The 61207-nt window shown below is 63.0% G+C and overlaps 1 protein-coding gene across 9 annotated transcripts; it reads right to left on the reverse strand.

Moving 5' to 3' along the window:
• Window positions 1–17983: 17983 nt before the first annotated feature.
• MEF2D (myocyte enhancer factor 2D) lies at window positions 17984–52102 on the reverse strand. 9 transcript variants are annotated; one of them, XM_062598099.1, is made up of 12 exons: window positions 51422–51504; window positions 39886–39955; window positions 33092–33260; window positions 32087–32290; window positions 30031–30168; window positions 27455–27665; window positions 26409–26465; window positions 24254–24480; window positions 24059–24079; window positions 21090–21219; window positions 18789–19011; window positions 17984–18399 (listed from the first exon to the last, which is right to left on the reverse strand). In XM_062598099.1, exons 3-12 carry the CDS (start codon window positions 33143–33145, stop codon window positions 18072–18074), a joined length of 1593 nt encoding a protein of 530 aa, XP_062454083.1. In that variant the 5' UTR covers window positions 33146–33260; window positions 39886–39955; window positions 51422–51504; the 3' UTR covers window positions 17984–18071. The 9 variants fall into 9 exon arrangements, with proteins under 9 accessions (XP_062454083.1, XP_062454084.1, XP_062454077.1 ...); XM_062598100.1 differs by having other exon boundaries at window positions 21090–21216; window positions 33092–33412; XM_062598093.1 differs by having other exon boundaries at window positions 33092–33412.
• Between the last annotated feature and the right edge of the window lie 9105 nt (window positions 52103–61207).

Here is a 61207-nt window from a genome sequence, read left to right on the forward strand (position 1 = left end):
GAAGGAAGGAAAGAAAGAAAGAAAGAAAGAAAAAGGTTCTTTTTGCCGAGGTCGCAAGCCCCGCACCTCGCCCGCAGCCACCTGTGCCCGGGCCTGGCGGCTGAGGAGTCCCCGGGGCCAGGTCGGGCCGGGCCGGGCCCGGCCGAGGCGTCCCTGGGTTACCCCGACGGGCGGGCGCGGCTCGGGAGTGGGGAGGACGGGGGGGGGGGGGGCGGCTCAGCACCCCCGGCCAGGGGCTGCTCCAGGCCGGCATCCGTCTGGGTCACCCTCGGGATCGTGGAAATGCGGCGCTCAATTGTGGCAGGCGGCGAGTCCCGGGGGGGCGGCCCGGCGGGGACGGGGCGAGCATTTCCATAAGAATCACGGCCCGGCAACTTGCTTTGAATGAAGGAAACACTGGAGGGAAAGTCTAGACGGGGAGGGGGAGGGGTCCGCGCTCGGCCCTTCCCAAACTTTCCTAGCCCCAAACCTCGGCGAAGGCGAGCAGTGAGTCCCGGGGGGCTGTGCGGAGCCCCCGGCCCGGGGCCGGCCCTGCAGGCGACCCGTCCCGGCACCGCGCGCCCGACCCGGAGACTCTCCTCGGCGACAGCCCCCAGGCCGTGCCCCCCGGCCCGGGGCCCGGAGCTCGGGGGGAGCTGGCGGCCCCCCCGTGCCCCCGGCCTTGCTGTAGCCCCTCACCGTTGCCTCAGTCCGGCGCATCCTCCCGGCCCGGCCCCGCGGCGCTTCTGCTCCCAGCCCCGGATAAAGACGCTTTGAGAGACAAATTCCTCCAGCTCTGCCCTCCCTTCGCCGGCTTCTCCCCCCCCCCCCCCCCACCCCCTATTTTTTTTTATTATTATTTTCTCACCAAGTCCAATAAATTGAGCGGCTTGTCTGGCCTCAGACGTGTTCAGCAACCCAAGCCCCGAGGCTTTTGTTCCGCCAAATCTCACATTGTTCGTCCGGCTCTGGGACCTGGCGAGTGCGGCGCGCACACGCCCCGCGGGAGCCGCCGCGCCGGCCGCGGCCCGGCCCGGCCCGGCCCGGCCCGGGGGAAACCACGAGGGGTGTCACGGCAATGAGCGGGAGGCAGCGCGGCCGCTGCCTTTCCCTGCGCGCCGCGAGCCTGGCCGGCAGCCCCTTTTCCCCCGGATTTGTCCCCGTTCCTCCCCCCGTCCCGGGGCGCGGCGAGGCCCGCGGGCCCCCGCGCCGCCGAGGGAAGCAGCAGGGGGGCGGACAGACCCTCGCCTCTGCCCCCGTCCCGTCCCTCCGCGAGCGGCGGCGCGCGTGGGCTGCCTGCGCCCGCAAGGCACCGCTCCTGCGGGTCCTGCCTGCGCGGTGCTGCGCGGCGCTGCCCGGCTGCTCTGCCCTCCCTGCACTGCCCTGCTCTGCCCTACTCTGCCCTCCCTGCCCGCACTGCTCTCGCTGCCTGCACTGCCCTGCTCTGCCCTCCCTGCCCGCACTGCCCTCCCTGCCCGCACTGCCCGCACTGCCCTGCTCTGCCCTGCTCTGCCCTCCCTGCCCGCACTGCTCTCGCTGCCTGCACTGCCCTGCTCTGCCCTGCTCTGCCCGCACTGCCCTCCCTGCCCGCACTGCCCGCACTGCTTGCACTGCCCTGCTCTGCCCTGCTCTGCCCTCCCTGCCCGCACTGCTCTCGCTGCCTGCACTGCCCTGCTCTGCCCTGCTCTGCCCGCACTGCCCTCCCTGCCTGCACTGCTTGCACTGCCCTGCTCTGCCCTGCTCTGCCCTCCCTGCCCGCACTGCCTTCGCTCCCTGCACTGCTCTGATCTGCACTGCTCTGCCCTGCTCTGCCCTCGCTGCCCGCCCTGCCCTCCCCGCCTGCATTGCCCTCCCTGCCTGCACTGCCCTGCTCTGCCCTCCCTGCCCGCACTACCCTCCCTGCCTGCACTGCCCTGCTCTGCCCTCCCTGCCCTCACTGCCCTCGCTGCCTGTACTGCCCTGCTCTGCCCTCTCTGCTCCACTGCCTGCTCTCCCTGACCTAGCTTCCTTTCCTGCCCGCACTGCCCGCACTGCCCTGCTCTCCCCGCCTTGGCTGCCTCTCCTGCCCGCACTGCCCTGCTCTCCCTGCCCTGGCTGCTTCGCCCGCCCCGCTCTGCCCTCACTGCCCGCCCTCTCCGAGCAGCGACCTGCCCGCCCTGCCCGCCCGCCCTGCCCTCACCTGCCCGCCGCGGGCCCAGCGCCGCTCCGCGGCTCCGCAGCCCTCGGCGGTGGCGGCGGCGGCGGCGGCAGCGGAGCGCCCGGGGCCGGGGCTGCCGCGCCGCGGAGGGGGCGCCGCGCAGGGCGAAAGGATATATACGAGCGGCCGAGGAGCCTCCACGTAGCCTATACGTAAAGTATACGTATTATATTTAAAAAAGTTGCGATGCAAATGCGGGGACCGCTCCATCGCAAGGGGGTTTCGCGGGGCGGGGGGGGGGGGAAGGCTGCGAGGGGGAGGGGAGCAGCAATATTTCAAAGCTTTCTTAACCTATGTATTTCTAGAAATCGATCAGCAAAGCACAGCAGCCTGGCAATTAGGCGCTCATTACCATATATGCAAATATGGCAACCCGTATCCCCAGCCGCGGAGGCTGAAATGTGTAGAGCGTTTCTTAGCGAGGCGATGAAATTACAACTCGGTTCTTCACTTTAAAATTGGGGGGAACAGGGGAAGGGGGGAGGACAAATTGAGAGGGGAAAAGAAAATGTATCTACAGGCGTTTGGGTAGTTTAAAAGGAAGCCGCTAAATGCGGAGCTGGCGGCTGTGGGAAGCTGGCGAAGCTGCGGGTGCACAAAGAGCTCGCTGCAATCCGCCGAGGATGTGCATCCACGCTCGTCTGGGCCACTCGAGGATGCTTTGAATCATGTCTCTAATTAGGCAAAAGTCAAGGCATGCAACACGGTCCAGGACACGCTTCTCTGCTTACGAGTGTGCGTGTGTGGCGGCAGCGACCAAAAATGAAATGTTGCTTCAATATCTTGCAGCCCCGAGCAGAGGCAATGCCCTCAGCCATGTCGGAGCTGCAGGTTGGACACTGAAAAATAGCTGTTAATTAGCAAAAATGCCGCGTACCAGGTATCAGGACTGGCTGGGGGAACCAAAGGGCTCCCAGCCCTCATCCTGGCAACAAAAGCCCGGGCGCAGCGCTCCGGCTGCGAGGGCACCTTCAGGTGTAGGAGCTGGCCGTGCTCACGCTACGTACAGAATATTTTAAAGGTAATTGCTGACTTTTGAGATTTTTTTTTTTAATCAATAAACCCGTAATTTCCAGGCGCGCACGCTCCGTCGTGTGTTCCCTTGTTACAACCAAGAGTTACCTGCAATTTTATAAGCGTTGTCGTTTTTGCTTAATAAGCACAGATTAGGAGCAAAGTCCCCCTGGCACTTATTGAATACTGATCAAAGTTGGGGGTGTAACTACAGAAGCAATACAGGAGAGTGGATTTCCTCTTAACTGTCCGTCAGAGGAAGTGTGGGTGACATTGCCAGCTTCTCTGACTACGGCATTTTATGAAGTTACAATCGGCTTTATGCTTTTCCCTCCTCTGTTTGGGAAACGACTTTGTTTTCTTCCTTCCACAAACCCTAATTACGGCCCTTAAAATAAGAACAATGCACACTTAAAGTTGGACTCAGATTTTCTTCCTTACTTTGGATATCTTTTAGTGAATGAATAAAATTTGTTCTATTTCGCCAGCTAGCCAAAAGTGAAAATAATTATAACGAAATGAAATCAGGAATCGATTCTTTCCTAAAAGCAATTTTCCTTTTTTTTTTTTTTTGGGGGGGGGGGCTGGTTTAAATAAATAAATAAATAAGGCAAAGAGAGCAAAAATATCCAGAAGGCTCTAACAGGATGGCAGCGAGCCCCGAGCCCTCACCGTAGCACCAGCCTAACCCCGGAGTGGCACGGCGCGCTTGCAACACGGCTACATTTCATGCAAGCGCAGTCAACACGGTGCTCTGGAGCCCGAATTACGTTTTTGCTCTCTGCCGTGCCCATTCGCACACTTCCCCCGTCCTCGCCCGTGCCAGCTGCAGGCAAGCGAAACAGACGGGGGGGGGGGAAGGGTAATTGCATGGGTTTATTTTATTTTATATATTTTTTTTAATTGGGGAAAAAAAACCCTTTCAGCGGTTGAATTTTGCAGTCTGCAACAGAGCCAGTTTCCCAGCCCTGGTCAGGCAGGTCTCTGCTCTCAGCATTCCGGTAGGTACTTTCCTCTACCCCATCCCTCCTTAACTCCCGAGCTACAGGGATTTATTTCGCCCTTCATCTATTTATTGTGAATGGCCAAAAGCAGAAAATAGTCTATATGGCTACAGGCTGAAGGACTCTTCTTCACCCTGAGTATTTCAGTTCCTTCTCATTTTATATCTTGATACAGTTATTATTTATATTTTGGGAGTAAATCTGCTAGCTTCTATAAATCTCCCGTGGTTTCCGAAATGCAGAGATTACTGTTTGAAAAGGGAAAAAACATCCCTTTCGGCTCCCCGTCTCTTGGCAGATTCGCAGTTACCGACAACCAACGGGGTGAAGCGTTTTCCCTGCAAAAATACCCACTCCAGATACAAGAGTGTCTGGCATCGCTTGACTACCCGCAAGTGAGGAAGGCAGCTCTGCTCACCAGATTATGCTAAAGAAGTGGATTTATTAATTTTTTTCCCTTACCCCAAGTAGTAATTAAAGAAAGTGGCGATTTTTGCCTTCAGATGAGGCTCATTTGTGGTCAGTCCGCTCGGTGACACGGAGGTGATGTGTGCCCACCACCTTCTTCTTTTTTTTTTTTTTTGGCTGACAAAGCTCTGCTTTATTTTCTCTCGTATTGCTCCTAAAAGAGCAGGGGCTGGGGAGGGAGGAAGAGAGAAATAAACTCAGCCGAGGTTTTCGAAATTTCGCCCCGGAGCAGGCGCTGCGGAGTGCTGGCTCCGCCAGCTGAGCGCACGCAGCCTCTGCCTGGAGCCGAGGAGTTTGGTACCGCTCTCATCATCTCACATTTATTTTTTTCCAAAGCGTTAGTCATTTGCAGGGTAGCCAGTTAAAGGGGGTTATTTAAGGAAAACAGGCGTTTAAAACTTTTTTTTTTTTTTTTTTTTTTTTTTTAGGAGAGCTGATGAAGGGAGGCGAATTTAGGGCTGCGGGAGGGGTTAATCTCCGGCGATAAGAGGCGGATTTTCACCTCGGAGAAGAGCGGGGTTTTCCGCGGGCCGTGTTTCGGGGGAGGCATGTGCAGAGGGTTCCCCCGCGCCCCGCGGAGCCGCGCAGTCCCCGTGCGCATCCCGCGGCGAGCCCGCACCCGCGGACCCGGCGGCGCCGCTGCCAAGAAACCGCTCGACACGGATTAAAAATGCATACATACATATACTTTTTCCAAAAATGCGAAAAAGCCGCCAACACCGCCCCGAGGCGCGGCGGGCGCTGCGTAGCGGCGCAGAGGACAACGAGTCCCCGCGGGTTTTATTTCCACGAGGCTCTGCGAGGTGCCGAGCGGCAGCGGGGCTCCAGCAGCCCCCGATCCCGGGAGGGCCATGCACGTCGGGGAGCTGCAAAGCCCAGGACTGCCTGCTGCAAGGGGCGAGGGCTGATTCCCCCGGGCTTTGCACGTGCCCTATACGTGCATGCCCTATATGAAGGTGAAGGTGCAGTGCATATGCATTCAGCGTGTGCATTCGACATAAGCAACGTGTGTGCGCATGCAGTGTGCTCATGCCATGCACGTGGACAAGCAGTGTGTGCACAGGGTGTGCGTGTGCAACGTGTGTGCCTGCAGTGAGTGCACACAGTTTGAACTACACACAGCTGTATGCGTCCACACACCAGCACCATCCACCCACGGAACCCGGGCACACGCAGGAAGCCGGGAGACAAATGCTCTAGGAGCACCTCTGCATCCCTGCACATGTGGATTGCAAAATACACACCGCTCTTCCCACACTTCCCTGTCATTAAAAGAAAAACACAATCTTCTTTGCTCCCTAATGGGTGCTGGGCATCACTGAGCACCACAGGTTACACCAGGCTGCAACCACGGGCACATGGAGCCTGCAGGGCCCCAGAGCAGAATAAGCCCGTGTGTTTCCTGGCAGGATTTTTAAGGGAAATCCCCCTCTTTCTGCCTGCTGGATCAGAGAGGCTCCATTTAGGAGATGTTTGAGCTCTGTAAGAAATGCCACAGATGGTTCAAAGAAGGTTTTTTGGCTTTTTAAGTATTTGCACCAAGACATGCACAAACACATGTGACTCTAGACAGATCACATGTGCTTATTTATCTATAAACTATAGCCATGCAACATCCACTGCCTGTGAAAGAGTATACTGCTGGTAATGTGTGACGTTCACACACAAGTTTTCTTGAAATTCTCCTCACGGCCCCAGTCTCACAAAAATTTGGGGCATTGTTGTCTGAGCAGGTTAACGGCTGATAAATTTTGCAGGAAACTGGACCTGGGTGATGTTCAAATAAATGTCTTTGTCTCAGTGCTAAGAAATATCCGCCTTGTGTACTGCACCCTTCTGCAAACAACTGCATTCAGTGGGCATTTCTGCTCCCATACGGGCCACGCAATGTCACCATCTAAAAATCTCTCCAGACAAAGAAAATTGCAACAAAAGATGCATTTTAAAGGAAGCAGCAGACAGAGAGACTCTTAGAGCCATCCCCAGGGCTGTGCTAGCCACCGCCGTGGGCCGCCCTGGGCTCCCGGTGCTTCTGCCCACCCGGAGCCCTCGGCCCCAGCCGCCTTCTCCGGATATCTGCACTCTCCACTCATTCCTACCAAGCAATGCCAGATTTCCTATCCCACACTGAGATTTTAATAATTCACCCCAAAGACCAAACAGCAGCTTGATGCCTTCAGAAGGACCCGCACAAGCCGGGAGCTTCACAAGAAAGGCGGCCAGAGCCTGACAACGAGCAAATTCATTTATAGCAGGCAATCTTGGCCGGAGATGCGATATTATCCTAATTTCCACTTCCAGACTCGGCAGATCATCCCTAAACTGGTAATAAATAAATAAACAAATACATAAAAAAGCCCCCCTCTTTCTATATGGAAAGAGGAACCTCTGTTTTGTCTCAGGAAAATTGGGTAGAGTGTCCCCGGGCACCTATCCCAGCTCATGCGGCCGCCCAAAGCCCTTGGGTCAGCAGGTGCCTTTTCTTCTGCTTCAAAGGGCTTTGGATGGGAGCTGGACAGCTCTTTTGGAGAACAGCATTTGTTCGTAAGAGATGCCTGGCACGAATGTGGCCTGATTACAGCCCTGCTTGTTAAAAAAGCCTTCTCTAGGTATTGAAGGGGATAACAAGGATATTTAAACATTCCCAGCGTGCACCTTTAAGCGGTGGAAAATAAGGGAAATTGCTATCGTTTAATTCAGTATTGCTCCTTTTGAACTCCCACTGGCTTTGCCTGCAATTGTTCCCTTCGCCGGAGCTGTGAGCGGAGGCCGGATTAGAGGCGCTGGGGCCGCGGGGCCGGAGGGCGAGCGCTGCGGGACCGGCTTCCCGGCACGGCCAAGGGCTAGCGTGCAGCCGGGTTTTTAAAGGTTTCCCACAGAAAACCAGAGCCAGGTCTGGGTTTGCGACCTGCGGACCCGGTTTGTAATTACTCTTGCATTTTGTGCGTGAGGGCGGAGCAGCGATTCTTTTTTGTCCCTAACTCTGAGGAAACCTTTCCAAAGCAACAGCAAAATCCACAGCTGGTGTTCATGGATGAGATGCTCAGCCATGTTCTGGCAGAAAGAAAAAAAAATGGGGGGGGGATCTAATTTTAGATGTTCTGCAATGCCTACAACAAATGACACACATGCATCCCTCGAGCTGCATGGTGCGATCGCGTGGCGGCTATTTTCAGCTTGGCGCGAGGATAGCGAGCGAGAGCTCGGCTCTGCAGCGAACCCGGGGCCCCGCGTGCCCCCATGCACCTCCGCAGCTCCCGGCTTCCCCGTTTCTACCACAGATTCCTCCTTCAGGGGATCTTTTCGCTGTGGCCTGGCCTGCTCATTCCTTAGCACTTGCAGAGTTGCAACACTCCTGCGTGCAAGGCAGCTGGCCAGTTCGGGGGGCTCGAGGAACCCCACTTTCCAGCCTCCCCCTTCCGCTCTGGCAAACAGGGGTTACTTTCTTTGCGGAGCCGGTGACAGACTCGCAGGGGCCCCGGGCAGCGGATAAGGCTGTTCTCTACTTATTTGGGGTGACCCGATCGCAGTTTTGCTGAGCTGAGCAGGTCCCTCACGGCCCAAGCTCCCAGCAGGAACACTCTGGCCCCCAAAAGCAGCTTTTTTTGCAAAGCATTTGGGGACCAAGCAATGAAAGACCCGAGTCAGGCAACGACAACCAGCTCTTTCATAGTAAGTTAATTATTTTCCAAGACTTTTGCCCTTGGGATTTGCGCTATCCTTGCCTATTTTCACTGAGTCTGAGCTGCCCTGCCGGTACCTCCCGAATCGGCCCCGCAGAGCCCGGCTCGGCCGCCCGCTCCCTCCCTGGACCCAGCTCCCACCATGTGCTTTCCTGCCAACCAGACTTTGGACCGAGGCCCAGATCCAGACAGTTTCTTATTTTCCTCCTTTAAGCCCCAAAGAGCTGATGAGCAACAGCAGGGAAAGAGGGGAGCTTGGGCTGGGGAGCAGCTTTGGCCGTCGGGGACGCGGCGACCGCGCCAGCCCCCGGCGAGGGGAAATCGCTTGCCGGAGCGGCACAATGCGCCTCAAAGGCCTCCCCAGGCTACGGCCTCCTGTTATCCCCTAACCTTAGGGGAGGGCGAGGGTCTCGGCTTACCCGGCCTCGCATAGAAAGTCTCCTCCATTCTAGCAAATAACCTTTATGTCTAGGGACTAGCAAAGTTTGCTTTCTCCCTCCAGGGTTAGTCGCAGCAGGAGCGAAAGAGAAAGCAAGCGCTTGTAGGAGGTTCCCTCGGCATAATAACCTCAGAGGAGTTTAGGTCTAAAGACTAAAAGGCTCTATTTACTTTCACTGACAAGGAACAATCTAAGCAGATGTCCTTTGATGGGATTAGTTATTAATCCTTGAATCATGGGTAAATGGGAAAATGATCCATTATTTTTCTGCAAAATCCTTCACTGCTTTAGACCGTGAGGATGGGGTGGGGGATTGTTAACAGAAAGGTCCCGACCTGTCTGTTTTTGCCATTTGAAAATGTATTTTTACAGTTTGTGCCGTGGAGCGTAACTCTGAAATTAAAAAAAAAAAAAAAAAAAAAAAAAGAAGAAGAAGAAGAAGAAGAAGAAAGAAAAAAAACCTCAAAAACCATGAAAGAGGCTTCTGCCTCTCCTAAAGATGGAGAACAAGTTGCTGTGTCAGACAGTTATCAATATACAGACCGAAGCACTCCTTAAATAATAATAGTAACAATGACGATGATAATAATAATAATAATAATAATAATACTCCCCCCCAGCTATATTCTGTGCTATTTTCTGAATAGCTTTGGCAACTCTGCCTAAATGTTTAGATCTTTCAAACGCCTCTGTATCACGTTAGCGGCAAAACACAAGCCGAGCCGCGCGCAGCGAGAGCTCCCCGGCAGGTGCGGCTTTGTGCCGGCTGCGTGTTGCAAGCGCTATCTTATAAATAGCGCATGTAGGTGGGCGAAACGCGCTCGTGAGCGAGAGGTAGGCAAGTAGCTGGTGCGGCACCGCGTTGTCTCCCGAGCCTGATTCCCACCCGCCGTAAAGCTGTGCAAGCCCCTTCTCGAGCGGACAAAACCCCCTCGCACGACTGCACTGTGCAAAAGCATCCCAAGGGGTAGGTGTGGATTATATCTTCACCCAAAGCTGCTTGCCAGGGAGAGCAAATAAGGCCCGTGGAGCTCCACGGGTGATGCTTGCTCACACATGGGTCATCTCATCCCTTTCCGGCAGCCTTTGCCCCTTGGAAATGCTCTCTACTAGCAGGAGAGAAGAACCCAAAGTTGTGCGAAGTTGAGGTTGCAGACACCAAAGTAACTGGCAGTTTTTACCCATCTCTTGGCACCGCGGCCCCAACCAACTTACTGGGATGAATATTAATAGCCCTGAGACAGCCTCACACCCCAGAACTCGGCACTCGGCTCTCACATGTAGCGAAAGCAGAAATAGATTCCCAATGAATAATTTACTCTGCTTTCTTTTGATTTGCGGTCTGATTGTACACAGCAGTGCAGGCTCCGAGGGGGAAAAAACATGTTCTGATTAAAGATTTATACTGGGCATATAGTTCTGTTGCTGTTGTTGTTTAAATCTACTTCAAAGTTTGAGTAGGGTGGTCTGTAAAATAAACCATCAGGGAGCAGCTGGGAACTTGCAGAGGGCTGTGGTGCGTACACACACCAGGCGCGTGTGCCCGGTTGCAGCACACACGCGAGTGCAAAGGCACCACGGGTTTATCCCAGCTGCAGGCATGCAATTACATGCGCACGCTCAAATCTGCCCACATCTGTGTAAGCACTGGAATTGGTCTGGGCTTGTAGACACGTGAATGGTTGTGATGTGGGCACTCGTGTCCGTTTGTGTGAGGATACCTGTATACCCACATGGCCTTACAAAGCACAAAGCACAGGGAGTCTTATGGCTATCTCATATTTGCACAGGCTTTCTGGGAAGAAGTCTTCCCAGACACCCTCCTAGTATCAAATAAAGCTAAAAAAAGAAAAAAAAAAGACAGTATAAACTTGTGCTTTATATTCCAAGAATAACTAATAACTGCTTGCTGCCAGGAGCGATTATCTCATGGGGAAATTGAGGCCTGAAGCCGGAAGATGGTTTAGCAAAGGGTCACCCTTGGCACACAGGGAAGAACCAGATGCAAAGACTGCAGTCTCCTGGCTTATTGCAACTTAGAGGTACAGAGGAGAGCAAAACCCCCAAATATTTCTCAGGCTGTGGGTTGATCTGGGCAAAGATTTTCTCTCCCTTTGATTTCTGCTCCTTTGGCAGCCTTGTCCCTGGAGGGCAGAGACGCTTCGCAGTGCATGCCTGCGCAGAATGCATCTCTAGCACAAAAGGGAGCTGTAATACAAATACGATTATCACTATTTTTGAAAGTGCCTTTTGATAAACCCTCGTTATTTACATCTTCAGCTTCCACCAGCTCCAGAAGAGTGAACGCTTTGTGTGGCGGGGACCAGCCTGGTTCCTCTAAGAAAGCAGTTTTGATGAAATAGCACTTTCCAACAGAACTGTTTTGTTGGAAGTTTGGGGGCCAGCTGCCTGCATTCAGCTGACGGAGTGTGCCATTAGCGAAACAGCAATGAGGTCCTCCTGCCCCTGGAAGCAGAACGCCTCTCAGAGCCGGTGGAGAAGAGCTGCAAACCCCTCGATAATCTGAACGACCTTTCCCGGGGTGTGCGAGTGCTCGTCTCTGGGAACGCTGCACACCCCCTGACAGCTCCAAATCTGTCTTCACAAGTCCAAACGGATTGAAAGACGTATGAGGTCCAGGTCCTCTCCTCATCTACATGGACTGCAAATCCCGCAGGCTTCCCATATGTATTGATGCTAACACTCTCTAGGTCAGCGGAGCGGTGTCAGCTTGCACCAGATGAAGATCTGTTCCTGTATTTTTATTTCTTCTCAAGGAATTCAAATCAGGCCCTAGAGCTCATCAGGGCCCAGTCTTTGCTGAAGGCAAACACGACCTAACTCCCGCTCCGCGGCACGGAGGAAGCACACGGCAGCAGCACGGAGCCAGCGGGAACGGTGGAAATAGCCAACTTGGGGCAATTTCCCGAGCGAGCCAGGTCACAGCAACGCCAAAGCGCCCCCTGAAAGAGGGACGCTGCCCCGCCGCCCCCCTCCAAAGCCCCTCGCTGCCAGCGGCAGCGCCGCGCCCCGCGCCGGGACGCGCGGAGTGACAGCTGTCAATCACCGCCCGCCGCGCCGCGCCGCGCTCTGGCGCCACCGCGCGGCCGCGCCGCGGCGCAGCAGCCGCCCCGCGGAAAGGGCGATTTTCGGTAAAATAAGAAGCGCGTCGCGCGGGCGGGGGCGGCGGCGGCGGGGGGGGGCTCGGCGGTCGGTTCGCTTGGTTCCAGTAATGGACTTCTGCCAGAATTACCGGGGGTGAACACCGGCCCCGCCGGGGTGCGGGATGCGAGCCCTTCCCGGGGACGCTTCGGCAGAGGCGAGCCCCTCCGAGCGCAGCGGGCTGCTTCGGTTAATTTAGGGGGGTGAGGGAGGGGGGCTGCGAATTTGCCCTCCCTCCACAGTTCTGAGTCCCTCTCCGCCGCACGGGAAGTCGCCGCAAGGGCGAGTTCGCGTTCGGGGCCGGCTCACGCTTTGGCTTAGCTCCGACCCGCTGAGGCTCAGCTGAAATACAAACCGACACCCCCCCCCCGCCAATTCTCGCCCCCTCCCCGGGAGCTGCCGCGGGGCTCCGGGCTCGGCTGCGGGCGGGGGCTGCCCTCTAGGGGCCAAATCCTGCCGCCGGGCCCCGCAGCCCCGCACCCTGCCCGGCTCTGCCCAGCGGGCACCAAGGCAAAGCCCCGAGGCAGGAGCAGCCCTGCAGCAGCGGGAGGGGTGGGCTGGAGGCACCCCGCACCCACATGTGCTGCATGCACCCATTCGCAGGGGCTCCTGCGTTTCAAGACATCCAGTTTTAAAAAAGTAGCGGTTGCTTGCGCTGCAGGCGAGCCGCAGCCTCTTACACGCACGCAAGGCTGGGCGAAGTCTGGCCCTAACGCACCAAAAAGCCCGAGCACGCAGCAGGGACCCCAAACCCGAGGCACCCAGGGGCAGGGGAGAGAAGGCACCTACCTGCAACCTCACAGGAAGCCTCTTCCCTTTCTAATCCCAGCCCATGTGGCTGGCGTTAGGGGAAATGAGGGCATCAGGAACCCTCCCTCCCAGCTGAGCAAGCAGCTGGCCCAAAGCTACTTTTGGTATGAGCTGGAAGCAGGACTTGGACGCTGGAGCGAGACCCCTCGGGGAGCCTCCCACTGCCCACTGCCACGCCGAGGGGGGAAGAAAGAGCCAGAGGCACAGAAAGTTATCAGAAACGTGTATTTTTTTCCTTTTTAATAGTAAACCTCTTTACAACAAATATAGTGAAAGAGTTTCCAAACAAAACTCATAAGAATTTTTCAGGGTAATTATTATTATTTTTTTTATCTCTTTTTCTTTTTTTTTCCTTATTGTGGAATATACAATAACGCATCACCATACAGCACAAAAATAATAATAATAAAAAAAAAGGAATATCGAAAAGAACCGAAACGGAGGTCTCAAGCACGTGCTGCAGTCCCTGGGAAGGAGACACTGATTGTCAAGGGGGGCAGGATGGGAGCGGGGCCGGAGCCCGGCGCGACCCGTTCCCAGGGCTCGGGAGGCTTCCGAGCGGGCCGGACCCCGAGGGTACAAATACTCGAAGGCGGCTTGAGCCAAAGATCCTGGGTGCGAGTTTGCAAGCGCTCAGCATCAGTGCTCCCTCCCCTGACTCCGCGGCCCGGTTTTCGCTGCTGAACCCGGACCCATGGGGCCGGGTAGCAAAGCCGGGGCGAGAGCCGGGAGCCGAGACCCCTCCGGCCCCGCTGCGCCGGGATCCCTCCGGCAGGGCGAGCGGGACCCCCAAGGGGCTGCTTTAAATCACCACCCACGAGCACGGGATCCCTCGACTCACGCACACACGCACACGCACGCACACATGGGGGAGGAGCATTGGGGGGCAAAAAGAGGTTAAAAATATATATATAATATATATATTTATAGATACACAGTTTATCTTTTTTTTAATTGCTTCTCAAAACAATAAATAAAACTACCATGGGGGAAGTGCACGTTTATTTATTTATTTTACTTTTTTGTTTCTACCTGTGCAGCATCCTGGGGGAGGAGAGAAGAGCTGCCTGTGGCAACACGGACAGGCTGAGTCGTGTAGGAAATCTCACTAACCGCAATATATAGAAGTCGGGGAGGGTTGTTTATTTATAATCCTTTTTTTTTCCTTCAGTGCATCGTTTAAAGGGTCTACTCTATCTTACAAAGATTGCTGCGGACACCCCAGAGCGTGCCAACGTCCATCTGTTTCGTCGGCGTTACAGGGGTGACGGGGAATTCGGCTGCCCCATTTCCTAAGCCAAGCGCACCTCGCCCGGCTGAAGGAAAACAAATGGCAAAAAAGGGGGAAAAAATGACGATTTCTGCAAAACAGCCGTTATTTGGGGGTCTGCTGAAAACTGCCCTTTCACTCAGGCCAAACTCTTCACCCCGGCCGGGACCTGGAGGGATCCGGGGGCGAATCCGAGGGGGTGGTGAGAGGTGGAGACACGGGAAGAGCCGAGAGGGAGAAACCTAAGAAGCAGCTGTACAATTCTGGCCATGTTCAAAGTCGGTATTATTACAATATACTCTGACAAAAATATAATCTCATTTCATATCAATACAACGAAGAAAAACATTTTTTTCTGTACTGTTACCATTGCTAACATAGTGAAACTCCCTATTTACAATTACAGTAGCCAGGCAAAATACTACAAGTGAGAGATCAGAGAGACAAGAAGGGGCAAGAGGGACCGACGGGGGACAGGATTTCCAGAGAAAAAAGGGGGAAAAGGGGGAAAGGCCCTCTTGCATCCCGAGCATGGCTTCTGGCTGCGGACAGGAGACGGGTGCTGGAGGTAGCGAAAACATAATACTCGTGTTATGGGTTGAGATTTTTGCATTAAAAAAAGAAAGAAAGAAAGAAAAAGCAGCAGCGAAGGGAAGAAAGTGGCGGTTTGCAGCGGGGGGTTTCTTCCCCAGGGCTAGCGCAAAGTTTTCCGAAGCTGAGCAATGAAAAAAAAGAAAAAAAAAAAAAAGTAGGTGGAATTTTCAAGCATAATGTGGATTTTTGCAAATCTTTTCTTTTTTCCCCCACTGAGCTGAGAATTTTAACAGTGGAGGGGGGAAGGAACGCCAAAAGGGGGAAAAATCATGTTCATTTTTTTTCTTGTCCTTGCTTCAGCTCACTCCCCCCCTCCTTTTTTTTTTTTTTTCCTTTTTTCCCAGCAGCTCCGGTTTTAACGAAGCGCCCCGCGCGCCCGCCGCTCGCCCCTGCGCGTTTCGCAAACGCCCTTTTGGGGGGGGGGGAGAGAAAAAAATTCCCTATTTCACCCTTTTTGAGGCTTCCTGCGCACCTCGGCCCCTCGCGCGCGGATCTGCCCCTTCCTCGCTCCGGCCCCTCCGCCCTCGGGGAGGCACCCGGCGCCCTCGGGCAGTTCCCCGCGCACCAGCCGGGCCCCGGGGCAGAGAAACGAGGCCGCGAGCAAAAAAAAAACCCCGCAACTCCCCCGGGGAGGGGGGGGGCTCGACCTGCCAACCAGCCTCCGGTTTGCAGAGTTTTGCAAAACCAAGCAAACGAAACAAAAAACGACCCAAAAAGCCCCCAGCGACGGCGGCGGCGGGGTCCGCGTCCAGCCCCGGGGGCCGCCGGCTCCGAGGAGCCGCAGAGATTTCGAGCAGGTTAAAGATCAGAAGCAGACTTTGGTAAGTAACCACACTTTTAGAAAGTAATATATCATTTTTGAAACATATCAGTGCATACTTCTTATATGAAAATATACACAATTGTATTTCATTCTCCAAAAAAGGAACAATTAAAAACAAAAGCAAACTAGCCCAAACACAATATATTAGCTGTTTTTTTGTTGTCGTTGTCGTTGTCATTTAAAATTTTTAACGCTACACTTTGTTCAGGTTACACTTTTTTTGTCTTTTTTTTTTTTTTTTTTGTAAATGTTTTTTTCTTCATGCATTTTACACTTTTATAGCCTTTGAGAATAAATAAGCTCCATTTTGCTTCCACATCTCTAAAAACTGCAGCATTTTAACTATTGTCATTTAAATCGTGCAATTTTTTTTTTGCAACACCCCTTTTTAAAAAATGGAAAATATATATATATATATTTTAAAACTAAACCCTATACAACGCAAAAATTCCAAATTAAAAAAAAAATTATACACAATTGTAACTGTCAACAGTACAGATGAGCACGAGAAATAAAATTATAAGATCAGAAACATATTTATAGAAGCACAAAAGGAGGGTGTTGGTTGCTTAAGATTGTCGTTCTTCTCGTTGTCTTTTGAAAATTAGGAGTTTACTGGATTCTACAGTCTGTGGGGAAATCAAGAATAATGACCCGGACGGAAAAAATAATAATAACCCCCAAGCTGCCCTCCCCCCACCCCGAAAACAAACCCAAAGAGCCCCAGAAACCCCCCAAATCGCTGCGCCGGTGAGGTCGATGCCGCCGCCGGCCCGGCGGGAGCCGGTTCCCGCGCCGCGTCCCGCCGGCTCCTCCGCGCGCCCCGTCCCCACGGGCGCTCCGCTCCGCGGCTCCGGGCGCAAGCGCGGACGTGCGATCGGGCTATGGAGTCCGGGAGCAAAAACGGTGTGGGTTTGGGTTTTGTATTTTTTTTTTTCCCTTGTTGTTGTTTTTTTTTTCTTCCCTTGGGTTTGTATCGCTGCTCGGGGCGGGCAGGGGACCGGCGGCTTCGCGCCCCCTCCGGAGCGAGGCCCGCGTGGCGAAGGACCTTCTGCGCCGCCGCGGTTTTGCGTGTGTCCGTGTCTTAATTTTTTTTCCCCCACGCAAGACGGTGACGAGAAAAAAAAATAAAATAAAATAAAACGACACCGCTGAGAGATGCCGTCAGTCCCGCCTGATTTCCAAAGCAAGGCCGGGCAAAGGCCTGGGCTCGTGCCCGGAGCAGCGCCGCAGCCCGTCCCGGCACCGGCCCACCTCCCCGGCGGAGCGCGGGGAGCAGGACAGGGCAATTCTTTATTTTTTCTTTTTTTTCTTTTTTTTTTTTTTAAGCAAAACCACACAAAACCTGCCGCGGAGACCGGGGCGCGCTCGTCGCCCGCCCCGGCCGCTTGTTTTCGCCGGGTTTTCCGGAGGGTTTCCCGCTGAGCGACAGCTTCGAAAAACGCAGCTCTGGTTCCGTTTCGGCGGCATCCGAGGACGTTTTTAGGCGGCGAGCTTCGCCTCGAGGCGCCGAGCTGGAAGCTGCATCTGTGCGGCGCCTCCTAGGAGCGAGCGCCTAATCCGACCGTGACTTTCCGCTCCGCGCGGGTTTCGGGGCGCGCGGCCGGGAGCAAGCCGGGAGCGAGGCAGCTTTGCGGAAGGCAGCGGGAGCGGATCCGGGCTTTGTCCAGCACGGGACGAAGAGGGGCGTTCGGGCAGGGTTTGGGTCATTTGGCAGCAGCGGGTGGACGGGCGAGGGAGCCGGCGCGGGGACGCAGCGAGAACCGGAGCGGCCCGCGGCTCCCGCCCGCTCCGGAAGCCGTGCCGAGCTCGTCGCAGTGATTTCGGGGGCAGGTCGGCTCCGCTCCGTCGCCGATGCCCGGCCCGGCCGCGCTGGCGCGAGCCGCCGGCGAGGGAAGGGAGCTTCTCCGTTTCCCTCGTGTCCTTTTCCCTTTCCACCGAACCATCCCAGAGCTCAGCCGGTTTCCCAAACAGCTCCCCCGTATCGTTCAGGGCCTCGAAATCTTCCCTGTTTCAATTGCACTCTTAAACACAAATGAGCAACGTATTCCTATTTTTCTAATTTAAAGCTTTACCTCTTGCAGCGTGGGAACGGGTGGCACGCCACGGGAGATTCAGATTTCTTTACAAATTTTGCTCGGTAACAAACGGACGGATTCTAGCCTTTTTTCCCCCCGCCCATTTCTCAGCTTCCCAGTGCAAACAGAGCAGCCGGTCGGCCGGAGAAGGCAGCTCACCATCCCGCCACAGCGACGGGGCGGAAACCGCGGGACCCGACGCCCAGCGCGGGGTCCCCTCCGGGGCGGCCGGGACTCACGCGGGGCGGGAGGGAGCCGGCGGCGGCCCCGGCGCCGCGGGCGCCCGGCCCCCGGGGGGGGGCTGCAGAGAGCGGCGAGGCGCGGAGGACCCCCCGGGAGCCCCCCACCGCCGCTGCTGCCCGGCTCGCGGGGGACGAGCATCCCGCGGGGGCGCCCCTTGCTCCCCCCCACCCCACCCCACCGCCGCGCTCCAGCCCCTCCGGCGATTTCCCTGGCGCTCGCCGACGGCTGCTCCCCCCCTTTCCCCTCCCGCCCGCCCCCGGCCCCGGGCTCTCCCCGCGGCCGCCCCCCGGGCCGAGGGGGGGGCCCGTTACGTTACCCAGGAGTCGAGCCGCAGGCGCTTGACGGAGGGGCTCTCGCCCTCGGCCTCGGCCGTGGGGCGCAGCAGCCCGAGCGAGGGGCCGAAGTCGGCGCGGGCGGGATCGTCCCGCTCGCTGCCCTCGTAGGAGCTGGTGTTGCTGCTGAGGCTGTCGACGGGAGAGCGGCCGGGGGGCTCGTGCCGGGGCGCCGGGGGGAAGGCGGACAGCGGCGTGGCAGTGTTTCGGTCCCGGCTGGGCGAGACGGGCTCCGACTTGATGCTGATGTTGGGGTTGGTGTTGACAGTCAACGTGGTGGCGTGGGACAAGTGGCTGCCCTGTCTGAGCGGCCGAGAGAGAGAGGACAAGGTTAGTTAGCACGAGGCAGAGCAGGCAGAAAAGCGATAGGGAACGGGAGGGGGAAGGGAAAAAAAAAAAAAAGCAAACGGAGGAGGTAACGGGAAGCACGTCGTTATTCCTCTTTGCAGCTCCCCCCCCCAACCCGTTCACTTCCAGTATCAACAGGAATCGCCTTTCTGCACTAGCGGACACTGCTGCAGGACACCAATTTCCCGACTTGTTTCCGCTCCCGCTTCCTAGAGGCTGGGAGCAGCCGGCGGCTGCTGCCGGCGCTGCCGCCCGCCGGAGGCGTCGCAGCGCGGGCCCGGCGCGACCGAGGATTTCCGCATCCCGCTCCGGACATCAGCCGAGCGACCCTCCGTTTCACTTACATTAAGTTGCCTAGTGAAACGGGAACCAGGTGCTGCTGCTGCGGCTGCTGCTGCTGCTGCTGCTGCTGCTGCTGCTGCTGCTGTTGCTGCTGCTGTTGCTGCTGCTGCTGCTGCTGCTGCTGCTGCTGCTGCTGCTGCCAGGCAGAGATGTTGCCCAGGGACAACCCGCCAGGCGAGCTGAACGCCGGCAGCGAGGACAACTCGGCGCTCGTCAGCTGATAATCTGGAGAGACGCAACCTCCGGTCACTGCAGCGCCGCGGCTGCTCCAAAACCGAGCGCGGCAGCAAGGCGGAGGCTCATCCGCCGGGCCGTAGCCTCTCTGCGACCGCCCCGAGCCCGCGGCAGACGCTGCTGCGAGCTTCACAGCGCTGCGGGACCCCTCTCTTCTAGCCCCGAGCTCATAAGCTTAGGCCCAAAAGCGTGCGCAAGGACACGCGCACGTCCACCCAGAGCTAAGTGCGCTCATGCACACGCACCGGCTCCACCAGGAAAGGACCCTGGCACGGAAAACACCTGATTATGCCCCCTCCAGCAGCGGGAAATTGGATAAAAACCACACGAATACGTTTCCTGCAGCGCAGGGCAGGAGCGGGCAAACACAAGCCCGTTTCAGCCCCTTGCTTTCCAAAGCGCCAGGCCCGGCGGCCGCTTGGCTGCCCTCCAGTCCCACGGAGCGGAGGGAAGCGGCACCCGCTGCCAGGGGCACGCGTGCCGGCGCCGCCCGCCGTACGGCACAGCCCCGCAGCGCCCCGGCGCTCCTCTGCCCGCACCCCGGGGCTCTCCCTGCTGCTCGGAAGCTTGCACGGGGTTTAACCGAACGGCTTTGCAAGCTGAGCCCGGCGGGCACTGCGCCCCCGGGGAGGGGGGCCCAGCCTGAGGCTGCCAGGCGCCCGTTTCCGCGCGTCCGCGGCCCGTTTCCGCGCGCCCGCGGCCCGTTTCCGCGCGTCCGCTGCCCGTTTCCGCGCGTCCGCGGCCCGTTTCCGTGCGCCCGCCGCCCGTTTCTGCACATCAGCAGATGGCGCTCCCCGTCCGCCGTCCGCCGCGCGCCGAATCCGGCTTCCCGGCGCCGGGCACGCGGGGAGGCAGCGGCGCGCCGGAGCCCTTCGCAGGGACCAAACGCGGCGGGGCGAGAGCGGTCCGGCCGCCTACGGAGGTGCAAGCCGCCCGGGGCCGGCGCCCTGCCGCAAAAGCAGCCCCCGAGTCCCGGCGCTTTCCTCTGCCGTGCCCGCTCGGGCAGGGAAAGGGGAGGGAGCCCCTTCCCGGCGCCGCTTTGCGAGGCAGACGGGCGCGACCGCGCCGTTCCCGGAGCTCGAAGGGAAAAGCCCTGCCGAGCGCCACGGCGCGCAGCGCCGAGCTCGCTAAAGGCGGCCGAACCGCGCCGGCCCCCCCCCCCCCCCCCCCCGCCGCCGCGCCACGTCTCCAGCCGGCGTCCCGGCCGCGGACACCTACAACACCCCGAGCCGGAACATTTTTTGCTCGTGGCTCATCCGCGGGAATAAAACCAACACCGAAAGCCGGAATTCGCCCGCCCCCGCCCCGAGAGGCAGCAGCCCGGTTAAAGCCTATTTTGAGGCCTTAGGCAGGACACAAGCTCGCCGGCGGCCCGGAGCCCGGAGCCGACTTCCCCGCACCGAGGGGAACCCACCAGTCTCACGCAAACAGGCGTCTGCTGGACTACACCTACTAATTACGGCAGGGAGTTCCCAGCACGCCCATCCCGGGCTCTTCCAGGCGAGCAGCTTTCTGCATTTTTGCAAACTTTTCTCTGAGCAAATGCCAGCGCGGGGAGGCAGCAAGTCCCACAGTCTCCGGGGCCGTTTGACAGGCTCCCGATGGACAAGCTCCTCACCCGGGCGAAGGCTCGCCGACCGTCGCCTCCTCTTCTGCCGGGCCCCCTCCAGCCCGGGCTGGGCTGGGTGGTTTGCATTCCTCCCAAACTCACGGCGGGCGGGGGGGGGGGTCGACACCCTTTTGCATTAAGCCCCTGTTACAACATCACCCGCCGCTTCCGAGAGCCTTGGCACGGGTGCAGCTGTAATTAGCTTAAGAGCACGTTCACGCCGCCGGCGCGGTGCAACGGGCGCAAGGGAGAGGCAGGCCCTTCCGGCCACGAGAGCGCTCTCGGGATTTATTTTATTTTAATCCTGCAAAAGTCCCGGGCTCGACCGCGTCTGGCGGCACGCGGTAACGCAGGGAGAGCCGAGCCCGGCCCGCGCCCGCGCCGGCGCTTCCCTCTCGCCGAGCCCTTCGCGCCGAGAGCCCTGGCCGCGCCGCTGCCCGCGCCGCGCGCTCCTCCTCACCTGTGTTGTACGCTGTGGGCATGGCGGAGAACGGCAGCCCCTGGGTCAGCAGGCTGGGAGTAGCCACAGAAACAACCGGCGTGGTTAAGGAGTGAGTCGCCTGGGAGACGCCCAACCGCTGCGTGCTCTGCTGCGGAAGCAAAAACGGAGACGGAGTTGCCACCCGGGCGCCTTCGACGCTCTGTCCTCGTGGGTCGCATCCCCCCCCCCCCCTCCCCGCGTCACCAAAAACCTCAGTCTGCAACCGGCCCCGCTGGAGAGGTTCCTGCACCCGCCCTGGAGGCGCCGGGGCTGGCCGGCATCGACGCTCCGGCCACCCCTACTTGCAGCATCGTGCAAGGCAAACCCCGGCGCTGACGGGCATCTAGACCCTTAGGGACCCGCTCGGCAGGTCGCCTTGCACCAGCCGGGGGCCTCCAGGCTGCCCGGGGCCGCGTTTCGCCTGCGAGGAACAACAAATGCCCTGCAGGCCCTGTCCCCGTCCCGGCGGGATGCCTCAGTCTCTAACGCACTAATCCTCCCAATTTCCTTCTGATGCAAGAAGAGTTACTGTTTTGCAGAGGATGCACGTGATTGCCCGCGAGGTTTTGCTGCTCGAAGAGCGAGAGAGGTACCAGACCGCAACAGGACCTGCTAAAGCAGCACCGAGTGCCACGTCCTCCTCCTGGCAGCGCTGGCATCTGCGAACGAGCCCCTGCCCTCTAATGCAGCGCGAACACACTCAGCTCAGGATTTTAAAGGTGCTTTGGCATCCCAAAACTTCAAACCCACGGCTCAGCACCCTGCAGGATAGGGCCCCTCCAGAGGCCGGCATGACCCAGGCATTAGCAGGTCCACCGTGGAAAAATCCTGCCCTTGGCCCGGTGCGTGCCAGCCTCCCCCCTCGGCTTTGCGGGCCGTTACGTGGGCGGATCGAAGGGTCGGATTCAGCCCTGTTTACAGGGCAGATAATCTGGGCTGTCTCTGCTGATCTGATTTACATCGGACTCAAGAGGCTTGGCTCTAATCTGAAGCGCCCAGGCACACGTCAGCCTGCGAAGACTGGGGCGGCGCCCAGCTTAAATCACGCCCGGCGCTGCGCGGGGGCCCCGTCCCTTAGCGCGCCCTCCTCCCCGGCACGCCGGCGGCTCCCGGAGCCGCTTAGGGGCTGGGACGCGCCGGCGAGGACTGGCGGCTGCAAAGCCCGTCCCGGCCAGCCCCGGAGCACCCCGGTGCCCTGGGTTCGCCGCACCCCACGCCCAGGCGCTGCCCGGCTTCCGCGCCACCCCGGGAAGGCGATTACCGGCGATGCTAATTGCTAAAGCTCCGGGGCGGCTGCGGCAGGTTTTCCTGGCGCGAGTCCTGCCGGCAGCCCGGCGACCGCTGCCCCTCGGCGGCGGTCGCGCTTCGGCCCCGTCTCCCTCGGGCTCCGGCACGAGCGAGCGCCGCGCCGGGGCACGTCCGGCTGCAGAACCAGGCGCCGCAGCCGTCCCCACGGCTTGGAGCGAGGCGCCGAGTTTTAATCCCAATTCGCGCAGGCAAAACTCAGCGGAGCGTTCGAGCCCCCCCATCCCCGTGCCCCCCCATCCCCGCGCCCCCATCCCCGGCCGCCGCTCCGGCTGGCTACGAAACCGCGCGCCCGGGCTCCCAGGTGCAGTGCGCTTGTCGCTGCAGGCTCGGGAACGGATCCTGCGCTACGCTCTGCATCTCCAGCTGCCGGTGCAATGCAGAGAAATGGGGGGGGGGGTCCGTGAAGGTGCTGAAGGAGCGCACCGGGGGCTGATACTAAACCTCCAGCAGTGCACCCGCCCTGCTAAGAGGGGCTGAAGCTGCCGGCAAAGGGCTGAGGGTAGCGGGGCAGGGCCCAGCGCAGGGGCAGATGACTCAGCCGCCCGCCCGCGGGCTCGGGGGTGGGAGCTGCCGCTTCCAGAGCCGGCGTGGGCCGAGCGATACGGAAGGAGCAGATCCAAATTCAGGGGGGAGGGAGGAGGCATCCGCGCCGGGCCCCGCAGCGCCCGGCGGCTCCGCGCTCTCGCCGCCCGCCGCCGCGCGCTGCCGGCTTGGTTCGGGCGAGGGCTGCGCTGCACTTCGGGCGAAACTCTCCCCGGTTGGCTCCGGCTAATTAAAACCGCTCGTGCGAGCCGGGGCTGGTTTTTGCCTTAAGCAAGCTGCTCCTCCTGCGCGCGGCGAGGCAGTGCCCTCCGGCAGAGGGAATGCGGATGAGCAGAGCGGGGGGGGGGGGACAGCCACCGTTCCCACCTCGCGGATGGGGAAACCGAGGCCCTGGGCCGCCGGGGCAAGGAGGACGGCTTCTAGGACGCGGACAGCAGCAAAATTTGGGTCTGCCGGGGCCCCGGGGAGCCCTTGCCCGGGCTGAGCGTCTCCTCGCAGGCGGGCGAAGGGGGCGGCTGGTGCCGGCGCGTGTGCAGAGCATCGCCCCGGCAGCGGTGGCGGCTGCCGCCGCGGGGGCTCTCGCCCTCCCCGCCGCCGCCTGCCCTGCGCCGCAACGGCAGCGCAGCCGCGCAGCAAGGCCACGGACAAGGTGGAGCTCCCTTTGCTGCCGGGGACGGGGAGGGCAACAAAAAAAAACACCCCATGGAAATAACGCAGAAAACCATCCCCATGCAGAAAGCAGGCTCAGCGAGGACCCCAGCCAGCCAGTGGCTATACACAGGCTTTAAATAATGTCCTTAATATGGGAAGAGCCTGATTTATTCCTCTCTCAGGCGGCGGCAGCGGGCCAGGTCGTCCCAGGCTGCAAACCGGCGGCTGCGCCGCAGCCGGCAGGGCAGAGCCCCGGCGACGTTTTGCTTTGCCGAAGTCAGCGGAGAAACAGGCACTGCGGGGGCGGGAGGGGCGCGCAGCAGCTCCCGGCCCCGTCCGGCGGCTTGCCTACGAGCTAAGGGGTTCGCCCAAAAGCACCGAAGCGAGGGGCCCGGCGGCACCCGGGACACGCGCGCGCGTGCACACGCGCGCGGCGCACGACTCACCAGCGCCAAGTGGTCCTCCGTCTGCCCGCGCCAGCACGGGGAGAAAACCGAGAGGCACCGTTAGAGGCCGCGGGGAGGGAACCCGCGGGGGCGCGAGGCCGGGCAGCAACCCAAGCCTGGCTTCTCGGGGTTGCGGCCCCGTCGCGGGGGCTCGCTTTTGAACGCTGCTGCCCCCGGCGCCGCGCGGGCACTCACCAAGTGGTGCATGAGCCCCTTGCCGCTCTGCGAGGTGATCACGCGCAAGTCCGGCTTGCGGCTGCTCGGGGCCAGCTGCGACGTCGCTGCTGCTGCTGCTGCTGCTGCTGCTGCTGCCGGCGGCGCCGGCGGCGGCGGCGATTTCGCCGGGATGATCTTGCCCAGGCTGTTGCCGTTGGACACGGGAAGGAGCCCCGGCGAAGCCCGGGCGCTCACGTAGCCGTTCCCTGCGGGAAAAGGCACGGAGGTGAGCGCGCGGCGCCGCGGGGCAAGCGGCCCTCGGCCACCGGCAGCCCGCGGGGACCCGCGATCGTTGCAAGCAGTAACCGTGGGAGGGCTGCTCTCCAGGCAGGCTCTTCCCGCTGCCCTGCCGGGGGGGGGGTCATTACTTTTACACTCGCTTTTAAGGCCCCTTTACGGCAGAGGGGCCGCGGCGTTGCCGCAAATTCAGTTCACTGATCCTACTGCCCCTTTGAAGATCAGAGCATCCCTCCTCCTCCTCCTCCTGCCCCACTTAAGGATTTTGTGTGCAAAGGAGAAAAAAAAAAGAAGAAAGGGAAGGAAGAAAAAAAATTTGAAAAGGAAAAGATTTGATGAACATCAGGAAAGGAATAAATTGGATCAGATTACTGTTCTGATGAGGATTTTTTTTTTTTATGAATAGGCCCCAAAGATAGAAAGGCGTTTAGCAATCACCAGGATTCAGCCCTCATATTCATTGCAAGTTAGACCGGGAAAAATAGGTCGCTGATTGCATTATTAATCACAGCCACCATCGCGCTACATCTGCATTTCGGCAGGCGGCTGGCGGCAGCGGCGCTCCAGCCCCGGCGCGGTGGCACAAGGGAGAAACTGGGATTTGCTCTGGGAGCTCGGGCGTCTCGGCCCCGCGGCCCTCGCGCTCGCGAAGCCCCCGGCTTTGGTGCTGATCGACAGCGAAGGTGCAGAAAATCCCCCCGGGCGCATAAAGCCTGAGCCGCCGGTTCGATTCCCGGCCCCCCAGCCTGCCTCAGAAAGGGGCTTCCCTGCTCCGGGCGCTGCCGCTGCCAGAGGAATCTCCTCGGGGCCGGATCCGCTCCCCCCTCTGGCCGGCCGGAGCCAGCGGGAAGCCAGGAAAGAGGCGGGAGGGCTGCGGCAGAAGGCGGATGATTCGCCTTGGCACGGCCACGCTGCAAAGCCGGGCACGGCCGGAGCGCCGGGAAGAGCCCCGGCGCCGAGCCCTTGCACCGGCCAAGCGGCGCATACGCAGGATCCGGGGCATCCAGCCCGGATCGGAGCCGGAGCCGGGCCAGCGGCGCCCGGAGGCGGATGACTCAGAGGCAGCAGGCGAGGGCAAGCGGTGCCAGATTGCCGGGGCGGAGGAGCAGCCGTCCCGGGGAGCCCCCAAGCCCCTCCGGAGCCAGCACCGGTTTGCAATTCCCGGCCCTCGGCAGAGGCGGCCGGCGGAGCCGCCGAGCGCCGGGGCCGGCCGGCCCGGCTCCTCCGCTCCCGTTTCCTGGAGCGGCGGCAGGAACGCGGGGAATGCTGCGCTGACGTCAATGCTGACATTCACGGGCCCTGCCAAGCGCCGCGCCGCGGCGGCTGCTCGCAGCAGCTGACGTGGGGGCCGCGGGGCACCGGGGCCCCCCTCCGTCCTTCCCGGCTCCGCAGGCAGCGGAGCCCCGAGCCGCGGGAGGCTCCAGCCCTTGCAACCCGCCCTGGGGACATTTGTCCCGGAGGCACAGCCAGGGCGGACAGGGAGAAATTCCTCCCGCTGCCGGCAGAGCCTCCTGCTCCCGGCCGTCTGCCGGTGCGGGAAAAGTCCACGGTTATTCCCGTGCCTGGCGGGGCCTCTCCGGCGGAGCGGGGCGGCCAGCGGCGGTGGGATCCAGCACCCGATTTGGTTTTAACTGGGGAAATGCTAAATCCCACCCTGCTCCATGGCCGTTCTGGCGCCGGATTCCCACCGTAAAGCCCCCGGGGGGACGAGCCAGCTCCTTATCCAGCACCGCGCTCGCTGCGCTGCCGTGCCCGGAGCAGGACGGGGTTTGCCGGGTGCCGGGCGATGCCGCTGCCGGAGACCTCCGGAGCGTTTTCCAGCTGGGGAGCTAAGCCCCGAGGTCTCACTCACGCGGCGCAAAGGAACCTTAATGAGTTATTTTTTTTCCTCGCTTACCTACAGGACTCGGGCAGGCTCCGTTCGTGTTGTTCAAGTCTCCCCCGAGCATCGCCCCTGGAAAGCAATCGGAAACATGGGGGTCAGCGCCAGCGCGGGGAGGGAGAGGACGGCACGAGGGAGGAAGGCCGGGGGGGAAATCAGGGGGTCGCGTTGCCGGCGAGCCAGCCCGGGGCAAAACGAGCAGCGTTGCTGGAGAAGGGGTTTGGAAACGACATCCAGGCGGATCCGTTTCCGTTGCAGGAGCCCCTTCGGAAGCGCGGGGCTTGCAAACCACGGCGGCCGCTTCGCTGCCGAGGCACGGCCAGCTCGCGCCGAGGGGAACCTGCTCCCACCCCGGCTGCAAAAACTGCTAAACCCCTGCTTCACCCCCGTGCAAACTAAATAAATTAATGAAGACTTTTTTTTTCTGCTTCTCAGCACAAACGGGGGAAGCCGAGGCAGGAGCCGCCTGGCACTCCCGGGACCGCCGCGAACGCCGCCCCGACGCTGCGCTGTGCTAGCCCCGCTTTTGCTTTGGAAACAACAAACCGACGCTCCGGTCTCGTCTGAAGCACATTGCTTGACCGCCAAAAAAAAAAAAAAAAAACACCAAACCCCCCAAAAGCAGAAACAGTTCTTATAAAATGCAAGGCCCTGGCTCCTATAAACAGGATTTCTTCCGTGTCCAAGGCAGCAAGTGAATGAAACACAGATGGCCGGACTTGGAACACCTCTACGCTCGCAACCACAAAATTATCTCCTCGAACGAGCGGCTCACGAGCCGGATGGAAACTACGGCCGTGAGGCAGATCCTCCCCTGCAACGGAGGAAAAGGGGCCGCGAGATTTTGCTCCCTGGCACCCGCCAGCGGGTCCGCGCGAGCGACGGCTCGTCCCCCCGCGGCGCCGAGCTCCGAAAGGCGCCCGGGCGAGGGGGGCGGTTTGCACCGCTGGTTTGGACCCGGGGCGCGAGCCGCTCTCCCGGGGACGAGGAGAAAGCGGAGACGGGGCTGGGGCGCCCCACGGCCGTGCAAAGCGGCGGCGGCGGCGGCGGCGGCGGCTCACCTGCGCTGGCCGGCCTCTGCGGCAGCCCCGGCGACACGGTGTTCCTCTGCAGCGCCGGCTGCTGCGGCGAGAGGAGCCGGGGGTCCGTCAGCGACGAGGTCACCAGCGACTGCGTCACCAGGGAGCTGCCCGGGTTGCTGAACTGCAGCGTGCTCGGGTTGCTCACAGGCACCGTCACGGGCATGGCGAAGTTGGGCGCCGGCACTGCGGACTGAGCAGAGAGCAGGAGCTGACGGGCGGCAGGCGCCGGCGGGCGAGCGGGGCCGAGGCGTGGGGGCCCCCGGCCCCGAGGAGCCCCCGCTCCTCGCCGACCTGCAGTTACCACCTCCGCAGCCGAGCGGGGCTCGGTGCAAACGCCGGGCGCTGGCGCCGGCGAAGGCTCCGCAGCCGAGCGGGGCCCGGTGCAAACGCCGGGCGCTCGCGCCGGCGAAGGCTCCGCAGCCGAGCGGGGCCGGTGCAAACGCCGGGCGCTCGCGCCGGCGAAGGCTCCGCAGCCGAGCGGGGCCGGTGCAAACGCCGGGCGCTCGCGCCGGCGAAGGCTCCGCAGCCGAGCGGGGCCCGGTGCAAACGCCGGGCGCTCGCGCCGGCGAAGGCTCCGCAGCCGAGCGGGGCCCGGTGCAAACGCCGGGCGCTCGCGCCGGCGAAGGCTCCGCAGCCGAGCGGGGCTCGGTGCAAACGCCGGGCGCTCGCGCCGGCGAAGGCTCCGCAACCTCGCTCCGTGCTGAAGGCAGCTCCGATGCAGGGAGCTGCTGCAAAAGGAGACCGGGAGGCGCCGACCCGAGCGAAGGAGACCTCCCGCGCCCGCAGCCAGGCTCCAGGGAGCAGCGCGACCTTCCCCCAGGCTCGGCTGCGCCGCGGGGCCTCCCTTGGTTTTTAAGCCTTCCCACCCCCCCCCGAAAGAAGGGGGAAGGGGCAGCTCGGGAGGTTTCGCCGGGCGCGCGCGTAAGGAGGGAGCGCTGCGGAAGGAGTCACTGCAAACGCGTGCACGTGCATGCGCGGCCCGGGAAGGGGAGGGAAAAGCCGACTCGGTGCAGCATCTCCCGAGCGACGCGACGGGCCGATACAGCCCGGCGGCACGCCGCGGCCGGCAGCGAGCCGTGCCCCGAGGCCACCGGCGGCCACCAGCCCAGGCCGGGCAGAGCCGGCCCCGGGGGCGCCGCGGGGAGGCAGCTCCCGTTCCAGGCCAAAATCCCGGGGGAGAAGATGCACCCGTCGGGCCGAGCCGGGTGCTGGAAGCAGCGGCGGAAGCCGCGCGACGGCCGCTGACTCGGGTTAGTGCTCCACGCACACCAGAAAACACCAGCCGAAAATCCACCGCAGCTCGTTAAAAGGGGCAAGCGCCTGCATCGACCGCCCCGCGCCGACGCCGCGGGCGCTCCGCCGCTCGCAGTCCCCGCGCTGGCCGTTTCGCACCGAGGGAGAAGCGTTTTCCGCTCGCCCCCGCCGCCGGCATCCCGCACCGGCGCGGTGCCGACCTGCTCCGCGCCGAGCAGACGCGGCCGAGGAGGAACCCCGGCGGGACGCGGCCGAGCCAAGCCGGGGGCGGCTCCTTGCCCACCGCCTCCTCGCCGCGCTTCGAGGCGCCGCTCGGGCCACGCTCGCAAGCTTTGCAGCCGGCCGAGCTAATATCCGGGAATTTCGCAAGACCCAAACCTCCAGAAAAGCCAGAATTTTGCTTGCGAGGGCTTGCAAGGCAAAGCAGGCCGGATTTTTTTTTTTTTTTTTTTTTTTTTTTTTTTTTGGAGGGGGAATCTTTTGCAACGCTGCAATCCGCCCTTGAAAATTAGCCTCCTTCCTGCCCTCAGCAACGTTAATTATGGCAGCTCAGGGCTAATCCCTCCGAAGACGCTTGCCCGCATCGCTCCTCTTTGCTCCCTCGAACTAACGGCTAATTTGCAAGGCGCCCTCCCCCTTCGCCTCCTCCTGGCTCCTGCCACAAATCCCTTCCCGCGCTGTCCCGATGCCACCCTGGCGTCAGGGCCGGGATCAGAGGCTAAAGCCTCCCTGGATCTCCGCCACGGCCGCCAGCTGCCCCACGGCCTTGCGGGATTTGGGAGGAATTAAAGCGGAGGAGCCCAAACCAGGCTCGATTCCCCCCCTCCTCGTCCCGGGGAGCGGCGGCCGTGGCTTCGCCCTTTCCATCGGCTTGCAAAAAAAAAATCCTCGATTGAGGCAAAACTCCTTTTGCAGGGCGGAGGGGAAAAAAATAAAGAAAAGGGGGCGGCAGGACAGCGAGCATCGCCGCCGCGGCCGCGGCCGAGCACGGCTCCGAAGCAAAGCCATGCAGAAAGTGCCGCCGGCCACCGGCTACTCACTGCGAGCCGGTAACTCTGCATCATTTTATCAAACTCCTCATCAATCTTTTTATATTTCTCCTCCGTCTGCGGGGTCAACGCAAACGCTTCGTCCCCGTCCGGGCTCTCGCACTCTCTGTGCTTCTTGTTCAGCGCCTGTTACGTTTCGGGGGGGGGGGGGGGGGACACGAGGTTTTGGGGTGGGGGGAATCGAACAGAACAAACAAACGAAGAAAAAAAGAACATAAAATGAAGGCTTTCCGGCCAGCGGGAGGTACTTACACCGTATCGCTTGAACAGTATGTCCAGATCCTCGCTGCCTTTGCGGTATTTATCCTCCATCAAGGGGCTCTGGTCTATCGAGTCCTCGCCGTCGGGCTCCGGGCTGTCGCAGCCGTTAAAACCTTTCTTTCTTAACGTCTGAAAACGACAACCGGGAGGGAGCTGGTTGAGGTGCGGGAGGTGGCACCGGGGGGGGGGGGGTGCGGGCGGCCCTTTGCCAAGCGAGACGAGCCCGGGCGCGGGCCCTCCGCACGCGTCCCGCGGGCGGCGAGAGCCCCGGCGGCGCCCGCGCCGCAAACGTGCCCCTTTCCCGCTGGGCAGCCGCCTTGCAGATTGCATCACACACGCGCGTTTAATCATTTTATTTGCAAAATACCCAGAGCAATTAGGCATTATTATGGAAGCAGCACTTGCCAGAATTTTTTCTTTCTTTTTTTTTTTTTTTTTTTTAAGTCAAAGCTACAGAATTTCCTGGAAGTCTTCATCTCTTTTCATGCCAAATTCAGCAGAGGAAAAAAAAATACAGGGCCTTGACAATTCTCCTCTTATCTTCCTAAACAGTCATAAACATAGCTATTTTAAGGGCAAAATATATCCTGCAGAGGCTCTTTAGCTACCCGTAAGTGCTGGGAAATACAGGGTTATAACAGAAGGGGCAGAAAACGGTGCAGCCTCTCGCACAGCCTGGAAATGCTGCGGCCAGGTTTTGCTCTACGCCCGTGCAGCGCCGAGCACGGCAAACCTCTGCCGCTTCACCGCAGCTGCAAAGAGTCGCTGCAAAAGAAATAAAACCGGTGACTTCGAATGCGACTTTGGGTTAAATCACTGCCCCTTCGGGGCTCTGTCTGCGGGGAATGCTCCTGCCAACGGCTCGACCGGCAACGCGTCGAGCCTGAGTCGGGCTTTCTCCGGGGGCCAGACCCCACGGGAAGGTTTTCCAGGGTCCCTTTTTCAGCCTCTGCACATGGCTCCAGCTGTTTTTAGACGGTTTCCAGCTCCTGCCGTTGCCTACAGCTGCCTTCTTCATTTGGGAGTTTCAAAGTTTGCACAAAATTGTTCTGGGGTTTTCTCCATCAATAGTTACATCAAGGAGAGCAGCGCGACGGGGTGAACTTGGCTCCGCTTGCACGGACCCGGAAAAATCCCTCCAGCCAGCTCCTCATCCGTATCTCCCGAGGTCTTTCTCCCTTCGGGGGATTTTTTTGGTGTCCAGCGGAGTGTGAACGCAGGCTGGAGCCGCTGCCTTGCCGGCGACGGCGTAAGGGCTCTTCCCCCGGCCACCAGCTCCACAAAATCAGCGGCAACTGCACCGTCCTGGGGAGCAAGGTCGCGGGGGACGGCGCCGGCCGCAATCCCAACCCCTCGCCCCGTTCCGGGGGAAAACCCGGCTAGAGCCTGCACGCAGCCGATTGCACCCGGAGAGGGAGCAAAGCCCCGTCCCGGCACCCGGCGCACGCCCCGAAGCCTGAGGTCGGATTAGAGCCGCCGTCACGGCGCGGGGCTGCCGAGGGCCCGGTGCCGGGCAACGCCGGCTGCTTTCTTATTTTTTTCCAGCAAGAAAAAGAGGGGCGGGGGGGAGGGAAAAAGCACACCCTACATTTTTGACAAGATGGTGTAAAAAGGAAACAATCCTGTTCTGGGGAGAATCAACCCCCCCCCCCAAATTCGCCTCTGTTTTCAGGCCTCTGCAAGGTCTTTGGAAAGGGGAAGGGGAAGGCGCTGCTTTCCTTTTCTCTCCTTCTCCCTCCCCGTTCCCTTTCTTGCAGGAAAAACAGAAGGTGAGGGAGGAATGAAGCTGGGGTTTGGTGTGTCCCCCCCCCCCCTTTTTTAACCAGGCAAAATGAATCCCTTCAATCTTTTCAAAGCAGAAAACTGGGATGAGAACTTCAGCACCGAGAAAGGTGCTCGGCGGGACGGGCACAAGGGCCGCGTCCGCGCCGCCCGGCCGGAGCCGCTCTTGCAGGCAGAGCAAGAGACGGCGAAAAATATATATATATACTTTTGAGGACGTGACGGGGGCCAGCGCGGGGGCTTTTTCCCGCTGCCGGCAGCTCACCTCGATGATGTCGGCGTTGGTGCGGCTCTCGTGCGGCTCGTTGTACTCGGTGTACTTGAGCAGCACCTTGTCCATGTCGGTGCTGGCGTACTGGAAGAGCTTGTTGGAGTGGTTGAAGATGATGAGGGCGATCTCGCAGTCGCAGAGCACGCTCAGCTCGTAGGCCTTCTTCATCAGCCCGAATTTCCGCTTGGTGAAGGTCACCTGGGAGCAAGCGGGGAGGAGAGCGGGCGTCGGGCGGCACGTCCCGCGCCCGCCCGCCGGGTTTGGGCGTTTGGGGGTTTTTTTTTTTTTCTCCTTTTTTTTGCAGGCTGATTTTCACGCAGGAAGCCGCGAGCCCCCGAGCACGTGCCGGGCCGGGACGGGGAGGGCACGGGGCAGGTCCGCGGCGCGGCAGCCCCCCGCAAACCGGGGCAGAAACCCCCGGGGCGCGGGGCTCGCGCGGGCGCCATCCTCCTCTCCGGGAATTAACCTTCTAAGTTTTCTTCTGCAACGAAGAAAAACGGCCGTTCTCCGTTGTTTCGCCGCGGAGCAATAAAATAATTCAGTGGAATCTACTACTTGCACCCTTTGGGGGGCATTAAGAGCATATAGCACGTACACATGTGCTTTTCCTGGAGCGTTGAAGCCCTGGCCACAAGCCCAAAGGCCCCCCCCATAGGCTGGGAAAACACCCGAGATGCATAGAAGTTTGCAATGAAAAAAATAACCTTTGGGGGTTAGATTTTTTTTTTTCTTTGCATTCAGAAAAGTGGATGCTTGTTGCAGCTGTTTTTTATTAGAAAAACCTCACAAAAAAAGTCAAATTAAATATATTTTCTGCAAAAAGCAAAAAAAAAAAAGAAAAAAAGAAAAGAAAAAGAACCCCAAAACCTCAAAAAGGGGAGAAACTAACTTCAGGGGATGCTCTTTTCTGGAAAAGCCGTCAGGAACGCGCCCAGCCCCGCGATCGTCCCCGCGGCGAAAACGGGAGGCAGCTTAGGGGCAGGGAGCCGCGACACCAACCTGCCGATTGCGCTCGTCCGTGATCCGCTGGATCTGGATCTTTTTTCTCCCCATCTTCGCCGGAAGTCCTCGCCGCGCGGCGGGCCAGGGGGGAAAGTAATCCCGTGTGTTTTTTTGGTTTTTTGTTTTTTCTTTCACAATGCTTTCATTAAAGGTTGCTTTTTCCTCCCTTTCTTTTAAATTAAAAACAGGGGGAAAAAAGAAAAAAAAAAAAAAAAAAAAAAAAAAAAAGGAGGCCTGGGGCGCCGCTTTCTCAGTTCATGGTACCCCCCAGCGCGGCCGAGTCCAGCGGGGTCGAGCCGTCAGCATCCGCTCGGAGACCTGCCGGGAGGAGAGAGAAAGGAGTGAAAACCTCTTCCCGCGCCGCTTCCCGCGCCGCTTCCCACGCCGCTACGGCTAGTCCGGCCGCGGGCATCCCCCGCCGCGGCATCCCGGTCGCAAAACGCTTGGGCTTCCCTGGCTTTTTTTTTATTATTATTTTTTATTCTCTCCTTTTTATGCAATTTTTGACCCCAGGTGGCCTTTCAGGTTTCCTGGCCGGGCGGCTCTTTTCGGAAGCCTGCTCAGCTCCCGGAGACCTTTCCCAGTTTGGGGCCTCGGGTATTTTTATTCGATAGAGTGGCCCCAAGCGTTAAATTCCCTCCCGCGCCCGCCACGCCTCCGAGCCCGCGGCTCGCCCCTCGGTCGCCGCGTTTTCTCGGGAAGCGGGGCAGATCGAGCCCCGCGGCGCCCTACGAGCCGCTGGAGAATCTCCGCGCGGGCCGGCCCTTCCCGCCTCCGGAGCGATGCCCGTCTCCATAGCGACCATCACCGCGCAACCGCTCTCCCAGCCTCTTCCCTCGCTTCCGAGGTGACACTTTTGCCCGTTCTTCCCCCCCCCCCCTTTTATTTTTTCCCAGTTTGGTGCAACTGGCTGCACGTAAAAAAATAATAATTTTTTTTTAAAAAAAAGCCCCGCGCGCCTCCCTCCTGCCCCGCTGCCCTCCCGCGTGCTCCTGCATGAGGATGAGTATCCCGGCAATTAGCAGCCGTGCCAATTAAACCCGAGCAGGTGCTGGTTAACTCTGTGCTGAGTAATTCATACCCGGCTGCCAGTAAATTGCTTTAAATTGGAGAGCCGGGCGAGGGAGCAGAGTTAGCACTCCGCAAATGGGGGAAGAAAGAGCGAAGCAGCAGCTCAGCTGGGAAATGTTTTTACAAAACAAGGAATTGGGGGGGGGGGGGATGAATCCACAGCTCCGAGCGCTGGGAAGGCGGGAGAGCGGATACCTCTTCCCTAGTTTTTATTTCTGGGTATTTTCACTGCTTCTATACATTTCTAGGCGATTTTACCTATTTCTAAGGAATTCTGCCACGGCACCGCGTGCGCATCAGCTCTTAGCCTCCCGAACGCGCGCCCTGCCTCGCGTTACACCCCGACCACTGCAATTCTGCGGGGCCGCGGGCCGGCTCGCTGCAACGAGTTCCCCAGGTCTCTGCCGCCCGCCCACAAAGATCCGGCCCAGCTTCCACCCCAGCAAAATTTGGACGGGTCCGGCGGCGAAGAAAGCGGGGGGGACGCGGGGCGGGAGCCAGCGGAGACCGGGGCGGGAGGGACGGGGGGGGGGGGACGACGAAAGGCAAATGGCAAGAGGAGAACGCGCTGCTCCGGGGGGGAGGCTGAAAGCAAAGCAAAAAAGAAGAAAAAGAAAGAAAAATTGCCCCCAGCCCAGCCCAGCCCTTCTGCTCGCGCCCCGGCTCAAAGGACCCTCCGGTCGGCCGCGCTTCTGGCCGTCCTGCTTCCCCTCGCTTCCTACGCTGGGGGTTACAGCCGGCGGCACCGACGGCTTTTAATTTCCTCTGTGGATCTTGTGGGCAACTTGCTTTTCCTTGGGGCGGGGGGGAAATGGAAAAGGAAACCCCCCCCACCCCGCCGCCCCGGAGCGCCGCGGCCGGGCACGGAGAGCCGCCGGGGCGGCTGCACGGAGCGAACGAGCGCTCCGCGGGAAGGGGAGCGCGCCGGGCGCGAAGCCCCGCGAGCGACCAGGCTGCGCACGCGCGTGTGTGCGCGCACGCACGTGTGTGCACGCGTGCGCACGCGTGTGCACGCGCGCCTCCGCCCGCCCAGCCCCGGCGCGCCCATCGCCGAGCCCTCCCCGGCTCAGCGCCGCTTAGCACCCCGTTATCTCCTAACCGAGATCAAAACCGCACCAACGCGCTCGGGCCTCCCCCAAAGCTTCTGTTCTGGTTTCGGGGCGATGCTATCTGGGTTCCTGCGCCGCCGCTCCAGATGTGGCGGGGGGGCGGGGGGGGGGGGGCCGGCGCCGCTCCGCAGCAAACCTCGGAAACGCAGCTGCCCAAACGCCGCGTTCGGCGTTCGACCTGAGCGTGCAATTCCCAGGGATTCCAGCAAAACCAGCGGCTCGGGCCCGTCTGCCTGCACAGAATCCGCCCCGCCGGCTGCAGGTACGAACCTCGGGAGGCTCCGGAGAGAAGAATTGAGGTTGGATTCAATCAGGCCCCCGAGGAATTTGAAAAGATACATATATTCCTGACCCAGATTCAGGCGCTCTCTGGAGAAAAGCAGATGCCAACTGCACAGCCAGCTCTGCTGAGCTGTAACAAAACCACCGGCCGTGCCAAGATCTACAGAGTCTGGGGGGAGAAAAAGAAAAGCACAAAGCTTAAACGATGCCGGAGAACTGGCACCGGCACAGGCGGGGGGGGGGGGGAGCCGAGGGATTTGGGGAAGCCATCGAACGGGGCCCTTTCCTCTCGCTCCGCAGGCTGCACGCTCGCTGCACCAAAACCGAGCCGGGGGCGGGCGAGCCCACGGCGCGCGGGGACGGGGACGGGGACGGGGACGGGGACGGCTGCCTCCCCGGCAGAGCCGACCGCCCCGCGGCAAGGCGGCCGGCGCATCGCGCTCGGGGCTGGCCCTCGCCGCGAGCCGGCTCGGCTGGGCGGCGCGGCGGCGGGTGTCGATGCCAAGCGCGACCTCCAAACCACCCTCGGGAAGGGCAAAGCCAGGTCTCGCGCCGGAGCCGGGGCGGGGAGGGGGGGTCTCCCCGGGGGAAAAAGCCCCTTGCGGCATCGACGCTGCGGCGTTTCGCTTCGCCGATGGTTTGCAAGTCCCAAACTACGACGCGCGGAGGCGGGGAGGGAGCCCGGCGCGGGGGAGCCCGGCGCTCGCCTCGGCCCCGCGCGGGTTTTACCCCCGGGAAGCCGGGAATCTGCGCAGCGCCGGCCGGAGCCGCGGGAAGGGGGCCGAAACGGTGCCCGGCGGGACGCGACGGCGTCCGCGCGGAGCGCTGGCGGGATGCAGCGACAAGGCGGCTGTTCGGGGCGAAACGCTCCCACTTTCTCCCACTTGGATGCAACAGCCGCAGAGGAAGCGACAGCAACAGAGGCTTCTTTTTCCTTTCCCCTAATTTTCACTCTTCCGTTTCCCCTTCCTATCCCACGTTGCATCCTTACGCTCCAGCTGGCTTTACCACTTGGGCTGCGGCTTTCCTTAGCCCAGAGGCAACTCTGCACCCAGCTGCATCGGCGCCCGCCACCTCAGCGCCTCGCGCTGCCGCTCGGCCCCGCGGCACCAGCGCCGGGGCAAAGGCTTGGCCAAAATAATAATCCAAAAGAAAAAAAAGCACGGAAAAAAACCGAGCGTGGGCTCGGCCCGGGAGCCGGAGCTGCAGGTGGATGCGGAGAGGAGGCAGCTCCCGGCGCGGCCAGGCAGCACGCGGCTCTTGGAGCTCCATCTGCTCCGGCTCGCTCCTTCCTTTTTATTTTCTCCCCCTCCTCCCTCAATAACAGCGACAGCGCTAAAAGGCTCCGGGGCCCTTGCTTCTACCTGCGTTCGCTGAAGGCGACTTGCACAAAGCATCGGTCGGATCTAGCAGGTCCGGAGACCGCCGGGAAAGGCAGGAGCAGCCGTCGCTCCTGCAACGCCCCCGCAGAGCCCCGGCGCCCCGGGCTCGCCCAAAGCCCCGCTTCACGCGCCGGGGGACGCCAGAGGAAGACCGGGAATGCTGCAGTGCCGAATAACGGGATATTGCGATGCCGAGTAACGAGAGGAGGACGCCGGAGCAGAGCACGCCGAGAGAATCCCTTTGGAGGAACGGATCAGAGCAACACCACCAGGAACGGATCCGGCGCCGAGCCGGCCCGACCGGCGCTGCGCCCCGGGCTGCTGGCGGCGGCTGCTCCCCGGCGCGGTCCGGCCCGAAGCCGCCGCCGCGCGGGGAGCGGGGTCCGACCTCGCGGTGCCTCGACGCCCCGGTCGCCGCAGCTCCGACCAGCGCACGGCAGCTCCAAACGAGAAAGCAGCAGGCGCGAGGCAGGGCCCTGGGCGACCGCCCTGCTAACAGGTTTATTGGCCCATCCTGCCCCCCCCCCCCCGCCAAAAAAAACTGCTTTTCTCCTTAACCGCTGCTTGGAGCTCGCTGCAGTCTAGCAGCCGGCAGCTTTCCGCCGGACGGTCCTTCCCCCCCCCCCCCCCCAAATAAAGGGAACTGGGGCCCACGCACAGAATTAATGATTTTGGACTACAACAGCGCCACGATTCGCGGCGGAGATCAAGGCCCCGGCGCGCACGAGCCGCCTCCCGCTCCCGAGAGCGAGCGCGCAGGGGAAAGGAAAGATGAGTCACGGCGGCTCGGCCGGGCGCCGGAGCGCCGCGGACCCGAGCCGCTGCCGCCCTCCCGCCGCGGGCAGCGAGCGGGAGGAACCGAGATGCGCTGCACCACCGAGCCAGGCTTCCTCTTCCCCTCCTCCTCCCCGGCACCGCTTCGTGCACGTGGAGGTGCCAGCGCGGCGCCGGCGTGCAAACGCCGAGGTGCCAATCCAGCACCAGTGTGCAAACACCGAGGTGCCAATCCAGCCCCAGTGTGCAAATGCTGAGGCACCGGTCCAGTCCCAGTGTGCAAACGCAGAGGCCCCGGTCCAGCACCAGTGTGCAAATGCCGAGGTGCCAATCCAGCACTGGCGTGCAAACACCAAGGTACCAGCATGGCGCTGGCGTGCAAACGCCGAAGTACTAATCCAGCACCGGTGTGCAAACACCGAGGTGCCAATCCCGCGCTGGCATGCAAACACTGAGGCTCCAGTCCAGCACCAGTGTGCAAACGCTGAGGCTCCAGTCCGGCACCAGTGTGCAAACACCAAGGCACCAGTCCGGCGCCGGCGTGCAGGTGACAAGGTGCCAGCACGGCACCGGGGCACCGTGGCTCCGCTCCGGGGCCTGTGCCAGGCGCCGGGAGGCTCCGGGCGCCGCGGGGAGCGCGGGGGCCGCTTCGCTCCCGCCGCGGCAGGGTGGCAGCGCGCCGGCGGCCCCCAGGAGCCGCGGCGGCTGCCCCGCTCCTCCGAGGGTCCGGCGCCGGCTCCGCGGCGGCTGAGCGCCGGCGCCGCAGCTGCCGCTCAGCTGTCGCCGCTCGCGCACGAGTGGCCCCCAAGGCACCGGAGCCAAAAACCTCCGGAATTGGGGTACGCTCGCGCTTCTGCCGCGGGTTTGCGGCCGAGGGCTCAGAGCAGCTGCGGGGCGCGAGCAAGTCGGAGCCGTTCGCGAAGAGCGCGGGAGCTGCCGGGTGCTTCTCCCCTGGAAAAGCACCGACCCCCCCCTCCAAAACAGGGGCTGTCGCTGGGACACGGCGGGCGAGGGCGCCCGGAGGACGCCGCGGCGGCGAGCGCGGGGACGCGGGGGCCCAGGGGCGGCAGAGCCGGAATGGGCCAAATTCCCGGCCCTGGGGGCCAAGACCTCCCCGTGCCGGAGCCGGAGCCGGGGCGGTTTGGGTGCAATCCTCAATCCCCACCGCGTGTTTCCCAGCTCGCTGCCCCTGCGGGAGCCGCATCCGCCCCCCCACACCCGTGCCTCAGTTTCCCCCTCTCTTTGCACAGCTGATGTTTTCAGTGCACCCCCCCCCCCCAGCCACCCACGCGGCCGGGCCCAAAGCAACGTGTTTGACCACAAATGCAAAGGGACGGGGAAGTGGGGGGGCAGCAAACGCGCGGCGGAGCCCCGCTCCGGGCGCCGCGGGGGGCGGAGGACGCGCTGAGCGGCGCCGGGCTGCTGCTTCGCCTCCAACCTCCCCGCCGCCGCTCCAAAAAAAGAAGTAAAAAAAGACAGGAAAGGCCAAAACGCAGCGTGCACGCGGGCGCAGAAAGAACCAACAACAGCGCAAAGCCGAGGCGGGGAGCGGGGGGCGCGAGGGAAGCCGGCGGGGCAGCGGGGCTCGCGGCCGCTTCGAAAAGGAAAAGGAAGAAAAAAAAAAAAAACCCCAAAGTTGCTAATTTTGTCTCGCCGGTGGGAAGAGCGAGAGGTACTTACAGGAGCCGGGGCCCCGCGCGGCCGCTGCAGCCGTCCCCGCTCCGTCACTGCCAGCGGCCGGGCGCCGCTTCCCGCGCCGGGGCGGGCGCCGCGGCCCGGCTAAAGGGCAGAGGCAGATGCGAGAGCGGAGGGAGGTGGTTGAGCGCGCGGGGAGGGCTGGAGACGGGGGGAGGCCGGCGCTGGCGAGCAGCTGCCGCCGGTGCCGCGGAGGAGGTTTTCCCGGCGGCACCTAAGCGCCGCGCGAGCCGGGCGACCGGAGCCGGCATCGCCCGGCGCAGCCGGCGGCACCCTCGGGAGCCGCCCCGGACGCCCTCCGGAGCGTCGTCCGCAGAGACGCCTCCTCCGCGCCGAGGAACGGCGGAGAACGGGCACCCAAGAGCCGCTTCCCCCGGATTTTCTCCCGGCCGGACCGAGCGGCTCCGCGCCCTCCGCTTTGCAGCGGTTCCCGAACGCGGAGCGCGGCCCCGGCGGCGGCTCCCGGCTCGCGCCCTACCTGCTACGCGGCCTCCCGCATCGCCGGCTCCTGCCAGGAGACGCCCCGCGGCCGCCGCTCGTCGCTCAGGCTGCGAGAGAGGGGGGAAAAAAAACGGGAAACGGCCATCAGCTCCCGGGGAGCGAGGCGGCGAGCGCGGCGCCCCGGCCGCCGGGCTGGCGAGGGGCTCCCGGCGCCGGGCTCCTTCCCCGCGACGCCGGGGCGCGCGAAGCCCCCCCGACGCCCGGCACGTCCCTTGACCGAGAGGAGCCGGCGCCCGAGGCTTCGCACGGGGCGCCGAGCTTCGCTTCACCTCCCGTCAACCCGCCGCGAGCCGCCCGGCCCCCCCTCCGCCGCCGCCGCTGCTGCACGCCGCCACCTCCCCGGCGGCCCGCGGCTCTTCCGCGGCGCGACAGCTGGGACCGAAATGTCAGCTAGTGTTTACCAGGACGGGGGCCCCGGCAGCGAGGATGTCACCGGCTGTTTATTTAAAGGCGCCCGGTCCGCGCGCCGCAGCGAGCCGGGCGGGATGCCGGGGCCGTCTCCCGGCCCCCAGCGAGGTTTTCGCGGCGGGGCAAAGCCGCCGAGACGCCGCCATCCAGATGCGACGGGAGTTCGCACGCGCCCGGGGCCGGAGCAAACGGCCGCCGGGAAGAGAGCCCAGCACGAAGCAGGAGGGAAGCAGGGAGCGGAGGCAGGCGCATCCCTCTGTCCGAGCGGAAAAACACCCGCGGGGGGCAAGAAGAGGGCGCAAGGGACGGAAATCTTTCTGCCTAACTTTTTGCAACGCGCAAGACGACCGTTCCGCTCCCAAAGGCGAAACCCCCGGCTCGGCCACCCCCGCGGGAGGGATCGCGGCGCCGGCGCCCGCTCATTTCCCTGGAAACCTGCTTTCTGGGAAAGGAGCTTAATGCACGGCAGAGCCCGCGCCGCGCCGTGGCCGCTCGGTGCTCTCGGGGAAAACCCTCCCCGGCCTCAGCCGCGTGGCTCAGAGACGCTAAATCGCCGCGGCCGCGGGGCGCTGGAGCGGCTTCGCCGCCGCCCCCGGCATCTTCGGCCCGATCGGGGATCCCGCGCGCCCGGCGGGGCCGAGAGGGAGGCGCAGATTGCGGAGGGGAAGAGCAGCCTCGCTGCAATCTCTCCTTCCCCCCTCCTTTTTTTTTTTTTTTTTTCCCTGCATTTCCTCTAGCAACGGGCTCCGGAGCCGCAAATATTTGGGCCCCAACCCCGAGCGCCGCGGCGGGCGGCTGTGCCCAGCGCCCGGGGCTCCCGCCTCGGCGTGGCCGTCCGAGGGGTCCCAGCGGCACAAAACCCAACCCGGCATCAGTGAAAAACCAAACAAAACCCCCCAAAACAGGCTTTCTCCATTTCTTTCTCCATTTCCTTTCCTCCGCCCGGCCATGTCCAGGTTGCACCAGCCACGAGGAATTTCCCCGGGGTTTAATTAGCCCTGACGAGCTTTTTACATTTTGGGTTTCCCTGGCTCGCCACCAAGATATGGAAAGGGAAAAATCCCCAAAGACCCTCTCTCCGGGCAGGAAAGGGCAGGAAAGGCCCACGGGGCCGGCACCGCGCCAGGCGGTCTCGGGGCGCGCGGGGCGCCCGCGCCGGCGGCGTTGCGACAGCGGGCCGGGCCGGGCTGGGCCGGGCTGGGGGGGGACGTGGGGCGGCGTGTGGGACCGTTGGAGCCGCCGGGTTTCGCTCTCGCTGGCCAACTTCCCCCTTTGGCGCCGGGGATGCAGAACCGAAACCGCCAGCTGTAGAGTCCCCGCGCTCCGAGCGAGGGTGCCGGAGGCACCCAGCACCCGCCGCGCTCGCCCCGTCCCCGGGCGCCGAGGGTGACGCTTCGAGCCACGTTGTCACCTGCCGGCACCGACATCGCCGCCCCGGTCCCCGTGGGAAAGGGGGGGGGGGATGGATCCCGCGGCCGGGAGCCCCGCGTGGCCCCGGAGGAGCCCGCCGCCGCCCCGAAACCCCGGCTCCCGAAAGGAGCAGTGCAACTCTGCACCCGCCCCGAGTTTGCAGACTCCGGGGCCCGGCGCAGACCTCTGCCGCCCTTTTCCTGGGAATACACGCTGCAGAGCGCGGCAGGAATAAAAGCAGGGCGCGTCGTGCAAGGGGCTCCTCGGGGGGGTTCCCCCAGGCTCCCCAAAACCGCCCAGCCGGGAAAGCTGCTGCCTGAATTTGCACCGCTGCCCGGGCGAACGAAGCCGGGGCTCCCGGCGCCGACCAGAGCAGCCCCCGTTTTCCTAACCGATTTTTTAACCTCCTTCACGGCGCCCCACGCGGCATTAACGATTTAAAGGCCTCGGGTCATGCCGGGCCCGCGCCAGCGGTCCCTAATGCTGCAGGCAGCACTCGGGCAGGAGCATCTCCGACGGCCGCGCGCGTGTGCCGGCCGGTGTCGACCTACGGGGGAAAGCAGGGACGCGCCAGCCCCAGAGATCCCCGGCACGGCACGGCACGGCACGGCACGGCCACCCGCGGGCGGCCCAGCCCCGGCCTGGATTCGCAATTCCCACGCCTGCAGAAACGGCCCCGGCCGCTCCGCAGCGGAGGAAGCGCCGTCTCCGCCCCACCGCCCCGCCGGACTCCCACTGCTCCGACCAGCCGGCCGCGCGGAATTTCCTGGAAAGCCCCTTTCCGTCGCCGTTTTGCACGCCCCGAGCCCGCTCCTCGCTCCTCTTTTGCCACCGTCATTTCGCAGCCTCCGGCACGCGGCCGCTGCCCACGGAAACACGCACGGCCGCCGGCTCCGAACCCTCCGGACCATCGATCCCTGCTGCTCCGACCACCGGCGGCAGCTCCAGAGTCGCCTCCCAGCCGTAACCGGGGCCGGGCGGGCGAGTGGGCGGCTTTTCCCCGGGAGCCGGCCGGGAAGCGAAGTCGGTTCCCCCCCACCCCGGCCTCCGTCAACGCTTTGCAAAAGTCACTTTGCAAAATTCACTTTGCAAAAGTCGCTTTGCAAAAATAAATGAATGAATCAAAAGCGCAGAGCCGCTCCGCGGGCCGAAGCGGACACAAATCAGCCCAACCCCGCCGCGCGCCCCTCACTTTCCCGTCTCAAACCGGCCGCTTTCCCCCGGCACCCGGGATGCACCGACCTGCCAGGCAGGAAAATCCCGGCCCGGCTTCGCAGCCCTGGTTCGGCACTGGGAGCTTTTTTTTTTTTAAAAAAAAAAAAAAAAAACTGCTCGTGCGGGCAAAGCTCCCGCGGATCCCGGCAGGACCTGAATTGCATCCTTGGTGGGTTTTTATTCCCTAAAACCGCAGCTTCAGAGTCCTCTAATTTAAAGCGAAAATTGCAGCTGTCAGATTTAAAAGGGAGGGAAAGAAAAAAAAAAAATCTCTGGCTTCAGAGCCAATTAAAACAAACGGAAAAGCGTTTTGCTTTTTAATCTCCTGCCTTTATTTATTTATTTATTTATTTATCAGCTCGTCCCTCCCGCGGAAAGGGCAGGTCGGCTCCTCGGCGGGGCCGCGGGAGCAAACCCGCGCTCCTGCCTCCGCTTTATCCCGACTTTTTCCTCCGAATCGAGCCGATACCAGAGCTTCGGCACGCGTTTTTTTGCCGGGGGATTTTGCGGCAGGCCTGCCTCTCCGTTTTGCAACGAAGGGAGTTTTTTGGTTTTTCAAACCGCTCCTCTCGCTTTGAGGTTTCAACGGTGCCGGCAGAGGCAGGGCGCCGCGGGGGAAGCCGCCCCGCCGCCGGCGAAAGCAAAAACCTCGGCAAGCCCGCGGGACCTCCGGGACGCGGGAGGAGGATTTTCCGCCCCTTCCGGAGATCCACGTCGGAATCGCTCATCTTCGCGATGGGAAGGAGGCCACCGGTGCCCGGGACCGGCGGCCGCTCGCCCGGTGCAAGGGCAGCGCCGCTCCCGAGACCCTCGGCAAAGCCGGCGCCGAGCCGGCGCTGGTTATCGGGACGGAGAAACGGGGAGGGAGAAAACGGGGAAAGGCTCTGGCCCGGCCGCGCGGCGCCGTCGCCCCGAGCCCCCGGGCTGCCGCTCGAACCCGCCGGGCCGCCCACCGCGGCTCTCGGCAGCGCAACGCCGCTCGAGCCGCGAGACAACGCGGAAGCTGAAGAAATCCCGCTGAATCGCTCCCCGGGGAAAAAAAAAAAAGAAAAAAGAAAATAAAAAGAAACGTGGGGGACGCTCCCGCCCGCCGCAGCAGCTTTCGGCTCCGGCCGGCTCACGGGGCGTTTCCGGGCCGGCCGGGCGCTCGCCCCTTCCGCGCCCGCTCTGCGTGCGGCTCTTTGCAAGCGCCCGGCAGCGCCCGCCCGGGAGGGGAAGCTCGCCCGCGGGCGTTCCCGAGCCTTTCGGAGCACGTCCGCTCTTGGAAGGGTGCAAATTCCCGGGACGCCGGCTCCTTTCCGAAGCTCCCAGCCTAAAAACGCTCTTTTTCACCCCAGGTTCGTTGCTGTAAGTTCGGTCCTAAGGAAAACCCAGACGCGGGGCAAAATGCAATTTTCCGACGTTTCCCCCGCTACGGACAGCGGCCCCGGACAGAGGGGAAAGGGAAACCGGGAACGCGGCTCCCGCGGCCGCCCGGCGCTAAGCCGTAACTGGATAACGAGCTCGCAACGAGATCCTAATGAAGGATTACTCCCATGCAGTCTAAAGAGATTAAGGCCGGGTGCGGCACGGAGACGCAGGGGCCGGCCGAGGCAGGGATCGCTCCGCAGGGCGACCTGGACGCGCCGGGGCTCTCGGCACAACCCTCCGGGGGCTCCGGCGCCGCGGAAGGGACGCGGGTCGCGCGGCTCCTGCCGGCCCCTCGCCGCTCCCGCGCTTCGCTTCCTCCCCGGCGGACGGGCGAGGCGGCACTTCCACGCCGGGTCGCCGCGCGCCGCCCCGCGCGCGCCGTCATCTTCGCCCCTCCGCCGTAACGGGACCTCGGCCGCAAATGAAAATCAACTGCTTAAAATACACCCGCGAACAAAACCCTCCCTCGGGAGGCACCTTCTGCAAGGCGACCGCGCCGGCGCTGCGGCTGCCTAAAAATAAAACGGGCTGGCGGCGGCACCGGGCACCAGCCACGGGTCTACGTACCGGGGAAAAAAATTATATATATATCGATATAGCAATATATCGATTAATCCTGCAGCTGAGGAGGAGCAGAAGCCCGGCGCCGGGAGAAGCACCCGCTGCCGCCGCATCCCCCGGCAAACGCCGGTCCCCAGCGTTCCCAAAAAGGATCCCGGCGACCGGGAGGCAGCAGAGGCCGGAGAGGAACAAAAACCGGCGTCGGAAACTTACTGAGCAAATCGGCCGCCCGGCTCCGACGGGCTGCTCGTCCCTACTGGTGGGAAAGCCTATAAATCTCTAATAAAGAAAAATAAATTTTAAAAAGGGGGTGGGGGGGGGAGAAGAAACCTCCCCTCCCGTTTTATCCCCCGCCATCACCCCACCCCGCCGCCGCCTTTTCCCCGGATTGCGAAACGCAGAGGGCAGCCGGCGCTTGGAGCCGCAGCCGCTCCGAGTTCCTACCGCGTCTGGGCTTCCTGCCACCAGCAACAGCGGCTCTGGGGGTGTGGAAAAAGGGAGGAAAGGAGGGGGAAAAAAAAAAGAAAGAAAGGAAAGAAAAAGTCCTGTTTATTTTGGGGGATGAGGGAGAAAACTCGCGACGCAGCAGCCGGCGAGGGGGAGCAACGCCGCGCGCTTCGCGGGAGCCAGGCTTTGCCTCCGCAAGCCCGGATTTGCGGTGGGAACGCTCGGGCGGCGCGCGAGAGCCGAGCCGGCGCTTCCCGGGGCGCCCGGCCGGGACGGCACCCCGCCGCCGGGAAAAACGCTCCCCCCCGCTTTCTTTCCCGCTTTTCCCCCCCAAATCCAGGCTTTGCAGAGGCGGGGCAGCCCGGGGGAGGGCGCACGGCCGCGGCACCCCCGGGTGCCCCCGCCGCGTCCCCCCGCTAACAGGAATTACCGGAGACGCGCGGGAAGACCAGCCTGCTCCAGCCGTGACCCAGATTCCCCTCCCGCCTGATCCCGCAGCGGAGCCGTAATCCTCGGAGGGGTTTGGGGCCTTCTTTTTCCTTCTTTTTTTTTTTTTTTCCTTCTTCCCCTCTCCTTTTTTTAATATATCCCTGGGCGTTGCCGTGGAAACGACGGTGATGCTATAATTTCAGCGTTACAGACTTCAGCGCCCGAGCAGGATGGAGGAGCAGGCTGAGAAAGGGATGAGCCGAACCGGCGAGGCATCAAAAAGAATAATACGGAAAAGTAACACGGTAGCTTAATTAGCAGGCGCTGGCGGAGCAAAGAAGCCGACGGGAAGGAGATCGGGCTCGGCGGAAACACCGGCCATCGCTCCGCGCCCCCGCGGGACCGCGGCCCCCCTGGGCGGCCGTGTTTGGCCACCAAGAGCCGCTGGGCTCGTGCCAGGAGCCCGCAGGGCCCCGCTGCAATGCGGGAACGGCAAAGCCGCGCGCAAAACCGCGCTAAGCCGGGCGCGTTTCCATCGCCCGGCGCTGACGGGAAATTTCCGAAAGACGTGCAAACGAAAATGAGCCCGCGCGGGCGCAGCGCGGCGTGAACGCGGCCCAGCGGGGCCGGAAAGGAAACCCGAAAGCCCCGGGGGGGGCCGCGGTGGGGCCGGGCACCCCACACCGCGCTGGTGCACGGCGCCTGGCACGCGAGAGGTGCACGGCGCTGCTCCCCGGGCCGGAGCTGCGGCCGCCGTCAGGAAAGAAAAAAAAGAATCAGTTGGGCAAACACTCGGGGGAAAAAAAAGAAAGAAGACGAAAATAAAAATCACAGCGTGGCACTGCCAAAAGGCGAGAGCCGGGACTGGCTGCAGGGCAACCGGCGGCGCAACCGGCTCTCGCACCCCGTCTTCCCGCGCTCCGGTCCCCCGTTTGCACACGGCTGGGATGATCTTCCCGAAAGCCTGGGCAACCTCAGCGAGGAAAGAGATAAAAAAGAACCACTGCAGCGTTTCGCTTCAGCTCCTGGGCAGGAAGCAAACCCCAAAGCGTCGGCTGGCCCGGAGCCTTCGGGCTGCTCTCGGAGCTGCCCCGTATTTACCCCTCCGAGGTCTCGGAGAAGCTAAAAACAAATCAATATTTGCATAACAAAAAGACCCTTGTTTGCTACGGTGGCATCGCAAGGAGGACGTATGCAAAGTCATCTTCCTCCTGCAGCATCATCGGGGCGCGCGGAAGGTCCCCCGTGGCGACGCCGAGCCGCGGCGGCCGGAAAGGGCACGGCGAGAGCGCCGGCGCCCGGAGCGCGCTGCTGGCCCCGCCGTGGAGCAGCGCGGGAAAACCCCGCGGGCGCGAGCGGACGGTCGCTCTTGGCCTCGGGAACCTCAGCGATCAGAGCCCAATTCATTAATTAATTTTTTTTCCACCAGTTCTCCCGCCACGCTTTCACAGCCTCCGCTCCAGCCGACAATCCGGAGATGCTGCAAGCCCGCGGCGGCAGCGCCCAGGGACGCCGTGCACGCAGCGCGCTCGCACGAGCCCGGGGCAAAGCCCGCCGCCGGCCGCGTTCCCACCTCGGCAAGAGCGGGAAAGTCACCCTCGCCTCTCGTCTGCACCGAGCTTTGCAGAACACCCTCGCCGCGCTGAGCACAGGGGCGCTTGCAGGCGCTCTCTCATCCTTGCAACGCACGTACACCCTCGATAGCCCGACTTTCAGGGCAGGATAGCGGCAGGAGCCGACTCCGAAAGCTTCTCCGCTGAACGGGCACGAAACCTGCCACCCGGGGCACATCCGACCCCGCTGCAAAGGGGTCCGGCCCTGCCGGGAAAGGGCCCGGGAGCGGCGTTCCCGCGTGAGCCGGGGCAGGGCTGGGCACGGATCCGCTCCCACCAGGAGGTTATCGGCAATCTGGATTTTGCAAGCGACTGGCTCCGCCGGCGGGAGAGGTTTAACGGCGCTCCGCTTCGGGAACCGGCTCCCGGCCGCTCCGCGCGGGAACGCGGCCGGGCGCTCTGGTTCCTGCTGTTTCCCGTGGCCCGATTTCGTCTCGCGGATCACCTTATTCTCGCGGTGACGGGACAGGATGTTCTTGGGGGCGGCTCTCATTTAAAAAAAAAAAAAAAAAAAAAAAAAAAAGTCCAGCTGGTCAAAACAACTCGTCCACGTTTTTCTTGGATTTTTCTTTTTTTCTTTTCTTTTTTTTTTTTTTTTTCTCTGCCAGTGGAAACTTCTGCTACAGGCCCCGCATCTCAAGGTTATTGGCTGGGGGGTGAGGGACGATTTCAGGTTTTACAACTGCAAAATTCCAGCCAGAAACCCAGAAATCCTTCCAGTCTGGGCCAAACAGAAGTCGTTCGTCCAATTTCTTTTTTTTGAACTTTCATGCAACAGGTTTGCAGGGAATGCTGCCTTACACCCCCCGGGAATTTTGAGCACAGCGGTAGAAGACTTTCAGTGAATGCATCAACATTTCCCATCATCTTTTTTGGGGGGGAAACAATGCAAAATGGTCCAGCTCCACCTATTTTCCCTACCTGCGCCACACAGCTCTCCCTGGGATGTGTCCCTGGGTATTTGTTTCTATGGTGCCTAGCAATTTTTCCCTGAAGCCTTCCAATAATTGGAAAGGAAAAACTCCCTTTTAAAACGTTTCATCTTGAGAAAAAAATAAAAAAATAAAAAGGATGGTTTCCAAACGGATGAAGAAAAGTCACATTGTTCCAAAAGGCTCTTTCATTTCCAAAGGAAGATGAAAAGTTTCACGCAGGGCTATTTATAGCCACCGCTTATAGCCATCAATAACCCCCGGCCATCTCCGGGCAGGTGACGCCGCGCTCGCCCGCACCGGCCCCGCGCGTCCCACCGCGTCCCACCGCCCAGCAGCGCGGCCCCCCACCAACTCGCCGTCCAAGCCCCCGAAACGGGGGTTCACCCTTTCCGCAGCAGCGCCCGGGAGCAGGCGCCGCCGGGATGCACCGACCTGCCCCAAACTCCCGCCCGCTTTCGGAGGCTGCTTTCGCATTAACACCGATGCCGGAGGCTTTTGCAGGCGGGTGGATTCTCTGCCGGGCGTCGCACCGACCGGCAGCCGCTCGGGCAGCGGGGACCTGGAGCGATGCAACGGCGCCTGCAGGCTCCAGCGTTTAAAACGCGTGGAAAGAAACTGTTGATACGGCAAAAGCCACCGGGAAAAAAAAATAAATCTCGTACGGAAATCAGGAGTTTATACGAGCACCCCAATCCCTCCGCCCTTGGCTACGCAGACCCACGCGACGCGGTGTCTGACGCCGGCGCCCCCGGCACGCTGCCTCCATCGCCGCTGGAAGGGGGGCAAAAATGTATGTACGTATGTGTGTGTGTGTGTGTATATATATATAAATATACATATATATACACACACACACACGTTTTTTTTTCCTGGAAGCTATTTGAAGTTGCAGCGAGAGAGACGATTCCCTGCTCAGAAATAGGTCACTTCATCACCACCTTTCCCACCCCAAACCGGCGCAGAGCGGGAGCGCTTCGCTCCCGCGCGACCTCGGCAGCGCGGCCGCCCGCCGACGGCCGTCGAGGAGCCCCGCGTGCCCCGGGCCGCCGTCGCCCCCCGAGCGTCTCCTTGCAAGGGAAGCGGCCCCGGCCCCCGCGGACGGGGGGAGCACGCGGCGCCGGGCCGGTTGCCCCCCGCACACCGCGCTCGTGCCGCTCGGCGCCCAGATCCGCCTCGAGAGTGAGAGCAACCCGCTGCGCCGGCGAGGCGGGGGGAACGGCGAGAGGTTGCCCGGGCTCCCGTCAAACAAAACGATCACCGCGTTTCGGCTCGCTGCTGAGAGCCTCTCCGATTCGGAGCAAAAAACCAACACAACAAAACAAAACGAGGAAATAAGCGCGTTGCATGGAAAAGCATAAAACCCCGGCTCGGAGGCGCGCGGCGGGCCCCGGGCGAGGGCGCAGCAGGCTGCTCGCGGCCGCGCAGCGCGCCGCACGCGCGCACATAGGTACTTTTAGTTTGACACTTCAGGCTTTGTTCTCCCGTGCACAAAGCTGCTTTTACGGTGCCCTGGCAGCACGGAGGGACCTCAAAGTGCATGTGGTTTATGACCATATTTAGGCTCCTTCGCCTTGCCAGAGTCGCGCTAACGGGCTCGGGCGCAAACGAGACTCAGACCCCACTCGTTTCGCTTGGCGGCCTGGCCGAAAGCCACCCGGGGCTACGCCAGCGGCGCCTCGCCCAAGGTCACCCGGTGACAACGGCGGCGCTTTGCCCCCAGGGCCACCGCGGCCCCGGGCCGGCCGGGAGCGGAGGCGCCGCCGGGTCCCGCGCCGGCCGCCGGGTTTCTCCGCTCGGCAAAGCCCGATCTGAAGGGCAAGGGGAGGAAAGGGTAAAAAATACAAAAAGATAAAAAATAAAGGCGCCACGAGGCCCCTCGCAGAGGTCCGTGACCTTCAGGAGCCCGCCGGATCGGCGGGTGCGAGCTCACCCCGCGGGGCTCCCGCTGCCGGCTTCGCTTTTAACCTCCGCATTCCCGGGGAGCCGCGAAACGCCGCTCGGCCTGCAGGAGGGAAGAAAAGGGGATCTGGAATCAAAGCTCCGCGAACACGGCAGCGGGAGAGGAAGGACGAGGCTTCCCGCCCCGGCCGAGCTCGGCACAGCGGGACCTTGGGGGCCGCGCTTCCCGAAGCGGCACGTCCGCCCCGGAGCGGCCGCCTGCCCGGACGGGGATGGTGCCTGGCGCAGGGCAGGATCCGGCCCCGGAGGAGGCTTGCAGGGATTCGCTCCGTTGGCTGCCCCCCCAGTCAGCCCCCAGAACAGGTAGAAGAGCACGGAAGGGAGCGGAGGGAGACGGCGGCACGGAAAAGCGCGGCGGCTCCCGGCACCGGGGACGTCCCGCCGACGGGGGTGACGAGCGAAACCACAGCCAGAGCTGGGGGGCCCAGGAGTGCAGGGTCCCGGGGGGACGAGCCGTGCACGCGTCCCGCCGGGCGTGCGCCCGCTCTCGTGTGCGGCGTGGCGGGGTGGGGGGGGGAATAACAATAATAATAAAAATAATAATAAAAGCCAACGCCAAAGCCGGGGGGGGGCGGCTGCAAAGAGGCCGAGCGATCAGCGAACAGGCATCAGGGCTGCCGCGGTGGGGCCCCGGGCGCCCCCAGGCCGAGCCCTGGGCGCCCCGACATCCCGACGCCGGGCCCCGGGCGCGGCCGCGGCGGGGCCCCGGGCACCCCCGACGCCGGGCCCCGGGCGCCCCCAGGCCGAGCCCCGGGCGCCCCGACGCCCCGACGCCGGGCCCCGGGCGCGGCCGCTCCGGCCGAGAGCAGCGCACGGGCGCAGCTGTCAGCGCGGGGCCGGCACCGGGCCAAGGCGCTGGGGCTCCGCGCTCCGCTCACCCCCTCCGGCCCCCGAGCTGCTGCTCTTGCCAATCAAGGCCCCAAATCCGCCCCCCCCCCTCCCGTGGCCGCCCGCAGCATCGCCCCGCCGCCACCGCCTCCTCCTCCCCCCCCCCCCGCCCAGCAGCCGGCCCCGCGCCCCGGCGGGGGCTGCAGCGGGTCCCGTCCCGTCCCGTCCCGTCCCCGCCGCCGCCGCCGGCAGCAGCTGCCCGGGGGGAGCCGCATCCCGCGCCCCGCGCCGCGCTCACCTGCCCCCGCGGCGCTTCTGCCCCTTCCTCCCGCTCCCTCCTTCACCTCTGCACCATTTTGGTGACGGTTTGTTTTGAAGCGGCGGCGGGGAGGAGGAGGAGGAGAAGGAGGAGGAGGAGGTGGCGGAGGAGGAGGAGGAGGAGGAGGAGGGAAGGCGGGGACGGGGGGGGGGAGAATGTGCTCGCTCTCCGCCCCCGCCGGCTGCGCGCTGCGCTGCGCTGCGCTGCGCGGCTCGGCGCGCCGCGCTCCGGCCGCCCATCCCCGCCGCCTCGGGGCTGCGCCGCGGGGAAGGAGAAAGGCGGGGGGGGGGGGAAAGGGGCACCGGGACATCCCCCCCCCCCGCCGCGCACACACACACAGACCCGGGGCGGGCGCTACCCTCCTCCTAAAACCGCCCCCCCATCCCGCCCCGCACCGGGGGGCGCCGCGGCGGAGAGGGGCCGGGCGGAGGCGGGGGTGGGGGCGGGGGGGTCCTCCGAGGAGGGCGGAAGTCAAGCGAAATCATCCCAAAAGCGCAACCAAAAATTAAAGGACAAAAAACGCGAAGCGCCCGCCCCTTCCGAAATTGGGAGGAGAGGGGGGGGGAACCAAAAAAGCAAAAAAAAAAAAAAAAAAGCGAAAAAAAACGCCGATTCGGGCGCGATCCCGAGCACGCACCTGGGCGGGGGGCGCGGGGCCGCGGCGGGGCCGGCGGCGGCGACCACGGCCCGGGCGCGGGCGGCGGCGGCGCGGGGCGGCGCGGGGCGCGGGCGGCGGCGCAGCCAATGGCCGCGGCGGCAGGAAGCGGAGCGCGGCGGGGGGAGGCTCCGCGCACCCTCCTCCTCCTCCTCTTCCTCCGCTCGGCGGGCGGCCGGGCCGCCCGGGTCCCCCCCTCTGCTTGCAGCCGAGCTGGGGGGGGGGGGTGGGGGGAGCGGGGGAGCTCGCGGGGGCTGCCGCCCACCGGGCAGGGATCTGGGGGTCCCCCCCCGCCGCCGCCGCCAGCTCTGCCCCCCCTGCAAGGACAGCGGGAGCCCCCACTGCAAGGGGAACCAGGCCAGGGTGCCTGGGTGCTGCCCCCGGTGCTGGGCCGGGCCGGGGGGGGGGGTGCACAGCCTGGCTCTGCCCGGGTGCACGGACGCGGGGGGCTCGCAGGGCTCATCAGCCGGGAGCGGATACCCAGCAGCGGCGGCCCGGAAAACCCCGCCGGGAACGCCGAGGACGGATCTGCTGCTACCTCAGGCAGCGGCGGGCTGCAAAAGGCCGGGGAAAGAGCCCCCCGGGCGGCACGCGGCCCCGCGAGCAGCGGGCACCGCGAGCCCTTCCAGCGCCCCGCTGCTCTGCCCCACTGCCAACGTCCTGTTATTTATTTATTTATTTATTTATTGCATCCCACCGGTGGACTTTGCCGCACGTTTGGCTTTTTGGGGCTGTTTGTTGTCGTTCGGTTATTTCATTATATTTATTGTTAGAAATCGTGCTATTTTTAGCGCCCTGTTGGTTTAGCTGGAGATGGGATTAGTCATCCCACCGAGAGCTGTTTGCAGTCTCTCCTCAAGGCTTCTCTGGGGTTTGTTTTCCAATCAGCTGAGATCATGTAGCCAAAGAAATAAAAAAAATAAAATAAAATAAAAATAGTCGTAATAACAGGCACAGCCGAGCTTCGCCGCCTCGCCGAGCTGCCGGTGGAAAGCAGGGAAGGATCCAACCCAGGATATTTATGAGACGAAGACGAGAACATTACTACGAGCCTCAAAAGTATTTTGGAAAGTCGGTCCGAGCCGCGTTTTCTTTCCCTTGGGAACCAAGGGCGGAGCGGCTCCCTCCCCCCAGCAGGCTGATGGCTCCCGCGCCGGACAGGGCCCGCGGCGGCTGCTTTCCCTCGCCCCGGCCGGCGGGCAGGAGGCTCCCGGGCCGCCGACCCCCCCCTCGGTGACGCCGACTGCAGCGAAAAAGCCTGGGGGGGGGGGGGGGGGGGAAGAAATAAAAAAAAATAAAGCGTGAAAAATCTTTGCGCCGTTCCCGCGCTGATGGCAGGAATGCAGCTTTCCCCGCGGATCGCTGGCTGCGATCTCCGTCCTAACCGGGGGGGGGGGGGGGGAGGTGGGAGGGGGGTTAAAGGCAAGCGCCTGCCCGGCCCTGGCTGCTCAGGATGGTGGGGGGGGGGGCAGAGGCGAGCGGCCCCCCCCGCGCTCGGCCCCGGGGCCGGCGGAGCAGAGGCCGGACGCGCTCGCCGCACGGCCGACCCGCTGGGGCACACGTGCGGGGCCGGGGGCGGCGGGGGGGAGGCACGCGCCGCGTCACCTTCACGTGCTCCCCCCCCCAGGCACCCAGCCTGGCACCGAGGGGGGGGGTCATTCGCCCTCCTGGCCGGAGGGCTGCAACGATGCACCCTTGGGGGGGGGTGGTGGCAATGGTGGTGGTGGGGGGGGGGGGTGATGCCAGCTCCCTGCCCCCGCCGGTGCAAAGGGGGGGCCCTTCCTCCCCGCCCCCCCTCTTCCTCGCCACGGCTAAATTCTCCCACAGCGGCCATTGACGTCCTGCCTGCGTCACCGTCTCCTGCACGACCAGACGGCACGTGGGAGAGCCAGGTTTAAAGCGGCAGGGTCTCGGCAGCCACCCGGGGAGGGGGCCGCGCCGCCCCCAAACCCCGCCGCCCCCCCCCCCCCCGGGGCCTTGCACCAAGGTCCCGGCCCTGCAGCGATGGGGGTCCCGCGGTTGGGGAGGGGCTGAGGTTCCCCCCCCCGGCTTGCACCGAGGTCCCAGCTCTGCAGTGAGGGGGGGTCCCGCGGTTGCAGGGTGCTGAGGTCCCCCCCCCCCAGGTCCTGGCCCTGCAGTGGGGGGGGGGGTGTCCCACGGCTGGGGGGTGCTGAGGTCCCCCCCCCCTCAGCCTTGCACCGACATCCCAGCCCCGCAGCAAGGGGGGTCCCGCAGTTGGGGGGGCTGAGGTTCCCCCCGGCTTGCACTGAGGTCCCAGTCCCACAGCGAGGGGGGACCCTGAGGTCCCCCCCCCCCCGGCTCACACGGGAGCCCCCGGCACGGAGCACCCTGCCGGCTGGGCGGCCCGAGTTCTGCCGGGTCTCGGCGCGCGCCCGCTTTCCGCTCCGGGCTGCCGCCTTGCAGGGGTCGGGCTAGAGGACACGGCGTTACCGGTGACCCCAGGCCCCGGGGGGGGGGGCACGCTCCCCCCTGCCCCCCGAGTGGCAGCGCTGCGGCCGGGGGGGGGGGGGGGCTGTTTTTGGTGCTTCCCTTAGCGCGTTGACGAGCGCCGGGGGGGGGGGGGGGGGGGCTAATTGCTTCCTTCCCGGCCGTAACCTCCTGCCTTAAACCAGGATCCGGCTCCAGCCCCGCGCTGGGCGACCGGGGCGGGGGGTGTGCGGGGGGGGGGGGGGGGGCCAGCCACACCGGCGTGGCCCCCGACGAGGCTTTCGGGGACGGGAACGGCAGGTTCAGTGCAAAACCGAGGCCGGAAGCACGCGGCCCCTCCGGCGCTTTTCCCAAGGAAAAAGCTCCCGGCCGGATTGCAGGGAACCCCGGGAAGCCGCAGGCGCTGCCGCCTCGCCGGAGCCGAGAGCGGAGCCGGGTGCCCGGAGCCGCCTTCGGCCGCCTGCTCCGGGCGGGGAGGGCGAGGAAAGGCCGGAGCCCCCCCGGCGCCGCCCGCCCGCCCCCTCCCCGGCATCCTCCGCTCCTCTTTAATGCCGAACCTTGGCCTGGAGCCACTCGGCTCCGCGGGATGCATTTTTCCCGATTATGTAACGCGCGACCGAGCCGCTCGCGAGGGAGGTTTTTTGGCGCGGGAAGGCAGCACCGGGACGAGCCCCGGGGGCCGCCCCGCGCCCGCAGCCCCCTGCCCCGGCCCTCGCTGCAGCCTCCCTCCCTCCCGGCCTCCCCGTCCGCTCCGAGAGCCCCGAAACGCCGCGGCGGGGGCCGGGCCGCGCCGGCCAGCATCCCGCTTTTCCCGGGAAACCTCCGCGGCGGCCGCGGGGAAGCGCCGGACCGCTCTGCCCCGAGCCGGCGGCGCGGGAGCCGCCAGCCCCTGCTCCTTAACACCCCGACAAGCTTATAACTATTTCATTCGTTACACCGCGAACCTTCTTAAATTAATGAACATAAGGTTGTCACGGTTGCCGTGGCGACGACACGTTGCCCGGGCAATGGCAGCGATGCAGAGCCTGCCGAGCGTAATCGGGGGTCACGCTAACGAGCGCCGGCGCGGATGGATGCGCCCGGGGGCTCCGGGAGAGGCCGGCGAGAGCCCCCGGGGCCCCCGCGCTCGTCGCACCCGCTCGCTTCCCCTGCGTCGCAAAGGGGGCGACTTCGTGCGCTTGCCAAAAATTTAAAAATAAATAAATAAATCACCAAAATCAAGAGGAGGAAAAAGCCCTTGCCAGAGCCGCAGATGGGCTTCGAAGCCTTTTCCCCTCCTGCGCCCCTGCCGCTCGCCGGGCCGCGGCGGCGGTGCAGCGCTCGGCACGTGCGCGGCGCTGCACGTCCGCGGCCCCAGCAGCAAGGCGACTGCGCCGGCACGGAGCCCCGGCCCGGCCCAGCCCCGCGGGCTCCCGGCCCCCCCCGGGGAAATTCGGCCAAGGCACAGGGCGAAGCTCGGAGGAGCCGGGCACCGAACCCTCCCCTCCCCGGCGCAGGGCGCGCCGGCGGCCGCCCTCCGCCCCGGGAACGGCGCCAGCCCCGCCGGGCTCCCCGAGACCAAAACCCGAGGGTGGGAACGGGACGGGGAAAGATAAAGTGAGGTGGGGAGGCAAGTTTCGGGGCTGGGGATTTCGCTGCCTCCTGGGAAGGGAGGGTCGGGCTTCGCCCGCGCGCCGCCGGCGGCGGCAACGCTTTTGCCCAGCTTGCACCGCAGGACAGCAATAGTGCAAAGCACATTGCAAAAAAAATAAAAATAAAAATTAAAAACCCACCCCAACTCACTAACTTTAGGAAGAAAACCTCACCCAAGCCAGCTCGAACCTATTTGGGCATTCACCTCCTGCAGGCTCCGCCGCGCTGGGCGCGGGAAGGAGCAGCCCGTCGCCCGCGGGCGGCACGGCCGCGCCGTCGAGGCCTCCCGTGCCCGCCTGTGCGCCACGGTTTCGTAAGCGCGCACATGCATGGGTGCTGCAGGCACGGTGGAAAAAGAGAAAAAAAAAAAAATCTTTCCAAACTCTTCCAGCTCTACAGCCTGTCAGGGAAATGTCTAAATATTTCTATTCCCCCACACCCCAAATATACCTTTTCCCAAATAAAATTTGCAAGGGGAGAAAATAATAATAATAAAAACCCCATGCAAACAGTGAGGCGTGCAGTAGGGTTTTAACAAAAGCCGCGCGTCGCCGCTCGGGAGAGGACGCACCCAAGCCTGCTCTCCGTCCTGCGGGCGGGCGCACGCCGCACGCCCAGTCCCGGGGAAGCACTAGCTTTAACCGGCGGTTTTGTCCTTCAAGTGTTGCAAAAATAAATAAGTATATAAACGACGGGCAACACTGAGGTTTCCCTCCCCCCCTCCAAAAAGCGTGGGGCGAGACCCCTGACCCGGCGCGGTAAGACGTTGCTCATCTTTCCAAGAGGGTCATTTCCAGAGCCCAAGCTCTGACCTGGCAGCCAGACCACAGCTTCCCCTTCCAAGGCCCAGACTCAGCGTCATGTGGCTCGGATGATGCTTGCTCCCTTCCTTTGCTTTCCTTTTCTTGCATGCAAGAAAATTTAAGAAAGACAGAAGAGGGGGAAAAGGTACAAGGCACCCGGCATGCTGACTGAAGCTGGGGCCGGTTTGCGAGAGCAAAAGACCAGTAAAATCTCACGCGGCGGCAACTGAAGCTAAACAGCAAACGCATCCGGCGGCGCCGTGGCCCCGATCCCGTTCGGAGCGGGCCGCTTCCCGCGGGGCGTTTTGCCTCCGTCGTTTCGCGTGCCCTCGGATCGAAGCCCCCTTGCCAGGCCCCGGGGCACGTAGCTCGCCCGCTCCCTGCCCGGTCTCTCCCGGGGGCTCTTTTCTTCCTGCCCAGAGCCTTTCCCCCCCCCCCCCTTCCTCTAATCAGCCTGGAGCAGGCTTTCTCCAGATAACTGTGCCGGGACCCGATCGCCCTTCTCGTCCCCGTCGCGCCAACGCTGCCGTTCCTTCCCCGGAGCCGTGCTCCTTGGGCTAATTACTTCGCGGCTCCCTCGAGTCACTTAATTGCTCGCTCAGCTGCCTCCCGCGTCCGCGAGCGTCCGGGACCGAGCGGCGTAACCGTGGTCGAAGGGAATAAACTTATTCCAGGTGTACGGCGGCGTGAACCCAGAGCAAAACCTGGCTGATAAAACCTCTGGAGCGTTAATGGGGAGCGGGGTTTCGCCCGGCCCCCCTGGGCTCCGGAGGGGCTGGCGCGCACAGCTCCCGCGCCTCCGTCCTCCTCCTCGCCCAGCTCCATCCCCTTCCCCGGGCTAATCGAGCTGCCGTTTCGTTTCCTTATCGAGTCGCTCCCAGCCTCGGATGCTCCTTTAATCAATTCGCAGCCCTATCTGCACCGGGGGCCACCGGGAGACCGGGCGCCGCTGCCGCTAATCGCTCAGGGGCTTCACCTAATTGGTGTAAAACCTGATTTTCTTTCTCTAATCGCTCCGAGGCCCCGATTCGCTTATCTAATCGTGCCGAAGCCCCGGCCTCGCACACCTCTCTCCGGGGTTCCCGCGCGTCCTCCTGGAGAGCTTTGGGGCTTTTTTTAACCTCTGCAGGTGGCCTGGCTCTCTTGACCCTCTAATCCCTCCGCCGCTCGAGCCCTTTAGCTAATCCGGCCAGGATCCGGCACCCTCGCTCGCCCGCTCCCCTAACCCAGTGCCGGCGGGAGCAGCCCTTCCCCGGGGGCTTTGCTCCGCGTCTTGGGCCGCCGGCGGCCGAGAGGGTCCCGGTGGCGGGTGCTGCACCCTCGGCAGAGGAATCTCCCCGTTCCGCCCCGGCCGGGGAGCGCTGGCCCGACCAGTTCCCACTCTCGGCTGCACCCGTTTGGCTGGGAGCAGGGAGGGGACCGGGACCGCAAAGGAGGGGGGAAAGGGAGCCGGAGCAGGAGCCGCCACATCCCAGGGCTCGTGGCCACCGGGCAGCAGCGCTCAGCGGGGATCTGGCGCGTCATCCAGCTGCAGCGGCATTTTTTCCCCCAAAAAAGGGATTCCATAGCCCCCCCCCCTTTTTTTTGGCTGGTTGCCTCGTGCCCACCCTCCGGCCCCCGGGCAGGTCCCAGGCCTCACCGTGACCTTGCACCCATCCTTTCGGCCCCGGAGCTCCATCCCCCCCCGCCACACACCCCGTTCGACCACCCGCTCTGAGCAACATTTCCCGCGGCGCCCTGGCCCGGCCTCCCCGCGCCGAGAGCGGGACCCGGGGCGACTCTTCCCCTCTGGAGGTGGGAGAGGAAATCTCTGCGCTTTGGGCTTTTTCAGACCCTCATCAGTGCAAATACGTCCGTTTTTCCTCCCCCTCCCCAGCAGCCCCCGTTTTTTTCCTCCTTGGCCCCCCGCTCGCCCGGCCCGGCCGCGGCGCCTGCCCTCCGCGCTGGCGCAGGAGCCCGTTCCCAGAGCGGAGCGGTGGGAATCTCATGTGTTTATTTGCAATGCCGCGCTGACCCCGAGGCCGGCGGGGGAATGAGTCAGCTCCCGGCGCAGGGCAGAATTCCTCATCGGCCCAAAGCTGCTGCTGCTGCTCCTCGCCAGCCTTCGCCCGCCCGCGGCGCGCTCTGCTCTGCCCCCGGGGCCGCCGCAGGGCATTTCAGCTCCGTGCTGACGGGTGTCACTCCTCGAGCGCGCCGGGAACACCGGAGCCCGCTGACAGCCCCCGAAACCTCCCCCCCCCAGCTTGGCCAGGCTTCCCCGCAGCCAAAAACCGGCCTTTCTAGCCCTCCTCCCCCATGCAACATCGGCCCTGAAGCCGCTTCCTCGCTCATCCCGGGAGGCGGCGGCAGTCCGGGCGGGCGAACGCGGCCGTGTAAACCCCACGGAGGCCTCGAGCGAGCCGAGCCGGCCCCGAGCGCGCGCGCGCGAGCTGCAGAGCGCCGGTACCCGCGATGCTACAGCCTGGCACATCTTCCCTGGGGGTTGCCCGGGCAACCGCAGAAACACAACAAAACAGCAACAACACTCAGCAGACAGTCGGCAAACATTCCCCTCTTATTTTCTCCCCGTTTCGGGTTGTGCTTTTTCCCCTTCTCCCACGAGGAAGCTGCTAGCAGCGGCGAAGGGCGACGCTCTTCCCGAGCGCGCGAAGGCTGCGCCGGCCCCGGAGGGAGGCAGCCGCCGCCGGGGGGGTCGCGGGCGCTCACCTACCTCCCGGCCCGGCAGACGTCGCGTTGGCCAAGCGGGACGAAACCCTTCTCCGGAGCTCGCAGGGCCTTCCCGGGACGTCCGAACCTCGGGGCTAAGACGTGCCCAGGAAGGCCGGACCCTGGGGGGTTTTGCACCAGCCTCTACCCAACAAGCGCGTTTTGGGGTCCGGGACTCAGCACCACTCTGCGGCGAGCAGGGAGTGCGGGGGCATCCTCGAGGGCGAGGCAGGAGCCGCCGGACGACACGGACGCAGTCAGGGCTCGGTGCCGGTAGAGGAAAACCTTGGCTCCGTCTGCACCAAGGTAAACCCGGAGCCAGAGCCCGTGCAGGCGCGCTAGCACGGCGGATTAGCCGGGAGAGGGCTTGCAGACCAGGATTAGCGTCTCCGCAGCACGTGACGCCCCTCTGCCATGCGGCAGCACCAGCTCTCCGGGGCCGGCTCGGCACCGCTGCTGCCGCCGGGCCGCCTTGCCCCTGCCCCGCCTGAGCAGGGGGGGTTAAGCGATGCTTCAGCACCTTTTGGGGGCTGGTTCTGCAACTCTTTCTTCTTTTCTGGTGCACAGATTCCTGCAAGCTCCCCAGCGCAGGTGCAAGACAGCCAGCTCCCAGCCACCCTTCCCCAGCCGCTGCTCCCTAACCTCCCCCTGCCAAAACCGGCTGCCGCTGGGAGGCCCCTGCCCCAGCTGCCCCTCTCCCACCCCGAGCAGGGCGGCAGCCCCAGGTGGGTCACTTTGCACCCATCACCCCTGATTGCACCTGGCAGCTGCCTCCAATCTCCTTAACGGCTGCAAATCCAGCGTGCCAGGGCTGGGGGGGTCGTGCTGGCTCCCTGACAGCCGCCTGGGCTGGGCTCGTGGTACCCAGTGCACAGCCCATACCCATTTTTCTCCCTCGCATGCACGCATCTATGCATGCATACGGACAGGGGGACTTCTGGGAGCCCTTTCCCGTGGTCTTTCTTTTTTAAAAGCCCACCAACCTGTCAGATCAGGCGTGCTGCTGGAGGCAATCACGGCAATAACCAACGAGGGAGCCGGCGCGGGGCTGGAGGGAGGAAGGGAGCTGCTCGGGGTTGCATGGCAACTGGGGATGCGGCGCCTTTGGCAGCGCCACGCGCTTTTCTGCGGAGCTGGAAGCGCGGCCTTGCCGCCGGCTGCAGGCGAGCGGGACCCTGGGAGAGGTGAATTTAGTGCAAACGTGACACGTTCCCCCGAAAATGCTCGGGCAAGCCTGCTCTTGCCCACCTCACAGCTGGGGTTGAGAAGGGCTACGTGCACTGCAGAGCCCGGACGTTTCCCCTATCCCCCCCAAACCCCTTTTCAGTCTGGTTTTAGCAATAGGGCAGAGCAAGAACCATCCTCCCACCCCCCTGTCACAGACTGCACGAGCATCACGCAGCCCCTGCGCAAGCCGAGCACCCCGGGGTGCAGAAGGGACACCCCAGCCCCAAACCAGCCGCATTTGTCCCCGTGCCTTGGTTTCCCTAACCCTTCCCTTGCTTCAGGTTGCCTGCCCTG

Source organism: Rhea pennata, chromosome 31, assembly GCF_028389875.1.
Source record: "Rhea pennata isolate bPtePen1 chromosome 31, bPtePen1.pri, whole genome shotgun sequence".
Taxonomy (NCBI): domain Eukaryota; kingdom Metazoa; phylum Chordata; class Aves; order Rheiformes; family Rheidae; genus Rhea; species Rhea pennata.

What these genes read in the sequence shown, in the direction of transcription:
- MEF2D (XM_062598097.1), bottom strand. Translation starts at nt 33,145, where the DNA reads ATGGGGAGAAAAAAGATCCAGATCCAGCGGATCACGGACGAGCGCAAT. An exon ending in CGGACGAGCGCAATCGGCAG is followed by an intron (nt 32,291 to 33,091) that starts GTTGGTGTCGCG and finishes GCTTGCTCCCAG; the next exon opens with GTGACCTTCACCAAGCGGAA. An exon ending in GCAGAGGCCGGCCAGCGCAG is followed by an intron (nt 26,466 to 27,454) that starts GTGAGCCGCCGC and finishes ATTGCTTTCCAG; the next exon opens with GGGCGATGCTCGGGGGAGAC.